The 72,089-nt window shown below is 42.0% G+C and overlaps 2 protein-coding genes across 3 annotated transcripts; one reads left to right on the plus strand and one right to left on the minus strand.

The window, feature by feature from the left end:
• Positions 1–17,254: 17,254 nt before the first annotated feature.
• On the plus strand, positions 17,255–31,776 carry dhodh (dihydroorotate dehydrogenase). 2 transcript variants are annotated; one of them, XM_068049224.1, is made up of 9 exons: positions 17,255–17,685; positions 18,913–19,125; positions 20,741–20,940; positions 23,165–23,247; positions 24,641–24,828; positions 25,556–25,669; positions 27,430–27,583; positions 29,738–29,897; positions 31,241–31,776. In XM_068049224.1, exons 1-9 carry the CDS (start codon positions 17,665–17,667, stop codon positions 31,371–31,373), a joined length of 1,266 nt encoding a protein of 421 aa, XP_067905325.1. In that variant the 5' UTR covers positions 17,255–17,664; the 3' UTR covers positions 31,374–31,776. The 2 variants fall into 2 exon arrangements, with proteins under 2 accessions (XP_067905325.1, XP_067905326.1); XM_068049225.1 differs by lacking the exon at positions 17,255–17,685 and adding an exon at positions 17,704–17,981.
• A 30,481-nt stretch (positions 31,777–62,257) lies between these two features.
• LOC137379172 (rhodopsin, GQ-coupled-like) lies at positions 62,258–63,471 on the minus strand. Its single transcript, XM_068049879.1, has one exon. The coding sequence runs from the start codon at positions 63,469–63,471 to the stop codon at positions 62,476–62,478; it is 996 nt and encodes a 331-aa protein (XP_067905980.1). The 3' UTR covers positions 62,258–62,475.
• Positions 63,472–72,089: the final 8,618 nt, after the last annotated feature.

The following is a 72,089-nucleotide window of genomic DNA, read 5'->3' on the forward strand; positions in this document are numbered from 1 at the left end:
TGGTGGCAGCAAGACCTCGTTGTGGCCCCCCACCACCGCTACCCCCCCCCCCCCCCCCACTGCTCGGTGACAGGACCCCCATTTGAATATTTAAATAAATTAAAATTAAAATGAATTAATGATATTCACGTCGCCACCTCATGTCCCGCTGTGATCATCGGCCTGGTGGCCGGCACTCTCGTGCCTTCATATCCCCATCCGGGGAAACGAGGTGCCACACTGGTGGGGAAGAGGGAGGAGGTAAATTTATAAGCACGGGGTGGGGGTGAACAGGGTCAAAGTAACATCATGGATGTAGGGGATGGTGGGAAGAGTTGGAGGTTAAAGTTTGTGCAGGTTGTGGGGGGGAAGGTCAGGTGGACAAGGTAAGTGTTTTGTGGGGAGGAAAGGGCAAATAATTAATTTTATTGCTATTGGGGGAGTGGGAGACGGGCAAAAGAAATATCTTCATTTTAAAAAATTTAATGTACTTTTAAATATTTAAACTTCCCGGTAGGGTGGACAGTCCTTTAAAAATGGCGTCAGCGCCTGCACAGAAGCAGCCGACTCCATTGCTGGGGTTGGGAAGCCAGCTCTCTCCATGTGATCATGAGGGGGAGGTGGCCTGCCCCGGCTATTTAAATGAGCTGCCGCACGGACGATTGTGGCAGCTCTGTGACATGAGGGCCGCCGTTTTTTTCGCCCACCGCTGACATCGGCAGCGGGTACAGAAGATTCAGCCTAATGTTTACAAAAACCTGTGCAGTTCTCAGGATGTGATTCTGATTTTATGCATAACTGTCTACTGCGTAGAATAAATTCATGTTGTCTGATATTTATGGAATATAAATGTTATTCCTTATCACTGGGCTACATTTCTTTTGCCTTACAAAACTACAATACTCAACTATTTTGCAGCAGCAGGGTCATATTGACAAATTGCTGTCTGGAATTGTACCAGTTGGAATTAACTTCTCTTTGTAAAGTAGCTGAAAAGAACTCTTTTTTTTGTTTGTCCTCATATCAATTCAAAGACCCAACTTGCTGGAGAAAATAATAATGTGTAACTGAACCATGGATTTAATACATCAATGCTGTTCAAAGGGTTTTCAAAATGACCTTTGGAAAAATGTGAAAAGCCTGGCTCACAGGAGGAGGAGGACAATGAATAAATGAATACTCCTTCAAACCAAATACCAAGCTAAAAAAAAATGCGTGATTTCAAAATAATCCAAACTAGTCACCAGCTATTCTCATGTTAAGGGAACGCACAACAAGGATCAATGGAATATCTGTAACAAGCACTTATGACACAGGGCTCTACAACTGACCTGTGGATCATCAAATCTTCCTTAATTATATAACAAACTGGTTATTTTCTGTTACCCAGCTTGTATTTTCTGTGTATTTAAATGAGATATGGAGGTTTTAAAGACAGATTGTAGAATACAAACAATATTTATTCAATTGATTATTTGAACATCTATTATAGCCTAAAATTTGTAGGTGGATCACCACATTTCATATTAAAATACACTGAAATTTGTTTTATCAATTGGTCTTTATGGAAACTTCATTTTAACAGTGTTCACACTTGATTGTAACACCTGTTGTGGCGCTGCGCTCGGTGTTTTCAATGTTATATGTCACAGACGTTAGATGCTATTTTCTAGTGTGAGGTAATGGCTTGATGAAGTTCCACACCTGGCTTTGCAGCAGTGCATTTCCTGTCTTGGTATAAAATAATATTGAAGTATTTTACAAAGATTTGTACACTTCCACCCAATTTTATTTTCGATCTTGGTACTGGTCCCAAAACCAGGCCCAGCTGAGCCTGATTGTTCTGTTTTCACAACCCTCTTGTGAAGTTGCAATGCTGACCGTACAAAACATATCATGCCTCAAACTCCCAGGCCCATTGCTGGACCACTTTGCTCTGTGTGATAACCAAAACTAAGCCCAGTTGCACGCACTCTTATTTTTTCACACACCCTCCTGAAGCCTTTTACAGTTCTCCTCGCTGTTGGTCAATCCCCCTACTTTTATATTTTTAAATTTGAAATCCCTATGCCCAAGTCCAAATCATCAATATATACCGAAAACAAAGGTGGACCCAGCACTGACCCCTGAGGCACATCAATTCCAACCATTCTCCAATCCAAGCATCACTCATTAACGCTAACCCTTTCTTCAGTTAATCTTGGTACTGTTGATTCAAGGAAGAATATTAGCCAGGAACCAGCTGCTGGGGAAGAAAGTTTGGGTTTTAGCCAGGCAGGAGCCAAGCAAATCTCAGACCTGTAGCTAGATTATAGATGTTCCCAGAGTGATGGTTGTGGTCTCTGAGAAGATATTGAGCAGATTTTACCTTTTGATTATAACCAAAGTAGGGCAATGGAAACAAGATGTTGTTGTTCAAAATCAAGATGCTTTATAACCCCATTAATGTTAATGCTACTCACATTTACACTCAATTTATATAAGTCACTGAGAAAAGTTCTTTTAATTAAATCCTTACTTCTGTCGAATTAGTTTAAAATAATTTTTAAACAAAGGAAATGCCATATTTTTCTGAAGTAGGTCTACTCACTGCTTTGGAGCTTCAGTATTAATTGTGTGCCCATCTCCAGCGTCAATAGAGCAAAAGATTTTAGACGGTATGTGACGTGATCGCTCTGAAGAGATGGTGAGGATGTTTGACCCTGAAATGGTCACTTCCTGTGACAGCTGTGGACCTGAATCAATAGGGCATTGTATTGAAGATATTAGTATCAGGACAGCTCAAATAATGAGAAACATTTCAATATCATTTCTTATACTGAGAGCTCATAATTGTTTGCTCATAATTATTGGGTAGATTGTTTAACCAATATGGCAGTCTAAAAGTAAACAGAATAAATTAGATACAGCATTGAACAAACTATAAAAGGATCCATTCAATATTTCAGGAACTGGGTAAAGTACTTAGTTTATTAGTATTTACTGACTGCTTTTATTCTTTATTAATAAACATTCATTTCCTGGGGGCAGCAGGATGCATCTAACTGATTAATTGTTCACAGTAGATAAATAATATTTGCTAAATTAAATGGAAATTGTATAACTGCACCATTCAATGCCACGTACAAATGAATTGAAGCATCAGAAATGTTGTTTATTATTTGAGAATGGTAACTCGAGAGTCTTCTGTTCCAAATAATAATCAACCATCCTAGTGTATGATGTATATAAACTTTCCCTGCTATTCGTTTGAGCTAACTGCTCTGATTAAAAAGCATGCTCTTAAAATTGATAAGACAAAAGGGCTTTATTAGGAACAGCTGCTCTTCTGTGCCATTGTGTACAGGTAATCAGGGATCTGGAGGTAGCTTGTGCCATTTAGCTGTTAACTGGGCCTTTTCCATAAGGGCCACTGCTCAAAACCACCCTGTGGCTAAGTGATCTAAACAGGCATATTCCTCCAGTCAGTTAGAGGCTGTTACAGTTGAAAGTTTCTCTAAATTAGAAGCTATTTAGCTCCTCACTTTGGAAAGAGTCTAGGTTATCTAAAGGTCAGAACAATAGGAAATTATTGGATTTCTCTTTTTGTGTAGTGTTTTAAGGTTGTTCAGTTGATTTATTATCTTATACAAAATGTGGCTTTTGAAGTGTGGGGCATACTAGTTGAAATTTTATAAAGAGAGGGCACTATATATATCAAGTTACATCAGATCTACAGCATAGAAACATGCGATTCCGTCCAATAGGTCTATGGCGCTGTTTATGCTCCACACAGCCTCCTCCCACCCTTCACTATCTAACCTTATCAGCATAGCCTTCGATATGTTTCTCCCTCGTGTGCTTATCTAACTTCCCCATAAGTACATCTATGCTATTTGCTCAACTACTCTTTGTGGTAATACATTCCACAGTCTTGCTGCTCTTTGAGTAAAGAGGTTTCTCCTAAATTCCCTATTGGATTTATTAATGACTAACATATTTATGACCTCTAGTTTTGGACTGCCTCACGAGTGGAAACATTTTTTCTGTGTCTACCCTATCAAACCCTTTCATAATCTTACAGACCTCTATTAGGTTAAGCCCACCTTAGTCTTTACTTTTCTGCATAAAAGAGCCCCAGCCTGTTCAGCCTTTCCTGATAAATATATCCTCTCAGTTCTGACATCATCCATGTGAATCCTTCTCAGCACCTTTACCAAAGCCTCCATATCCTTTTTATAATAAGGAGACAAGAACCATGCACAGTAATCCAAAATGTGGTCTAACCAAGGCTCGATACATGTTTAACATAACTTCTGTGCTTTTCTATTCTATCCCTCTAGAAATGAACCCCAGTGCTTGTTTTATGGCCTATTAACCAGTGTTGCAGCTTTTAGTGATTTCTGAATTCCCTTTGCTCCTTTACCTCATTCAGACTCTTATTATCCAAGCTGCAAATGGCTTCTTGATTCTTTCAGAACGTACCACCTCACACTTCTCTATATTGAGATTCATTTGCCAAATATATGCCCATTCTGCAAGTTTCTTAATGTTTTCTTGTATTTTGTCGTATTCTTCCTTTGTGTTAACAAGACGTCCCAATTTGATGTCGTCCGCAAATTTTGAAATTGTATTTCCAATTCACAAGTCCAAATCATTAATTTAAATTTTGAATAACAGTGGTCCCTTCATTGATCCTTGTGGAACACCATTTTCCACCTTTTGCCATTCTGATTAGTTGCTCTAATTTTCAGTTATTTGTGGGATGTGAGTATCACTGGTAAGGCCAGCATTTATTGCCCATCCCTAATTGCCCTTGAGAAGGTGATGGTGAGCTGTCTTTTTGAACTGATGCTGTTTGTGCGGTGAAGGTACTCTGACAGCACTATTAAATAGGGATGGAGCTACGGACTGACAGGTCCCCGGGTCCTGATGGGCTTCATTCTAGGGTCTTAAAAGAGATGGCTAATGAGGTAATAGATGTGTTGGTATTAATTTTTCAAAATTCGCTAGATTCTGGAAAGGTTCCATCAGACTGGAAAGTAGCAAATGTAATCCCTCTATTCAAGAAGTTGGGGAGGCAGAAAACGAGTAACTATAGGCCAGTTAGCTTGACGTCTGTCGTGGGGAAAGTGTTAGAATCGGTCATTAAGGGGAGAGAGCGAGGGAAAGAGGGGAGGGGACAGAGAGCGAGAGGGGACAGAGAGAGAGAGAGGGGGGCAGAGAGAGAGAGGGGAGGGGGAAGAGAGAGGGGACAGAGAGAGAGAGTGGGCACAGAGAGAGAGTGGGGGCAGGGAGAGGGAGAGGGGCAGAGAGAGGGGAGAGAGAGAGGGAGGGTGAGAGAGAGGGAGGGAGGGGAGGGGTCAGAGAGAGAGGGAGGGAGAGAGGTGAGGGGGTAAAGAGAGAAGGAGGGAGGGGGAGAGAGGGGAGGGGGCGGGAAAAGGGTGGGGCAGAGAGAGAGAGGGGGAGAGAGAGAGAGGGGAAGAGAGAGGGAAAGGGGAAAGGGCAGAGAGAGGGGGACATAGAGAGGGAGAAAGGGCAGAGAAAGTGAGGGGGCAGAGAGAGAGGGGGGCAGAGAGAGAGAGTGTGGCAGGGAGAGGGAGAGGGGCAGAGAGAGGGGAGAGAGGGAGGGAGAGAGGGGAGAGAGGGAGGGAGGGAGGGACAGAGAGAGGGAAAGAGGGGAGGGGGCAGAGAGCAAGAGGGGACAGAAAGAGAGAGAGGGGGCAGAGAGAGAGAGGAGAGGGGGCAGAGAGAGAGAGGGGAGGGGGCAGAGAGAGAGGGGACAGAGAGAGAGAGGGGCAGAGAGAGAGAGAGGGACAGAGAGAGGGGGGTCAGAGAGAGAGAGTTGGGGCAGGGAGAGGGAGAGGGGCAGAGAGAGGGGAGAGAGGGGAAGGGAGGGAGAGAGAGGGAGGGAGAGAGAGAGGAAAGAGGGGAGGGGCAGAGAGAGAGAGGGAGGGAGAGAGGTGAGGGGGTAAAGAGAGAAGGAGGGAGGGGGAGAGAGGGGTGTGGGGCAGAGAGAGAAGGAGGGAGAGAGGAAGGCGGGAAAAGGGTGGGGCAGAGAGAGAGAGAGGGAGAGAGAGAGGGGAAGAGAGAGGGAGAGGGGAAAGGGCAGAGAGAGGGGGCATAGAGAGGGAGAAAGAGAGGGGCAGAGAAAGAAGGGGCAGGGAGAGAGGGGCAGCAGAGAGAGGGGGCAGAGAGAGAGGGGCAGAAAGAGAGAGAGGGGAGACAGAGAAAGAGGGGAAAGAAGAGGGCAGATGACGAGAGAGGGGAGAGGGAGAGAGAGGGGCAGAGAGTGAAAAAGGGATCAGAGAGTGCGGAAGGTAATGACACAGAGAGGAGGGGACGACACAGAGAGGGGGAGAGAGTGATAGAGAGACAGACAGACACACAGACACACAGACAGAGAGAGAGAAGTGGGAGAGAGCGCGAAAAAGATCACTCCTGACAATGAATATCTATCTGGAGTACTTCGCATGCTACAGAAAGTGTGCAGGCAAACATTGACTACTTCTGCAAGCAAAGAAATGCCAGGTGTCTCACTAAATCAGTGTACAACATAGTGACCAGAAAGTAAGTCATTAAATTAGTCTTCTCATTTAAAGCGTCTTCATAAAAATGCACTTTTGTTGTTGTTTTTAATGCCTTTATCTTTCTGAAATTGTCTCACTGGCCTCCTATGTAAGACAAAAATTGTAATGTGCCCCCCCCACTCGAAAATGTTGGGCACCCCTGCTTCAAGCCTTTAACTTTATGTTTTAAAATAACCTAGCAGCAAAAATAATTGAAAAAGTAATTCGCATTGGCATTGCACACTATTTTGCTTGCTAGCTAGCTAATATAGTTGTGCTGCTCTCCATTGATATATGTATACTTAAGCTACTTTATTTATAGGGAGAAATGTGTTTTGAATTGCACTGTATTTTGATGGCATTAGATTGGATACATACTTTTGTTATGAGCGTGATTCTATTTTTTGTAAAATACGTTTTTAAGGATTTATAGTTGAATTATGGACATTGATTCATCTGGAAGAGATGCTGAACTTGGTGTTTTTTTTTTAAATAAGTCACCAGAAGGTTTATTGACTTGACTTCTAAACAAGCCCTTACCAGAAGGCACCTGTTTTCAGATAAAATACCAGCAGGGAGCTTGTTGTTTTTACTTGAGGAGATGTTTTGAAGAAGTGACAGGACATGATTTATAGACGTCAGGAGACTTGACTTCTGGAATGTTTTTGGTTTCGCTTTGAATTGTTAAAAAAGACAGTTGGTTTTTGCATGCCAAGAATACCTAGCTCATCTTTTTCTCTCTCTTGGAAAGAAACCCTGCGTATCCAGTGTGTCAGTGTCTTCTTTCCTCCTGTATTTGAAGAAACCCTGCATTTTGAATGTGTGGGAACTGAAACTCCTGTTGCTGCATTTTTGCTGTAAGGCCTATCTGAAACCTCTGTAGCTGCATTTCTTGATCTTCAACATCGCCTGGAAAGAACTGTTTAGGAAAATTCCACTGACAGCCGTCTATACGCATTTGGGATATCAAACCAAAACAAAGGACATCTTTCCATATCTTCTCTTTTTTCTTCAAGAATGAGCAAGTATATGTTGTGACCAACCTAAGTGGGTTTTGTGTCTTTTTTTTTTTGCAACAGAGCTCTAAACAAAATTCCCTTTTATTTTTCTGGTTAACCATTGTGTGTGTGTGTGTGTGTAAGGTAAAAAGGGAACTTTTATATTTCAATCTGTGTGTTTATACTTTACTTCATTACCAGTTGTGACTTGTTTTATAATAAACTGATAATTTTGTTGTATATTAAAGAAACCTGGTTGGTGTGTTTTATTTTGGGAAAAGTAAGTACACGATTGGCTGTATCGATAAGTGGGAAAATTTTAATATATGTTGTGACCTGTGGAGAAGTGGGACCAGAATAAACAGTGCACTCCTCCCACCTCAGTCGTAACACTTTATGTACAGATTAATCGCCCCCATGTCCGTGACTGAGTCAATAATTTTGTCAGATGTCCGTGGTGCAACATGTTGGTGCCTATCCCTGAACTGGGAGATCCAAGCCATTGCAACTGGGGGGAGTTTGGGACATTTAACTGTGAAAATATCACTTCAAGAGGGCACTGTGTAACATATAAATGTGGTATGGGGTTTTCAAGTGTTTTAATAAGTTAAAGGAAAATAACTTTCTCTGAAATTTAATGTTTTAGCTACTTACAAAGTACTGTTTAATTAATGTTGGTTTTTAGTTTAGTTGTTGTAGTAAAAGTCCTAAAATGTGAAATATCGTCATGTATTCTGTAAATTGGTCTGGGGAGTTCATATCTCGGTGTTTTAACCTTAACGGTCTCACTGAGGTTGTAACAGTATACATTTCTTAAGACAGTTCAATTTTGAGAGGAAATTAAAAGTGCTCCTTACCAAATTCACAGATAAATGAAAACGCTTTGCTGCAGCTGGTTGTGGCCCTCTGCTGGTACCTGTTCTTCCATGAAATGTAACCACATTTGGGTGATAAACTTGTCCCCTGTCCAGAAATCCCATCACTGGGAATCTGCACTGATCTATCCAGCCAGGAGAGCACTGAGAATGTGAATAAAGTATTGAAAAATTAGAACACATCAAGACAGATAGGTTCAGCTCTGCATAGCTCAGCTGAAGCATGGAAAATTAACCTCAAGAAGCAAAAATGAAGTTAAATCACAATTATATTTCCTTAAAATTCGCATCAAAGAAATGAAAGTGGTGCTATTGCATAGGTCAGGAGCGTAATAAATAAAAACTCTAATTTTATTGGTAAGTTATAAGTGTAAGATTATCATGGATTGACTTGCTTACAAAAAAATCCTTTTTTTTTTAAATTAGTATTTGCCTTATTTGATTAGATTAGATTAGATATACAGCACTGAAACAGGCCCTTCAGCCCACTGAGTCTGTGCCGACCATCAACCACCCATTTATACCAATCCTACACTAATTCCATATTCCCTACCACATCCTCACTTGTCCCTACATTTCCCTACCACCTACCTATACTAGGGGCAATTTATAATGGCCAATTTACCTATCAACCTGCAAGTCTTTGGCATGTGGGAGGAAACTGGAGCACCCACACAGACACAGGGAGAACTTGCAAACTCCACACAGGCAGTACCCAGAATTGAACCCGGGTCGCTGGAGCTGTGAGGCTGCGGTGCTAACCACTGCGCCACTGTGCCACCCTTCATTACTTGCCCTTCATTAGCTTACAAGAGTTTTTTTTAAAATCAGTATCTCTGACCTACATGATTTTAGAAGTGCAGCTGCTTGAGGACACTTTTTGAAATATAAACCACGGCTGGAATTTTACATCCCCCCAAAGACTGATAGGCCAGACAGTGAAACCACAAAGCTAAAAGAAACAGAAAATGCCCATGCAAGATATGCCCTAGGAATTGAGGAAGTGTGAAAAATGTACGTGCTGTGAGGCAAAATAAAGCAGGAGGACATGTGATTGGAATTTGTAGTGTTTGATTGATCTGGGTTTGATTGTATTAGTCTGTCCACTGACCAGTGTTCACTGTGTTTGATTGTGTAAGCCTAGTTTGAACCTGAAACTAAAAGAGGCAGGCTGGAATGTTCCAGAGAAACAGAAAATTTGTTCTGAGGAAGACATTGTACTGAGATCTTGTAAGTGCTGAGATATTTAAAGTACTGTAAATAAACCAGTTAGTGATTTAATACAAGTATCATATCTGCATTTCTCTGAGATAATTCAGATATATAAAATATCCAGAAAACTAGCGTAAACATAACAGAATTATCAGATCAAGTGATAAAGAAACAGGGGTATAAGAAAGGGAGAATTTCTAACAAAAGGTGTGGAGATAGAAATCACAGAAAGAGTTCCATAGCCAGAGCAAATGCTGGCTGAAGCCTAATGCTTGCATTGCTATCAAAACAGGATGGAGAGTAGAAGAGAAGGGATGAGAGATAGCACAGAAACATAGAAAATAGGAGCAGGAGTAGGCCATTTGGCCCTTCGCACCTGCTCCACCATTCATTATGATCATGGCTGATCATCCAACTCAGTAACCTGTTCCCACTCTCCCCCCTTATCCTTTGATCCCTTTCATCCCAAGAGCTATATCTAACTCCTTCTTGAAATCATACAATGTTTTGGCCTCAACTGTTTTCTGTGGTAGCGAATTCCACAGGCTCACCACTCTCTGGGTGAAGTAATTTCTCCTCATCTCAGTCCTGAAAGGTTTACCCCGTATCCTTAGACTATGACCCCTGGTTCTGGATTCCCCCACCATTGGGAACATCCTTCCTGCATCTACCCTGTCACGTCCTGTTAGAATTTTATAGGTTTCTATGAGATCCCCCCTCACTCTTCTGAACTCCAGCAAATATAATCCTAACCGACTCCAATCTCTCCTCATACATCAGTCCCACCATCCCAGGAGTCAGTCTGGTAAACCTTCGCTGCACTCCCTCTATAGCAAGAACATCCTTCCTCAGATAAGGAGAAAACTGCACACAATATTCCAGGTGTGGCCTCACCAAGGCCCTGTATAATTGCAGAAAGACATCCCTGCTTCTGTACTCGAATCCTCTCGGTATGAAGACCAACATACCATTTGCCTTTTTTACCGCCTGTTGCACCTGCATGCTTACTTTCAGTGACTTGTGTACGAGAACACCCAGGTCTTGTTGCATATTCCCCTCTCTCAGTCTATAGCCGTTCAGATAATAATCTGCCTTCCTGTTTTTGCTACCAAAGTAGATAACTTCATATTTATCCACATTGTACTGCATTTGCCCACTCACTCAACTTGTCCAAATCACCCTGAAGCCTCTCTGCATCCTCCTCACAACTCACCCTCCCACCCAGTTTTGTGTCATCTGCAAATTTGGAGATATTACATTTAGTTCCCTCATCTAAATCATTAATATCATGAATATCTGGGGTCCTAGCACTGATCCCTGCAGTACCCCACTAGTCACTGCCTGCCATTCGAAAAAAGACCCATTTATTCCTACTCTTTGTTTCCTGTCTGCCAACCAATTTTCTATCCATCGCAATACACTACCCCCAATCCCATGCGCTTTAATTTTACATGCTAGTCTCTTATGTGGGACTTTGTCGAAAGCCTTCTGAAAGTCCAAATAAACCACATCCACTGGCTATCCCTCATCAACTCTACTAGTTACATCCTTGAAGAATTCTAGTACATTTGTCAAGCATGATTTCCCTTTCGTAAATCCATGCTGACTTTGTCCAATTCTACCACTGTTCTCCAAGTGCTCTGCTATAAAATCTTTGATAATGGACTCTAGAATTTTCACCACTACCAATTTCAAGCTGACTAGTCTATAATTCCCTGTTTTCTCTCTACCTCCTTTTTTAAATAGTGGGGTTACATTAGCTACCCTCCAATCTGTAGGAACTGTTCCAGAATCTATATGATCTTGGAAGATGACCACCAATGCATCCACTATTTCTAGGGCCACTTCCTTAAGTACTCTGGGATGTAGATTATCATGCCCTGGAGATTTATTGGCCTTCAATCCCATCAATTTCCCATCCCAACACCATTTCTCTACTAATACTGATTTCCTTCAATTCCTCCCTCTCACTAAACCCGGTGTTCCTCAACATTTCTGGTATGATATTTGTCTCCTCCTTGTGTGCTGCTCCATCCAGTGTCCTTACAGGTAATATAGGATCTGTTTGATACTCTAAATCATTGCCTAAATACTGTAATGTGCTGATCTTTGCTGTGTGACAATAAAAGAGAATTGCTGCAACTTTTGGTTGTCAGGTCCAAATCCCTTACACGAAATTAATCCAACAGTAATTTACAAAATATTCTCACATGCCCGCAGTAGATGTCAGGAAAGAGTATATCTCATTCTCTTACTTGATAATCAAAAATGTAAGAGTATATGCAGAGAAAAAAAGTCCAATTGTTACCAATATTTGATTTGTTTTTCTTTTCCTTTATAAAAATGGGCACCCAGCCCACCTGCCCATTGCGATAATTCCACTACAATCTGCACATATCAGTCTGATCTCAAATATGATTATGACATTTCCTCCATACCAATCCTTCTACTTGCTCAGTGTCTGTCACTTACCTGGGACATGTGGTCTCTGACTTGATTTTTTTGCCAATAAAACTAAGCCAATCCACCACTTCTTATCAACTTGTATATGGTTCTGCAGAAAGTCATACATTTTCTCATTCTGGATAACGGCGAGATGCCCACCTCCTTGCTCACACCGTTTCTGGGCATTCTTATAGTTCAGCTGTTCTTCCCTAAACTCATAGCACAAATTCTGAAATTCCTTCTGACGTTCCAAACAGGGCATTGCCTTAATATGAAAAACAGAATAAGACATGAGAAACAGTTGTAAACTCATTCTGAATAAAGTCAGACGACAGCAGAACATGACTTTGGATCAGGATTTGATTCATTTAGCATCTACTGTGTCTAACACAATCGTTTTCTCTGAAGGATTCAAGGCAGGATGTGACTTTTATAATGTTTGCTTATTAGTTGGCAGTGGATCAAATTTCCAAATCAACAATAGTAATAACTACTAGACAATGTTGGGCCTTAACTGATTTATAGAGAATAATAATTGCTTGGGAATAATTCCAAGAGTAACTTCATCAAGTGCTTCAGACAACATAGCAAACAACTCATCTTTTCTTCTATATTATATGATATAAAAACAAAATACTGCAGATGCTGGAAATCTGAAATAAAAACAAGAAATGCTGGAAATGATCAGCAGGTCTAGTAGCATCTGTGGGGAGAGAAGCAGAGTTAACGTTTCAGGTCTGTGACCATTCATCAGAACTGGCAAAGGTTAGAAATGTAATAGGTTTTAAGCAAACTGTGTGGGCGGCACAGTGGCGCAGTGGTTAGCACCGCAGCCTCACAGCTCCAGGGACCCGGGTTCGATTCCGGGTACTGCCTGTGTGGAGTTTGCAAGTTCTCCCTGTGTCTGCGTGGGTTTTCTCCGGGTGTTCCGGTTTCCTCCCACAAGCCAAAAGACTGGCAGGTTGATAGGTAAATTGGCCATTATAAATTGTCACTAGTATAGGTAGGTGGTAGGGAAATATAGGGACAGGTGGGGATGTTTGGTAGGAATATGGGATTAGTGTAGGATTAGTATAAATGGGTGGTTGATGTTCGGCACAGACTCGGTGGGCCGAAGGGCCTGTTTCAGTGCTGTATCTCTAATCTAATCTAATTAAATAAAGCGGGGGTGGGGCAAAATATAACAAAAGGGAAGGTGTTGATAGGACAGAGGGTCACAGAATAACTGACCAGAAGGTCATGGAGCAAAGGCAAAGGGTGTGTTAATGGTGTGGTGTAAGACAAAGCGTTAGTGCAGAGAGGGTGTTAAATGACAGAATAATGAACAGCCCTGGCCAAAAGCACAAACATGAAAAAAACAATGGGCAGGCACATGATTTAAAAAAATGAATGATGGAACAAACTAAAATAAAATAAAAATAATACTAAAAAATAAAAAATTAAAATAAAAAAGGGGGCCAGACATGCTCTGAAATTATTGAACTCAATGTTCAGCCAGGTAGCCTGTAGCGTGCCTAATCAGTAAATGAGATGCTATTCCTCAAGCTTGAGTTGACGTTCACTGAAACACTGCAGCAAGCCCAGGACAGAGACGTGGGCATGAGAGCAGGGGGTGTGTTGAAATGGCAAGCGACAGGAAGCGTGGTGTCATGCTTTCGGACTGAGTGAAGGTGTTCCACAAAGTGGTCTCCCAATCTGTATTTGGTCTCCCCAATGTAGAGAAGACCACATTGTGAGCAGCGAATATAGTATACTAAGTTGAAAGAAGTACAAGTAAATTGCTGCTTCACTTGAAAGGAGTGTTTGGGGCCTTGGATAGTGAGGAGAGAGGAGGTAAAAGGGCAGGTATTACACCTCCAGTGATTGCAGGGGAAGGTGCTGTGGGAAGGGGACGAGGTGGTGGGGGTAATGGAGGAGTGGACAAGGGTGTTGCGGAAGGAACAATCCCTTCGGAATGCTGACAGGGGAGGGGAAGATGCGTTTGGTAGTGGCATCACGCTGGACATGGCAGAAGTGGCAGAGGATGATCCTTTGGATGTGAAGGCTGGTGGGGTGGAAAGTGAGGAAAAGGGGTACCCTGCCGCGGTTCTGGGAGGGAGGGGGCAGGGTGTGAGGGTAGAGGTGCGGGAAATGGACTGGACACGGTTGAGGGCCCTGTCAACCACAGTGGGGGGGAATCCTCGGTTGAGGAAAAAGGAAGACATGTCAGAAGCGCTGTCATGGAAGGTTGCATCAAAGAAACTGGGAGTCCTTACAGGAGACAGGGTGTGAAGAAGTGTTGTCAAGGTAGCTGTGGGAGTTGGTGGGCTTATAATGAATATTAGTAGACAGCCTATTGCCAGAGATGGAGACAGAGAAGTTGAGGAAGGGAAGGGAAGTGTCAGAGATGGACAATGTAAAGGTGAGGGAAGGGTGGAAATTGGAAGCAAAGTTGATAACGTTTTCCAGTTCGGGACAGGAGCAGGAAACAGCACCGATACAGTCATCAATGTACCAGAAAAAGAGCTGGGGGACGGGGCCTAAGTAGGACTGGAACAAGGAATGTTCGACATATCCCATAAAAAGACAGGCATAACTAGGACCCATGCGGGTACCCATAGCAACATCTTTTACTTGAAGGAAGTGAGTGGAGTTGAAGGAGAAGTTGTTTAATGTGAGAACAAGTTCAGCCAGGCAAAGGAGGGTAGTGGTGGATGGGGATTGGTTGGGCCAGTCTTTTCTTCTCATAGTTTACAGTCATTGAGCTAACACCCTTCATAATCATCATTTTAATAATGTTATGGTCCTTTTTCTCTAACATTGCACTTGGGGAGTTAAGACCAGTTGCAGTATTCAGGTCAAGCTGGGTTAGAGGGTGGCTGGACATTTGGACTTAAGGGGGCTGAGGGGAGGAGCAGGGAGGGAAGTCAAGAAAGGAGTAATTAAATAAAATTCATCATTATACCAATGTCGCTTCTTACTTTACATCCAAATCCTAGCAATTCCATGATGTAGTAACAGAAACGTTTTTTAAAAAAGCCAACTAATGCATTTACACTGGAAATCATCCGTATCTCAAAAAATTGCCTATAATCAGTTTTAATAGAAATTCATCTAAACATAAGCTGGGCATGCCCTAGAAAGTTTCTTTTTATTCATTCGTGGGATGTTATGATGTTATGCATATATGGAAAAAATATTAAAAGCTACAATTTACCAGCTGATTGGTTATAAATTACTTTTTTCTGGCAAACACAAAATAAACATCAGTGCAGGGGTGACTCTCCAAAACCATCAACTCACTTTAATACTTTTCTGCTCTGAACTGGTGCACAGCTAATAGTAAGAGGAAATAACATCTCTTGACAGGCTCCCTAGTAAAAAATAAAGCAGATTTTTCTCATGTAAACACGGCTGAGCTGACCAGTGGGGTATTCACTGCCATTTCTCGACCACAAATGCCCACCTTGAAGAAGTGGGGTGAGATTCTGATGGTTGACATGTATGGTAAGTTCTCTTCTTTGGCCTCCTTTGGTCAGTGGTTTGTGAAGCAGCGCCTGGAGTGGCTATAAAGGCCAATTCTAGAGTGACAGGCTCTTCCAAGTTGAGACTCTACTAAGTAGAGTGTAACTATCACCTAGAACAGCAAGGGCAGCAGATGCATGGGAACACCATCATCTGCAAGTTTCCTTCCAAGTCACACACCATCCTGACTTGGAATTATATCACCGCTTCTTCACTGTCACTGAGTCAGAATCCTGGAACTCCCTCCCTAACAGCACTATGGGTGTACCTACACCATTTCTCATAGGCATTTAGGGATGGGCAATAAATGCTGGCCTTGCCAGCAATGCTCAAGTTCCACAAGTGATTAAAAAAAAACCTCTAGCCTCTTGTACATCCCGCATGATCTTTGCCCCACCATTGGCAGCCATGCCTTCAGCTGCCTAGCCTCAAAGCCCTGGAATTCTATCCCCAAACTCTTTGCCTCTCAACCTCTGTCTCTTTTAAGCTGCTGCTTAAAACCTACCTCTTTGACTGAGCATTTGGTCACCTGTCCTAATGTTTACTTCATTGGCTCAATGCCCTTGGTACCTTTTACTACATTAAAGGCGCTATATAAATGCTAGCTATTATGTTGGGTATCCTTTCTCACAGTCAGCAACCCTTTTTATCCTTCCAAAGAGGGACTAAGATGTCTGTTCTCTCTACAGATGTTTCATTGACCTGCTGTGTTTCTGGGATTTCGTGTTTTTGCAAAATGTTTGCTTTTGTGCTTTGCTTTTTTACCGTTGCCATGAGCTGAGTGTGGTACTGGGTCAGCTCACTGAAAGGGTGCATAATGTGTGAAATTTCTACTTGAGGTCAAGGCTGAAGTTGTAAGAGACTGAGTTTAGTTCGCAACACTCCCACACTATCCAGAGTGACTTTCCAGTGTCACAGGATTTAGGAAGCAGCGGAAGAACTCACTTCATAAGTTTGTAAAAAAAAAAGTTACATTTGTAATTATTTTCATAGAAGGAACTTCAGCCACCAGAGTTTTGTAAAGCTTCCCTTATTCAGCTATGCAATGTTATGTTTTAAGGAGGTTTTCTTTTTAATTAATCATCAAAAATTTTATCGGGGTTATAAAATAGATTGATGGATCCTGCTTGGAAATTCAACGCCTTTTATTTATATTATTGAGGAAATGCAAATCCCCAGAGCCAAACGATGGCCTCCTCATTTGCTGAGTTTAAGGTGGTTAGTCCGTCACTTAGTCTGTAGAGGGAACACTCCTCGGTAATGTGAAGCAATGTTTGTGTCTCTACAAATGCATAAAGGGTTTGTACTGAGGCCCCAGCGGTGGAGGTTGGCTGCACAGGGGTCCTGACTTGTCCTGAACCTGTTTAGCAAGGACCACTCTCACCCTAGTAGTTTAAAGCCTGCCATTCAACAGATGGGGTTTGTCACAAGGAACCTGTTAGTGACTTCCCGTGTTTCCCATTCCTTGATCTAAAAGATGTCTGCTGGTAGATCTTGCTCAGGAAGGTTGCTCCATATGCGGCACCGAGATGGAAGGTGGATTGAACATGTCATTATGGAGTGGTAAGTGAGGTGCAGCATGGATGGTTTCAACCAGCTTGTGGGTTTTCGTCAGTTGGCGGATGTGTGGGGGAGTGATGTTTGTGAGGACAGGAAGCCAGGGAAGGGGTGTTGAGTGGAAGGTTCCAGTTATGATGCGCATTGTTGCATGCAATTGAAGATCAACAAGATGTGTGTGTGAAAAGCTATGCCAGACAGGTGCACCGAACTCTGCTGCTGCTGAGTATGATAGGGCAAGTGCTGAGGTCCTGACTGGAAGCTGAAGTTTGAAGCAAGGTACAAGACAGGAAAAAACAAATGGTTCTTCAGTACCTTCCATTCTAATTTGTGTATAAGCATGAATAGATATTTATTCGGAAAATACACCACTTGACTGGCTGAGCAGTAAGCTGGACGCACAATGGAAGGTTCAGACTTTGTGCTGTTCTTTAAGGGCGGTCACACTCCCTGACTGCACTCTGTAGCACTTCCCGTACGTCTGATTTGTCCGGGCCCGCCTGTTCCGGGACCACAGGAAACCGAGCAGTTGTCTTTGATCGCGGGATGGCCAGCAGCACACTGAAGGTGAGGAGAGAGAGTGCTGAGAGGGACAACCTATTGCAACATGTCTCCAGCATGTGTTCGGGCTTTGCAGCGTTGAACTGTATCTTGCGTTAAATCTCAGTGCCGTATTTTCCAGCAGTGATACTGGACTTTGCGGAAGGGGTTCTGCTGTCACTCGCTGTATCAAAGCAGGCAGTAAATGCATTCTGAACTTTACCCACTGAGCCTTTTGTCCAAAGAAACGTCCAAGTCAGCTGAGAAAAAACCTTATTTAAAGAGCAACTAATGTCTACAATCTATCATAATACAGCAGTAAGGTAGATTGTGTTGTGTGAATTAATAGAAAAGAATGCGTGTGATTGGGTTTAAAGTTGATGTTGCACTTGTATCTCTTGTTTGACACTTTCATTTATGTGCATTTTACAAAAGTTTAAAAAGTTGGTAATAAAAAAAATGTTTCTGAAGCTTGGGATCATGGTTTTATAATTTTGCCAGCAACCTTTAAAGACCCGATTTCAACTCTTCTGCAAGTGGGTGGGTTTTTAAAGGATTAAGATGGGGCCCTACTGTCTGATCAGCCTGGATCTTGTATCGTGTTTTTTTTGTTTTCTTCATTCACACACTTCCTCAGTAGTTGCAAAATGTTAATTTTCTAAGACCATATTCTTCCACTTCTGCAGTATTGCTCTCAAATCAGCCAAAGTCCCAAACACTGGAATTCCCTGGATGTGCCATTCCCTGGTTCCCTGTGCCCTAGTGACTAATCTTCAGAATTCCTTGATCCCATCTTCAAATCCTTCTTCAACCCACCGCATGCAATCCGCATCTTCACTGTATATCCCAACCCACACCCTCTGCCTCTGGTTTACTGTTTATTCCTTGCTGTGTTCCCTTTACCATCTGAGGCTGACCTTTCAGACATGCTGTCTGAAATACTTTCACCCTCTCCCCATTTAGAAAAAAACTTCATCTTGCTATTTTCCTTCCCTGGCTTCAGAAACTTTGTATTTTTGACTTTTTCCAAAGTTCCCCCATTTTCTGCTGAATATTCAGCTTGTAAAGTTCCCTGCAATACTCTATAGAAATATAAGTTGTACACAAAAACAAAACTAGACCACCAGAAGTTATATTCTTGAGGCAAACCATCCTGCAAGCATTTCCGACACCTGTTACTGGTGAATAGCAGTAGAGGTACTCTCTCTAGTTTTGGTTATAATTTCAGTATTGTTTTGTTTCTCCTCACCACAGAGACGTTTAAGAGAGGCCGTTCGCGTGCTGGGTGGTGGCACTTGTCTGTTTTTCGCCTATTGTACTGCTGTTGGGGATGAGAAGTTTTATGCCAAACTCCTAATGCCTACTCTGCAGAGGTTTGTGGATCCAGAAACAGCACATACTCTTTCTATCCGTTTTATTTCCAGGGGATTAATCCCGTGGTCAAAATGCACGGATTCCTCCGCCCTGGTAAGTAATCCATGAGACCACAATCCAGATCTCCCCTTGCTGCCAAAAGCATTCTGAACACTCCCAAGCGGGAGTTGAATCTGTGCAATAAGTGAAGTGAATGCATAACTTTTATTGATCTAACAAAAATTGTTTGAATTTCCTGCATATAATGTTGTTGCTAATCTTAGGGCTTCCAATCATCCACTTCCTTGCTGTTATTACCCTGCTGTTCACACAACCCTCTATTTACCCCATTCCTGCTGTCGTCACACTAAGAATTGAGTAATCTGAGAACAGCTTATTTTAAACAGTGTGACTTGTCCTCAATTAAACATGCACAATATTGTCTTTTTATGAGCCCCATGTTGAAATAACCATGCAATTCCATTCCTTGCTAAAATCCTAATTTGTAAATGAAAATATTTTAAATTTCTGCAGTATATATTTTCTTCTCTTGACTAATCTTAGCAAGAAAGTTGCTGCGAGTATAAAGTGGGGAAGACTGCCTACTTTTCACAAAATAGCAAATGGAAGAAAGTTTTCTGATAGCAGAGCTTGTAGATTGCAGTGATTGTAATTGATAATCAAATATAAACCTCTTCTTCCAATTGGAGTCTGATTGGTGCTTTTGAAACTGGTATCATTTATAAACATTGAGGACTTTTTCAGTCTTGATTTTAATTGTGAGAGAAAGTTAGTTTGAATAGAGACATTGTAGCATGGCTCAATGTGACATTGGAAATTTATATATACATATCATTGTATATACAACTCTGTTTAATGCAGAAAATAAATATCAGATTTAGCTGAATTCACATAGGAATCTAACATTCATGTTCCTGCTGCTCAGAAACTGTTCCTAGATTTTCTAGATTGGGGTGAGGGGCTTGGGGAGTGATTGTGGGAGAAGGCAACCTGCCTTCAGCAATTTTTCACTCCTTTTTCCATCTACTGTTAGAAAGTGTGTCAGATCACCTGCTGGACTCTGATTAATGATTTGACTTGACAGTTTCTTCAGACACAAACTGTGAGCTCATTTAACAGTTTCAATTTTCAAATGCAATCTGTTCCTTTTGAAATTCTTAGGAGGAAAATTAACGAATGTACAAGCAAACAGGGCTGTGGCTGTTGTGGGTCAATTGCCTACCAGCGCAGCTGAGAGCGAGCGACTGTAGGAGAGGGAGGGAAAGTGAAAAACAGCGCCCTCAAAAACATCTGCACTCGAGGCAATGAATAACGCTCATTCTTGGTGTGCACCACTGACCTATAGTGCTTGGAAGAGTGCCTATCATTGTATGTAGAGTTGCCAACTCTGCAAGTATTACCAAGGTTTCAACACATGTTCTCCACCTCCAACCACCCAGTACTATCAAACAGCCTTCCCCTCCCCACTCCTCTCCAATAATTTTACAATTATTAAATTAAAGTGTTCAAAGAAAATGGGGGGGTGGGGGGGAGCACCATTTTTTAATGCCCTGTGATCTTTCTCCTGGTTTGCTTGCAGCAATATCCAGGAGATGAATCCTGGAAACTCCAGGATAATCTGGGAGGGTTGACAACCCTAAGTGTGTGGAATAACTGTCACTGATTGTTGAGTTTGCCTAATTCACTGGTGATCTCTGACCTGTTTCAGGAGGTAAATGTATTTGGCCAAAAATTCAAGAACCCAGTGGGAATTGCAGCGGGGTTCGACAAACATGGGGAGGCAGTGGCTGGCCTTTACAAAATGGGGTTCGGATTTGTGGAGGTAGGAAGTGTCACACCACAACCCCAGGATGGAAATCCCAGACCTAGGGTCTTCAGACTGGAGCCTGATCAGGCTGTCATCAACAGGTAGGGCTAAGGGCTGTGAATTCTTGTGTTACAGTTTGTAGAAGATATTTTGAGGTGGGTAGGGGCGAGTGGGTACAGGAATGACACCAGCTGTTGCAAGTGATTCGGTTTCACCTCAAAGTGAATGGATTTCCAGAAACCCACTGATGAAGTTGTTGGTTATACCACATGGAATACATGGATGTAAGCAATAATGCATCTATTACATAGAATTACACAACAACAACTTGTATTTATATATTGCCTTTAACGTCATAAAATGTCCTAAGCCACTTCACAAGAGTGTTATAAAGCAAGGTTTGACACTGAGCCACATAAGGTGATATATGGTTAGATGACCTAAAGCTTGGTCAAACAGGTCGGTTTAAGGAGCCCCTTGAAGGTCGAAAGGGAGGTAAAGAGGCGGAGAGGTTTAGGGAGGGAATTTCAGAGCTTGGAGCCCAGGCAGCTGAAGGTGCAGCCAGCAATGGTGGAGCAATTAGAATCGGAGATGCTCAAGGGGCCAGAATTTTTTTTTTATTATTTGTTCATGGGATGTGGGTGCCACTGGCTAGGCCAGCATTTATTGCCCATCCCTAATTGCCCTTGAGAAGGTGGTGGTGAGCTGACTTCTTGAACCACTGCAGTCCATGTGGGGTAGGCACACCCGCAGTGCTGTTAGGAAGGGAGTTCCAGGATTTTGACACAACGACAGTGAAGGAACGGTGATATCGTTCCAAGTCAGGATGGTGTGTGGCTTGGAGGGGAACTTGCAGGTGGTGGTGTTCCCATGCATCTGCTGCCCTTGTCCTTCTAGGTGGTAGAGGTCGCAGGTTAGAAGGTGCTGTCTAAGGAGCCTTAGATGAGCGCAGATATTTATAGGGGTTATGGGGCTGGAGGAGATTACACATATAGGGAGGGGGCGAGGCCATGAAGGGATTTGTAAACAAGGCTGAGAATTTTAAAATCGAGGTGTTGCTTAATCGGGAGCCACTGTAGGTCAGTGAGAACAGGGGCAATGGGTGAATGGAACTTGGTGGAGTAAGGATACGGGCGCAGAGGTTTGGATGACCTCAAGTTTACAGAGAGTAGAATGTTGGCGGCTGGCCAGGAGTGTGTTGGAATAGTCAAGTCTAGAGGTAACAAAGGCATGGATGAGAGTTTCAGCAGCAGATGAGCTGTGGAAGGGGAAGTCGGACGATGTTAAGGAGGTGGAAATAGACGATCATAGCAATGACACGGATATGTGGTCAGAAGCTCATCTTGGGGTCAAATATGACACCAAGGTGGGGAACAGGCTGGTTCAGCCTCCTGGACAGTTGCCAGGGAGAGGGATAGAGTCAGTAGCTAGGGAACGGAGTTTGTAGCAGGGACCAAAGACGATGGCTACAGTCTTCCCAATATATAAATGGAGGAAATTTCTGCTCATCTGGTACTGGATATCAGACAAGCAGTCTGATAATTTAGCAACAGTGGAGGAGTCTAGAGAAGCGATGTGAGGTAGGGTCATCAGCATACATGTGAAAACTAATGCTGTGAACATTGAGGACTTTTTCAGTCTTGGTTTTAGTTGTGAGGGAACTGGTCAATGCCAGTGTTTATGCTCCACACAAGCCTCCCCCCACTCTACTTCATCTCAATCTATAAGCAGAAGGGTGCCAGATGCACACACATAACTAAGGCAGCTGTCACTGGCCCTTGTGCCTGACATCCACCTTCCCCCCGCCCCCCCACCCTTTAATCTAATAACAGTATGCAGCAAACCCAAAAAGGTAAACTTTACAAGGATTCATTGGGTCCTCAGGGTTCAAGGCCTTGTGGCTGTTACTCTTGTATAGCACTCGGAGCTCGTCCCTAATTCCATAAGTGAGTGGGCTTATGCTGGTGGCATGTCGGGGCCATAGAAGTGACAAGAACCCACAAATGATGTATACTGCAGTGTGTTAGAGTAAGATATGGTCCCTATTTGCATACTGGGAGTGGGAAATTATTCCCTCCTATCTGGGAATCACTCCCAATATCTAGTCCTGGGGTGTATTCCCCAATGACAGGACATGGAGATTACATCATACTAAGTACTAGGAATCTGTGCCAATATATAGTCGGGGTATATTCCTGGGGGCGGGTTGGGTGCAGCACAGTTCCGATACATTGCATGAACAATTGCTCCTTGGGAGATCAGCAATATCTAGATGTGGTTTTCCGTTTTTTAGAAAATGTCTTTAAAATTTTTTTTTTAAACCAGGTATGGTTTTAATAGTCAAGGTTTTATTGCGGTACAGCAGAGGCTTCAAGCTCGGTCGGAAACCCAGGAGCAGCTTACAAAAGGTAAAGGCTTGAAAAGTTGAGAGTATTGTGGCTAATTTGCACAGCGCCGTTTTTGTTTATCCAACCTGCTTCACTTTATTCTTTCAGTTTAATCTGCTTTGTTTTAACCCACACCCTTGTCCAGCTTTATTTTTCTATTTAGTCTGTGCATGACATGCAGAATATATCTCTTCTGAAGGTGGGAATAGTGAAATTTGATCAGCAATTCTGTGGGAAATGTGCAATCCTGGGTGTAATGCACGTTCTGGTCATATGGTGGCAGCAGATGTCAGTCATTTTGCACAATACCTAAAAGAAGCTGTAACTGCAAATGTTGGTCATCTGAAGCAAAGAACTCAAAACGCTTGAAATACTCAGCAGGTCAGTCCACATCTGTGGAGGGAACAAGCAAGTTAATGTTTCAGGTATGGCTACTTTTCAGAATGGAAAGATCATCGACCTGAAAGGTTCATTTTTGTTTCTCTCCACAGCTGCTCCCTAACTTCAGTGTTACCAGCATTTTATGTTGATATTTAGCACCTTGGTGTCCAAGTTAACTTTTTATTTTCTAATTTCACCTTGCCAAGTGAGACAGTTAAGTGAATTAATTGTTTTGTAGGTATCCAATACCCGATATACCATTATTGGTGTTAATCAGGATGAAATCTTATAAATTCCATTGATGTGCAGTTGGTTAATCCTCGTGAATTTTGTACCTTGCACATTTACCTTGGATTAAAGCCCTACTTCTGCATTTGAGCAAATTACCTGGGATGGTCGTTCAGTGCAGTGCTGAGGGAGTGTTACATTGCCAGTGTGCCATTTTTCAGATCAGATGTTGAGCCAAAACTCACTTTTCTGTTCAAGTGGCTATAAAAAGATCCCACAGCACTATTTGAAGAATAGCCGAGTTGTCCTTGTGTCCTAAACAATGTTTATCTGTCAACCAAGATAAATGCTATTTCTTTCTTTACTGCTAAACTGGATTTAGTGCTTCTGCAAAGCCAATTGGTTAATTAGCTGGAATCAGTGGGGTTACATAATCCTCATGCATGTCATCCCTTTCACGCTGTGTGTGTACAGTGAAATGTATAGGGTTAAGGAGTTTATTGGTGCTTCGAAGATTGGCATCACTGTTATCATCTGAAATAAGTTCACCAGGCATTGATTCCAACACAACTACAATGTGGAAATTTGTTAAATGGAGGAAAATTAAGGAATAAAATGTCAGCAGAGAAACCGCAGCAATTTCCATGGCTTTGGAGTTGTAAAACCTATTTAATTCCTTCACTTCCAAAGCCAGCTGTGATTGACATCTGCTTTCTGTAGAACTTTCAAAGTGTAATTCCTGTCAAACATTGTGATCAAATCTCCATATGGAAATAGAAATTGTGTATTTTTTTTGTTTTGGAAGCGGGAAGACCTTTGGGTATAAATCTCGGAAAGAACAAGTTGTCTAAGGACGCTACAGCTGATTATGTGGAAGGAGTTCGGGTCCTGGGCCCACTGGCTGACTATCTGGTTGTTAATCTGTCCAGTCCCAACACCCCAGGTTTAAGAGCACTTCAGAGCAAGGATGAGCTTCGCAGCCTGTTGGAAAAGGTCAGCAAGTGGTTTTCTTATTTTTGGTGTGTCTGAACAAGTAGCTAAAACCAAAACGCCCGTCATCTGTCATTTCTGTGACTCATTGGTAGCACTCTCACCTGTGAATGAAGCTCCATCTCCAGGTCTTGAGAGCAAGATCTAGGCTGACTTTCTAATGCAGTGCTGAAGAAGGGCTGCATCGTCGGAGGTGCCACCTTTGAGATGAGGCGTTAACCTGAGTCCCTGTTTGCTCTCTCGGGTGGTAAAAGATCCCATGGCACTATTTCGAAGAGGAGAAAGAGAGTTCTCCCCAGTGCCCTAGGAAATACATATCCCTCAACCAACATCACTTGAACAGATTATCTGGTCGCTATCAAATTGCTGTTTGTACACAAATTTGCTGCTGCTTTTCCTACATTACAACTCTGACTGCACTTTCAAAGTACTTAAATGGCTGTAAAGCAAATTCCAACATCTTAAATTCGTAAAAGGCGCTATATAAATGCAAGAATTTTTCTTTTTTTAAGGGAAGAAGGAAGTATCTGTCAGTTTTTTTTTCTCACCCAATGTTGGTTTGTATTTAATGCAAATGTGCATTTTTTTATTTTAAAAGAAAATTTGGGCACTCTAATTTCTTTACAGCAATGATCTGTTTTTGTTCTGTTGGCATACTTTGTCTCTACCATTCTAATAACACCTTGTTAGTTATGATTTTGTAGCAGCTTTTCCTGATTTTATTTTTCAGGTATTGAAGGAAAGAGATGCTCTGAAAGTCAACCGGAAGCCAGCTGTACTTTTAAAAATTGCTCCAGATCTGACAGCTCAAGATATAAAAGATATTGCTCGTGTTGTAACAGAGGTGAGGACAATGCAACAGAGAGCAATTGAAGCTTGAATGCAGCCGGGCTCACTTTCCACACATATGATCGCAGATCTGTATTTGTAGAAAATGAGCTAGTTTGCTTCTTGGACTTTGGATTTTCAATGATTTGAAAATGGGGCAAGAGAAGATGAACTTTCCATTTGGGTCGCAGGTTAGATAAGGAGCCCCAATGGAGGTAATGAGCCTTTATTCTGAGTGTGTTGCTGAGTGTTACAAACAGGTGAGAAAGGGGTCTAGGGGTTCCCTCTCAGCCTTCACCTGGTCTTACCTTAACAGGGTTTAATTTTAAACACAGCTTGTTTTTAGCTCCCCATTGGTGTATCCTTGTTCACTGCTTTCCAATTGTAAGGCAAACAAACCAGCACAAACAGGTTTTCTTAAGTTTAAAGAAGAAAGGTTGAACTTTGTTAAACTCTAATTTGGTTAACACCTACGGATACACGACACACCCACGCTAGCATGCATACGCAATACACACATGCAGGTAGAGACAGAAAGAGCAGAATAAAATAAAGTGGAAAAGTTTGAGGCAATATCTGAAGATGGTTTTGGTTACTGTTCTTTGATCTCGCTGTAGAGTCCTTGATTGTAGGCAGCTCTTGCTTTTCATTGGGGCCCAGTATTCTTCTTAAACCTTGTTCGATGTAGGAGACCTTTCTCTCTTGAGTTCATGTGTCTTCAGTGCGTCCAGTGGCTTGTGAGAAAGAGATGGGAGCAGACAGGAGAGGTCTTGTATCCACTGGCATTTAGAAGAGTAAGAGGTGACTTGATTGAAACATATAAGATCCTGAGGGGTCTTGACAGGGTGGGAGTGGAAAGGATGTTTCCCCTTGTGGGAGAATCTAGAACTAGGGGTCACTGTTTAAAAATAAGGAGTTGCCCATTTAGGACAGATGAGAAGAAATTTGTTCTCTCAGAGGGTCGTGAGTCTATGGAATTCTCTTCCTCAAAAGGCGATGGAAGCGGAGTCTTTGAATATTTTTAAGGCAGAGGTAGTTAGATTCTTGATAAGCAAGGGGGTGGAAGGTTAGCGGGGGTAAGTGGAATGGTGGAGTAATTGGTTCAGCCATGAACTTATTGAATGGTGGAGCAGGCTCGAAGTGCCGAGTGGCCTACTCCCGCTCCTAATTTGTATGTTCATATGTATGTAAGTATGTTAGGTCTTCTCAGTCCAGGAGCAAACAGTCTCTGTCAGTTCAAACTGTCTGTACAATTCAAAAAACTCCCCAAGTTGGCCAGCAGGTTAGTCACGTGACCAATTGGTGTAACCACTTCTGCGTTTGTGGATTCTCTTGTCCTAGCAGACCCTGGAATGTCTCCTCTTACACATAATACCTGGTGATCAAAGTCCATTTTAGGATTTGTGGATAAGGGAAGTAACCTCTCTTGTCCCTATTGGTATGCAAATGTCCTCCAGCCAAGTGTCTGGCAGCCCATGTAACAGGCCTTCTCTTCTTCCCAGCAACAATTTGAAATTTAATGTCCATATGGTGAAATTAATATGCCTCATTCTTGGCATGAGGGGACCCAGCATGACTGAGACTGATCATGCATTTCAGGATTCAGACTCTTGCAGGTAGATTTGCAAGTGTCTTTTTTTTCCTTTGTATCTGTGTGCTTTGTAAAATGTGGTAAAAGCAGTGAGAGGGCTGGGGCTGCTGACTCACTGCATTATTCTGACTATCCAACTCCATTGTGCAAGCTTCCACTTGATGTACTGCTGTTCCAATTTGCAGCTGGGAGTTGATGGTCTTATCGTGACGAACACCACAGTCAGCAGGCCGCAGTCTCTTCAAGACCCACTACAGACTCAACTCGGGGGCTTGAGTGGAGTGCCACTGAAGGAAATGTCAACACAGACTGTGAAAGACATGTATTCACTAACCAAAGGTATTACTAAGCTGCACTGAATCACAACGAATACACCACTGGAGATAGGAGGCCTCTTTCTGGGACATTCCACTGGTACATCAATAAACACTGTACAAACGACTGCTCAAGACAAAGCCCCAAAACAAATATATAATTCTGATTGCGATGGGAGCAACACACTGTCAATTCAGTCCTGCCACTCCACAGATCGCCTGACATATCACTTTAAACTTTCCAAATTAAAGAATCGACAGCTGAATTGAGCCATCTATTAACCCCCAAATGAAGCGAACCAAACCATGTGTCTTTAGATCAACAAATTAACTGTTTAATTAGAAAAACTAAATTTTTAAACAATACTAAGATATAAACAACATTTTAAAAAAAAAACAAAGTTCTTTCAGATTTACGCTTTTGGTGAAGTGGAATCTTCCAATGTGGAATAGTCCTGGGTTGCTTGAAGTCCTCACAGCCATCCGATGGAAATAAAAATAAATGCCCAACATCCAAAGCCTCAACTCCTCGTCTGTCCAGTGATGAATTCAACAATTCTGAGAGTATAATAAATAGGGTTTAAACAGACAGAGGGAGAGCGCTCTCTTATTTCCTTCAGTATATGCTGGCAGACAGTCTGTGTGTCTGTGTCTGTTCACTGTCTGTTAAAAGCCAGTTTTTCAGCTAGTTTCAATTGTCAATCGCAACACTGTATATCATGTTTTTGGCTGTATCCTGGGGCAACCAAGTTGCACTTTCCTTGCTAACTTCTGAGGCTGGTTTGTTCTTAAAGCAGTACTAATCCTTTGCTGGCTTAAAGACACAACGCATTTTCCAAAAAAAAAAGATCATAACACCAAAGTAGAAGATGTGCTCAGTTTGTGATTTTTCTCCAAATAGCAAAGAGATGTAGTTTTTCTCGAGTTTTTTTTTAGAAAAACACTTTTTTTTTAAATTGGTCATTCAATCAAAGTAATGAACTTAATGGGCAACATTAATCCACTATTTTAAACTGCAGTGGAGCCTAGAATAATTCTTAGTAATGCAGTAATATGTATGGAGGTTCTGTGGGCTAAATAGTATTACAGTTTCACAGTAGCATGCTGTACACAGCAGATTGCAATGTCCGCAGCGATAGGTCGTCTTTCAGAACCTACAGAGAAGCGGTTGAGCAAAGATGGATTAGACCTGCCCATAGAAACTCCAGCTCAGTCCTCCACCACTGAGATACAAAGTGATGTTGGCTGGTTTTACTACTTCGTCAGGTTGGACAGAACCTTCATTTGAATCATTCTTTCACTTCTGAGATCTGAGTAAAATCCAACCTAGAGTGAGATTAATGTTTACTCTTTCAACTCTTGCAAGGTTCATAAGTGACATTTGGACATTCACCAACCACTTTACCAGGGTTCATGAAATTATATGGAAAATTTCTGTAAAATTTCTCACCAGTTGGAAATAATCTAGCTACCTCTAGCTAAGACCTGAGGAGCTCTGAGGATATGGGGAATGGGGAAAAAATGATAGTACAGTGGAATAGCATTGGATTGGGGCAGTAGAATACTTGATTTTTCTTTGTCTTGTTCATTTTCCTCTCCCCTCCTGAAGATGTTGACTCCATGTTGGGGTACAATTCCACAGCTGCTAGGTGTCCTCCAGTACTTTGCTCAAATGGCTGTTGTTCGTGTGATCCTTAACAAAGTATGATCGGCAGCTTTGACCATGGGTGCATCAGAACTGGTCTTGAGCTTCTGGCAAAGCTCACAGTATTGTGGTGAGGAGTGGGATTCTTCCTTTCCAACCACAGATCATTGAAGCCAATTGTAACTCCCTTACCACGATTCAGACCAGCTAACAAAGCAAAGAGAGAGGATCGAACCTGGATTCCTCCTCGTCTATATTGGCTCAGCTACTCAACAGATGGACTATTAGTCCTTTTATAATTCCTTTATCTTTAACTTGCATAAGCATACACACAAGCAATTTCTACAGGTGGTTGATACAATTGAGAAAATATACCTAGCCCTCTAATGCTGAATTTATATACTTTTTAAATAAAAAAAAAATACTCTGGCCCACTGTAGTTATGAAGTATTGTCAATGGGATGTAAAGATACTAGCTCCTCTAGTAAGAGTCAACTGTGATGAATCTTTTTGCCGATGTCTTTTCTTCTGTAGGAAGGGTTCCTATTATTGGGGTGGGTGGAATCAGCAGTGGAGCTGATGCCCTTGAGAAGATCCGAGCAGGAGCCACTTTGATCCAATTGTACACAGTCTTCATATATCAAGGACCCCCTGTGGTAAACAAAATCAAACGGGAGCTGGAGCAGCTGTTAAAGTAAGTGTGTATGACTGTTCCAATGTTGCACTCCTTCCAATAACATGATGCATTTGGCACCAGGTCATTTTATAAACTGCCTGCTTGATTTTTGGCATGAACAGTTTGTTGGATGAGAGGAGTGTTCCTGGCTGTGGAAAATACATTTACTGAGAATGTAAACTTATTATCCATTGAAACTGGTGGCGCAGGTCACATTTGGGCCCGATTGAAATCCCATTTATATTCAGTTGTAACTGCTATGAAAGCAGTATCAGTATTATACCAGCACCAAACTGACACAAGGGGAGGAATTTTATCCTGGCAGTGGGAGTCTTGACGTCCAGAGAAACCGACTGAGATCCCTGCGTCGCCTCGTTTCCGGAAGGCCCGCCGAATTTAGTGCCAGTCAGGCACTTAAGTGGACAGCAGTGGGCCTTCCATAGGATCTAGGACCCCACCACCGGAAGTCCCGCCGTTGGAGAGCTGCTGGCCAATCAGAGGTGGGCAGATACAGCGTCACTGTGGAGGCAGTGTCTGCTGCTGGAGGAGACCGTACTGGGGCTGAGGAGCGTCGCTGGACCCAGGCCTCAGGTAGGTCAGGGCAGGAGGGTTCCCGCGGGGTGGGGGTGTGTAGGGGGGGTCGGCAGCAAGAGTGGAGGGTGGCCCCCGGCAGACCCCCACCCACTTCCCGATGCTGGGTCCCTCGTTCAGGCACTGTGCCTTTTAATGAGAGATCCCCCCCACTCCCCGGAACCGGGAAGCAGCCTGCGCAGTTTTTCGTGCCATGCTTCCTTGCGGCAACAGAGCTGCCTGCTACATGGCTAATTGCAGCTGCAACGGGAAGAGGTTCTTAATTGGGGGTTAATTGCCTAGTTAAGGCCCTCAATTGACCCCCCCCCCAAGATGTGCAACATAACTGGCCACTAAACACTGCACCTTAAGATGTGGCATAACTGGGCATTAAACACTGCTCTGGATGGTGCAATATGAACTGTCTTTGATATTCTCTGGGTAATCATTCCTCTGCCTGCATTGCAGGATGCTGCATTGGAGCAACACATAGAGCCACACACCTGGCTTCATTTCTCCAGGCCCCTGAGTTCCCTGTCTTTAAAATATCAGTCTGGTGAGGTGGTGTGCTGAGGCAGACATCTTGTAATCAAATACAGCCATGTGATAGATCAAATGTTTCAATTAGCTCTCCTGGTTTCATGAATCATACTCTCATGATTGAAATTGTTGCTATGCCAACACATGATTTTGCCGCCTTGGGCTAAAAGGCCGGCATTTTCTCTGCTTCTGTAGGAAAAGCCTCAGTTCGTCAACAGTGATTAATTGTATTCATTTTTTTTCCTTTAAAGGGAACAAGGATTTTCCAGTATTGCTGAAGCAGTGGGTGCAGATCACAGGCCTCGAGAGGTACAGTTGCCAGGACCCGTAATGGACAATGTTCGGGTTGCCCCTGTTGCTACAAACAAGGCAGCTACTGCGTAGTTACATGTTGATGAAGAGGAGCGACAGGGTGGTGAGAACATGATTGCAAGTGATAATTGACACCTACCCCAGTGTTCCAAGTGATGAACAATCAGAATGAGAAGACCTCATGGCTTCACAGCGATATTGGGATAAGCTCCTGGGGATTGCCAAGAACTGAAGTTTTGTACCAATTAGTGCCATGAGATCAGTTCAGAGCCTGTTATGTTTGGACCACTGATGTTCTGTCCAAGGAGTTATAAAATGTAGAAGGGAGTCTGCTGTGAACAAAAATTTTCAAAAATAGACTGATTTCATAAATATTGTACTCCTCAGCCACCAAAAGGAGATGGTAAAGACATTTGTGTCTCATGTACCATGTATCAATAAATCAATCTGTGAATGTATCTTCCTGCAGTTACATAAATAACAATGTGTCTCAATTGCATCACAAACACAAGTACAGTTGAGGGAGGCTAATGGTCAATGTGGTTCCTACTTCAATCAAACTTGGTGATTCACCTCCAGTACAGCATCCAGAACGTACCCATTTCTTTATCTGCAAGACAATTCCAAGAATGAATCACTTTACAATCAATCCTCAATTTATCAGCTTGTCCTTGGGTTGTACCTTAACTTGAAATGTTTCTCAGTATTAAACTTTCCTGCTGTACTCGGTGTCTTTGAAAATCTGCGCAGGTTCGACTGGACTCCTGGCATAACTGAGGCAGGAATCCAACAGAAACCAGCAGCAACCCAGTTGCACTTGTTCTCTGCTGTTACTGTGATTTCTCAGCCAGCTTTAAAAGGAGCTGAACCTCCCAGCCCCAGATAGACCAACATTACCAAGGTGGTGGCACTGGACGGGGGACGGAGATTTCCTATGCCAAGATTTCCCCCTTCTCTGGCTCAGTTGCATCTGCACATGGACTGGAGACTGGTATGCTGAATGAGACAAGGCCGCTGAAGGAAGCAGCCTCAAAGCAGGGCTGAACTTTTAAAATAGAGATTTGTCCTCTTGTGGCTGCTGGAAGACAGCAAGGTTTTCTTTTGGTGAGGGGGAGGGGGTTCCTGGGTAACCTTCCTGTGCAACTCCTCTCCAAAGGTGGTCTGGCACCAGGTTTTCCAGCTGCATGGGCAGGCTGGTGCTGGAGATGTGCCCACATAGTCCTTGCAATCATTGTACTGATGCCTTCCTGACCCCACAAACCCCAGTGGGTTCATTGCTACAGGGTTCTGGCAAACACAACCTGGATGTTATGCCAAGATCATTTCCTGTGGATTTTTAAGGCCAGAGTCTCATACAGGGTATCCTCTCACCCTTTTTCAAAGCTGAAGTTTTCTAGCCTTTCTGGTAACTCAGTCCTCTGACAGGGATTGTCCTCAAGGCATCTCTTTGCACAACCTCCAAAGGCTGGATTCTAACCTTAGTGTCCAGAACAGACTGTAGTACACCAGCTGTGGCCTGATTGGAGTACAGTGCAGTTTCAACACGACTGCCTCAAACATGCAATCTACCGATGTAGTAAATTAGAAATTTTAAAATTCCATCTCATCCACTTTTGATGCTTGTTATATAACAATTAGTAATAGATTGGATGAGTATGAGAAGCAGACAGTTATGTGGTAATGGGTCATAATATTGTGCATGTACTGGAATGTGCATTACTGCTATTCCTTAACACTGACTTCCCGACTGTGGCACAGCCCAACTTTACTTTCATTGGCACTTCCCACACTGAGTATTCAACGGTGTCACTTTCAAGTGGCTGCTTCCCAGATGGTATCCATGTTCAGGTCAACCAAAGGTGGCACCTTGTTTCATTGGAGGATGCACATCAGAGTGCAATGTTCGGAGACCTCTGAATGTGACAAGTCAGCTGTCTAAATGGGACTGTGACATACGGGGACAGGGAAGGAGGTACCTGGAGTTCAATGTATAACCACTGGAATCACTGCCATACTAGCAGGAGGTGAGAGAAGCTTACAGGTAAGTTTGTGATGCTTTTGTGAATTGAACATAATTTTTATTTTAGGGAGATATACCATTTTTGGAGGGATGTTAATGGTTATAATTTTAATAAATGGGTAGAATTTTATTTGAAATTGTGATTGGAGAGAAAATTGATTCATTGTAAATTTGGATTCACTCGATTTTTAATAGTGATGCTGTTCTGGAACTTGCACTGCAATTTTTCCATGTTTGGTTTAACAATCCAGAAAAATCTTGATAATGGGCTATATTGCTATTAATTCAGCAAGGAAATAGCCACCAGCTTCCATTGACACTGTTATTCCCTGGCATGGTCCATTTCCTGAGCAGTGTCTTTTTTTTTAAGCTTTTGCTCGTTTTCTAGGCTGGTGTATATCTTTGTTTTAGTAGAGACTTTTTACAAGCCAGAGTTGAGAGGAAAGGAATTGGAACAACCAATGTGCAGGCTGTATAACCTCAGTGGTGATATTGGAAAATGTTAAACACTGGACCTGGAACACCCCAAAATGTCTTCAGGGGTTACCATTGGTGAATCTTTATACACTGTGCCTTTTCATATTTCTGCTAGTACCTTTACATTGAGCTCCATGCCTTGTTTATAGGAGGTAACTTTCTTTGTTGGGCCAGTATTTTCTGAGCTTATATTAGCTTATAGTAAAGTTGCCTGGTGGTGTCACTGTATACAATTTCTCCAAGTCTTCCTGTGCTTCCAGTGTCAAAGAGGATGTACAATATTTCCTTCTAATAGGCTGCTGTATTCTATTATATCACCACCTTGTATAATAAAACTTTTGTACCTTTCTTTGTCCCAGTTAACTGTTTGACCATGGAATATATCCAAACCAAACCCACCCCTGTCCTCACTTGATTTCTATATTCATGCACTTCCAGCAGATACTGGTCAGGTGATACAATCCTGGTTGATCTTTCCTTCTTTAATCTGTGGATGTTGGAGCCAATTGGAGCATGCTCAACAATCCATCAGCACAGATTGAGAATTGAACCTCAGAGCTTCCTGCTCAATACCAGTGAATCACCAGGGCAGCCCATTCTTGCACATTTCATAGATGTTTGCAATATTTTTAAGCTTTATTTTGAGAGAAGTTTATTTAAAAACAAGATTCTTGGGGTGTGGGTGACAATGAGAAGGCCCTACTTATTGCCCATCTCTCCATGCCCTGAAGATATTAAAAGTTAACAATATTGCGTGAAACTGAAGTCCCATGTAGGCCAGATCAGATCGGGATGGTAGTTTCCCTTCCCTGAAGAACATTATTGAAGCAGTTAGGTTTTTAGTTATCTGGCAGTTTTCATCATCATTTCTGTTGCTGGCAAATTTATTGAGATCTTTTTTGCCGTGTTATGTTGGGATTCAAACTTGAAACCCTGGTTTGCTAGTTCAGTACAGGTTACTGTACCTATTCAGTTGGTCTCGACTCAAATATAATAAATATTACATGGTGTTTTTCTTTTAGCAGGTTCTATGCGTGACCCTTCACAAAGATCTGCACTTAACTCCAGGGTATTGCATTGCATTAACACTTTATCAATAATGAACAGAGCTTCAGATTTTTTTTAAGTCTCTTGTGACTTACCTAAAGTGGCATTTTGTGTGGAACATAGGTCCTGAATTAATGCGATGACATCTGCCCTACTCAAAATAGCACACATGCCAACTTAAATTGGGGAGCTCCATGACTTAATGTACATTTTCTATAAATGAAACAGTTACTACACCTACAAGTCATATTACATTACGCATCAGATTTTCCCCCTAACTATTTAAGCAACAACTTGTGAAAGAACCTTTCTTTAGCTATCATTGGAACCTATTCTAAATAAAACCCACTCACATTCTTCTTGATCTTATGGCTGTTGAGTTATGCAATCCTTCACATGCAGTAGAGGGTGCTTTTGTAGCACACCCAATAATCAATCAGCAAGCTTCCTGTTCAATACCAGTAAATTATCAGGGCTGGTCAGTCTTGGCTCTGCTGAAATGCATAAAATATAGGGAAAATGCCTTGAATTTTTAAAAAGTATTTTTAAGATGCATTCCTAAAAAGCCTATTCTCCATGAGTGGGGGAAGAGGGAATGGGAAGTTTTTATTTAGTAATTTTATTGCCTCTTCGCCGCCCCCACCCCCCCAAACAACATGTTACCAGGTTAATCTTCCCTATAAACTGAATAACTTTAATTGAAAATATTCAGAAGCAGATTCTGTTGTTTTTTTTGCTAAGAAACATTAGCGCTGAAAGTGCTCCTCTTGCTTTTCCATTTCCATTACGTTACACAGTTCTTTTTAATGACGAAATCCTTTGCAGTTAAAAGTCCCAACCTCCTCCCAGTTGCAATAGGTTGGATCTCCCAGACCTTTCTCAAAGTCAATTGACCTCTTCACTCACTTCTCTGAGCACTTCCCACCTGGATATCCGTGATTAAGGTGTTTCCTGGTGATCCTGCTGGTCTTCTACTTCTCTGCAAGCTTCAACTTTCAAAACAGGCTCAAGTTTCCACAGCCTTTTATTGTATCTGGCTTCTGAGAGCAAGTATTCTCTCTTTCACTCCCACCGCTGGTTGTTTTCCTTTCTTACAGCCTGCTGTGAGGCTGCAACCACAGGGTTCCCTTCTTACAGCCTGTCTGCCTTCAGAAAGTCTGGACTGAAAAGTCAATAGCTTGGTGCACTGTTCCAATATGCAGAGTACAGAAGTCTGGCTTCACAGAGCCACTTGGCCCTTCCATTGTTCCCAGGTGTTAAAAGTTACTTGGTACATTTACATCTTCCAAATTACTGACTCCTTGTTTTATGACCCAAAAGTGTTGGAGGGCGAAACCCATTGTTCTTAAGGTGTTAGCCCTGCATTCTCTGTTTTTTCAAAAAAATGTCTTTGATTTGTGTTCTCTGTTGTCCTGGTAACCAAGTCTTATCCTTTTGCAGAGTGAATGTGAGGTCATCTGACCTTCTGGATTGCATCTTGAACTTTTAAAAATCAATTTTTAAAACATAATCATGTTACAAGGTCCAGCATTGGTAACCATAGTAACAGTTCTGGAGTTAATGATGGTGGATGGATACTGTTGCCTGCAATTAGTGTAGATGTAGAAGCTGACCCCATGTTTGTAGATGATGATGCCAAATGGTAACAGTTTTTCTGCCCTGATTTTGGCTATGGAGTTGAGCACAATGCATAAGGTGGAGTTGTGTCTGCAAGAGACTGTTGGAGAGTAGAGTGAGAGTTCCAGAGATTTGGCTGACTCTACCATCTGTAAAATGTTGCAGGGATCTGGAGATAGCAGTATTGATTATGCTGGGCAACGTGAGATTTATTGTTGACTTGGAGAAGGGCATGATCTGGTCTTTGTGGAAGAGCTAACATATTGTGACAGGCTCTGAATCCACCTGAAATGAGTCCGCCTGGGAGCATCCTAATCCCACATTTAGAAGAGAGCCAATAGATCTGCTAGGTCTTTAGAAAGGTGCTAAACTCCCTCCAGGCTGAGATAGTTGCAGTGACAATGGGGGAGCTTCTGACTCCTTGTTGCTTTCCACCTTGGAGTCTATGAATGGTAAGCTGTAAAGGGGGGCGGGGTTGGGTGGAGGTTCTGGTCCTTATTGCTGGCCATGGGTTTTGTTGGGAGGTCAGGAATTGAATGATAATCAGTTGAAGGCTGGTCAGTACTGATGTCTGAAATTTGGGAGACCAAGGGCTGGATTTTCATGTCAGAGGCCGAAAACAGGAATCGGGTCTGGTTTTGGGTCAGAAATTTGTCTCCTGTGGAAAACTGATTCAGATTGCAATTTTCAAATGGGTAAGCCCTTAATTGGTATGGAGAAGGGTTTCCTGTCCCCTTAGAGCCAGTAGGATTGAAAATGGAGGTGGGTCAGATCAAGTGTGGGGCACATGTAGACACACCATGGCAGCTATCACTGAGGCTGCTGTTTGTCCTGCAGGAGAGATCTGCTTTCCACTTCACCAGAGGGAAGCGAGATGTCACAGGGGAGCTGGAGGCCTGGCATCAGTGGTTCAGCACACCCTTACTTCATTGATGCCCACCTGAATCTAATGTTGCAGGAGGGAGAGGAGTGAGGTCCTCTTTCTGGAGAGTGACAGGAGGAGGCTACCTCGTCGTGCAGCAGGGGCATCTCTCTGTTCAGTGTTATCCCCCTCCGCCCCTCTCCCTCCTGCTCCTCCTGTGATGAGCTGCCTCCTTCCAGAGCCTCACTATCATCAAGGTCCACATCTCTCTGGAGGGCCATGTTATGGAGAGTGCAGCAGAACATCACAATGACCGAGACCCTTCCAGGATGGTATTGGAGGGTGCCACCTGACCAATCCAGGCATCAGATTTGCATCTTCAGAAACCCGATGGCCTGCTCAATGGTTGGCCTGCTGAACAGGTGGTATTGGTTGTTTCACCTCTGTGCCTCTGTCCTGGGTTCCCATAGAGTAGCCATCTCTTCAAGGGATTTCCCTTGTCCCCTTTGTCAGGCAAGGCCCCCACCTGCCAAGACTGAGGCACACATTATTTCGCCACATGAACATTATTTCGCCACATGTGGGGCGGCACAGTGGCGCAGTGGTTAGCACCGCAGCCTCACAGCTCCAGCGACCCGGGTTCAATTCTGGGTACTGCCTGTGTGGAGTTTGCAAGTTCTCCCTGTGTCTGCGTGGGTTTCCTCCGGGTGCTCCGGTTTCCTCCCACATGCCAAAGACTTGCAGGTTGATAGGTTAATTGGCCATTATAAATTGCCCCTAGTATAGGTAGGTGGTAGGGAAATATAGGGACAGGTGGGGATGTGGTAGGAATATGGGATTAGTGTGGGATTAGTATAAATGGGTGGTTGATGGTCGGCACAGACTCGGTGGGCCGAAGGGCCTGTTCCAGTGCTGTATCTCTAAACTTAAAAAAAACTAAACTAAAATTGCAAGCCCCTGACTGGAAAGACATTTGCATGGTAACAGGCAGTGTTGGAAAAAGGGACAAAGGACCATGCCCTGACACATTCAACCAACAATGGACTTTTGATTACCAGACATTGAAGCATTCCAGGTTAACTACTAAGATGGCAGAATACACAGAAAAAGTGGTCAGACCAATTTGGGTCACATGACTGACTGACTGTGAGAGGTTTCGAATTTGATCTTCCAATAAAGGATTTGAACTGAGAAAGTTGTGTGCTCCCAGTTGGAACAGAACCTCCTCTCCAGTCCTGCCTGCCTCCATCTCTTTCCCATTGAACTGCTATTCTCCCTCGAGATGCAATCAATATAAATCTTGTTTAATATGAATGGACAATCCCAGACTTCCTTTGTAAATTTTGTAACAGCAACGCTTTTGCCGCATCTCAAATACTTATAACTAACCTGAAGAGCATCTGGGGAAAAGTTGACATAGGTTAAATATTTTGGTTTAAGTTTTCCACAATTACAAAAGATGATATTGAATTACAGGTGATATTGTAATATGAATTCCTGATTACATAAATCATTAATGAAGTCTTGTAAATATCGGGAAGGGCATGGATAAATGGGGATTAAAAACAGGGGAACGTAGTAATGCATATTTAGCTGACTGACTAATTATCATTCTATCAGGCTGATATCTCAGATTTGACTGGAACATGCCAACAGCAGTTTGAAACAAAGCATCCTCACACCAATATGTTTCTTTCTGTTTTTAATGCATGTCTTTATTAAATAGCAATTGCATGGCAATGCTGGGGAACAGAATGTCACATCGCTTCCAGGGATATTAACTATTCTTCATTGCTCAGGTATGGCATTGGCCAAATGCAAATGAGAAGCTCTTATACCTTACTGGAAATGCATATTACACCAATGCTATAAATGTTTCAATATTGTCTCTCTTTCCTACACATACATTCTCTAGTTAGTTTCTTCCAATGCCTCTTCCTTCATCCTCTGCTCTTGGAAGACATCTACTATATAGTTCTGTTCCTAATCATTTCTGCTGCTCCCTGTCCTCTGATCTACCACCCCATGTGACATCAGCCTCTCATTGATTTGCTCAGGCTGCCTGTGTCCCCTTCAACTCCCTCACCTTCACTGGATCCCAGACAGTCTCTTATCTTCTTTGCTTCCTACAGCCTCAAGTCTGAGGGTTTCCAGGCTTGAGCACACATGGTTCACATTTGACCTGATTGCTCATTTCCAGATGTGACTTGACCACTTTTCGCAGAATTGAGCAGCATTGTGTGGAAAATGCTTAACCAACAGGACAATGTGTATAGGTTAAAACTTTTTAGTGATTATTCTTTAGAGTTTACTTTGCAGACCAGAGCTAAGATACTGAATCACTACAAAATTAAAAGACAAGATCAGAATCAGTCCCAAGGGGTTACATAATATATAATTGATATCTGCTATGAGAGAGCAGTTAGCAAACCTGACCCTCTATTAAGTTTGGTCTATGTTATAGTATTTGGATATATAATCATACCATAAGTTTAAACAAACCCAGCTCACAGTCTGTGGGGATTGAACATAGGAGCAGGAGTAGGCCATTCAGCCCATTGAGCCTGCCCCACCATTCAATATGATCATGGCTGATCGTCCACTTCAATGTCTTTTTCCCACACTATCCTCTTATCTCCTTGTGTCATTTGTATTTAGAAATCTGTCAATCTCTGCTTTAAACATACTCAATGACTGAGCTTCTATAGCCCTCTGAGGGAGAGAATTCCAAAGATTCACAACCCTCTGAGTAAAGAAATTTCTCCTCATCTCTGTCCTAAGTGGCTTCCCCCCCCCCCCCCCCCCACCCCCCACCCCCACCAACTTATTTTGAAATTGTGTCCCTTCATTCTAGACCCACCAACCAGGGGAAACATCTTACCTGCGTCTACCCTGTCTTTCCCTTGAAGTATTTTGTAGGTTTCAATGAGATCATCTCTCATTTTTCAAAAATCTAGAGAATACAGGTCCAGTTTCCCCAATCTCTCTTCATAGGACAGTCCCGCCATCCCAGGACCAAGTTTGGTGAACCTTTGTTGCACTCCCTCTATGGCAATAATATCCTTCCTAAGATAAGGGGACCAAAACTGCACATGCTACTCCAGGTGCAGTCTAACCAAGGTTCTATACAATTGAAGCAAGACTTCCCTACTCCTGTACTCAAATCCTTTTGTGATAAAGGCTAACATACCATTAGCCTTCCTAATTGCTTGCTGCACCTGCATGTTAGCTTTCAATGACTTATTGACAAGGACACCCAGGTCCTTTTGTACATCTGCACTTTCCAATCTCTTACCATTTAAGAAATACTCTGCACATTTATTCCTCCTACCAAAGTGGATAACCTCTCACTTTTCCACATTATATTCCATCTGCCACGTTCTTGCCCACTCACTAAGTCTGTCCAAATCCCCTTGAAGCTGTTTTGCATCTTCCTCACAACACACATTCCCACCTAGTTTTGTGTCATCCACAAACTTGGAAATACTACATTTGGTCCCCAAATCCTAATCATTGATATATAATTGTGAACAGCTGGGGCCCAAGCACTGATCCCTGCGGTACCCCATTTGTCACAGCCTGCCAACACGAGAATGACCCGTTTATTCCTACTCTCTGCTTTCTGCCTGTTAACCAATCCTTAATCCATGCCAATATATTACCTCCTACCCCAGGTGCTTTAATTTTGCTAACCAACCTCCTGTGGGGGGACTTTATCAAAAGCCTTCTGAAAATCCAAGTATACCACGTCCACCGACTCTCCTATATCAATTCTGTTAGTAACATCCTCAAAAAACTCCAACAGATTCATCAAACATGATTTCCCATTCATAATTCCATGTTGACTATGCCCAATCAGATCATTATTATCCAAGTGTCCATTTATCACATCCTTTAAAATAGTTTCGAGTATTTTCCCAACGACTGATGTAAGGCTAACAGCTTTGTAATTCCCTGTTTTCTCTCTCTCTCCCTTCTTAAATAATGGGGTGACATTTGCTACCTTCCAATCTGCAGGAATTGCTCCAGAATCTATAGAATTTTGGAAGATGATCACCAATGCATCCACTAACTCCACAGCCAGCTCATTCAACACTCTGGGAAGTAGAATATCAGCCAGCATTTCTTGTTTTTATTTCAGATTTCCAGCATCTGCAGTATTTTGCTTTTATATTATTGTAGAATATCAGGTCCTGGGGACTTATCAACCGTCAGCCCCATTAAGTTCTCCAATACAACCTTCTTACTAACACTAACTTCCTTCAATTCCTCGTTCCCCCTAATCCCTTGGATCTCTAATTCTAGGAGATTTCTTGTATCTTCCTCAGTGAAAACAGACACAAAGTAATCATTTAGCTTCTTCGCCATTTCTCTATTCCCCATTTATATATTCTCTTGATTCTCCTATAATGGACCCTGATTTGTCTTAGCCAAATGTTTCCTTTTTACATACCTATAGAAGCTTTTACAATCCGTTTTTATGTTTTTTGCTAGCTTACATTCATATTCTCCCTTTCTTTATCAGTTTCTTGGTCCTCCTTTGCTGTATTCTAAAATCATCCCAATCCTCAGATTTATTACTATTTTTGGCAACTTTATAGGCCTTTTCTTTTAATCTTATACAATCATTAACTTGCTTTGTTATCCATGATTGACTACCTTTACTTATGGGGTTTTTGTGCTTTGAAGGAATGTATAGTTGCTGTAAACTATGTAATATTTCTTTAAAGACTATCCATTGCCTATGTACTGTCATACCTTTTAATGTATTTTCCCAATCCACCTCAGCCAATTTGCCCCTCATACCTTCATAATTCCCTTTGTTCAAATTTAACATTCTAGAGCAGTATGTAAATAGTCCAACTTTCTAAAGCAGTATGTAAATAGTCCAACTCGGGAAGGGGCCATACTGGACCTGGTGTTGGGGAATGAGCCGGGCCAGGTGGTTGACGTTTCAGTAGGGGACTACTTTGGGAATAGTGATCACAATTCCGTAAGTTTTAGAATACTCATGGACAAAGACGAGAGTGGTCCTAAAGGAAGAGTGCTAAATTGGGGGAAGGCCAACTATACCAAAATTCGGCAGGAGCTGGGGAATGTAGATTGGGAGAAGCTGTTTGAAGATAAATCCACATTTGATATGTGGGCGGCTTTTAAAGAGAGGTTGATTAGCGTGCAGGAGAGACATGTTCCTGTGAAAATGAGGGATAGAAATGGCAAGATTAGGGAACCATGGATGACAGGTGAAATTGTGAGACTAGCTAAGAGGAAAAAGGAAGCATACATAAGGTCTAGTAGGCTGAAGAAAGACGAAGCTTTGAAAGAATATCGGGATTGTAGGCGCAATCTGAAACGAGGAATTAAGAGGGCTAAAAGGGGTCATGAAATATTTTTAGCAAACAGGGTTAAGGAAAATCCCAAAGCCTTTTATTCATATATAAGGAGCAAGAGGGTAACTAGAGAAAGGATTGGCCCACTCAAGGACAAAGGAGGAAAGTTATGCGTGGAGTCAGAGAAAATGGGTGAGATTCTAAATGAGTACTTTGCATCGGTATTCACCGAGGAGAGGGACATGACAGATGTTGAGGTTAGGGACAGATGTTTGATTACTCTAGGTCAAGTCGGCATAAGGAGGGAGGAAGTGTTGGGTATTCTAAAAGGCATTAAGGTGGACAAGTCCCCAGGTCCGGATGGGATCTATCCCAGGTTACTGTGGGAAGCAAGAGAGGAAATGGTTGGGGCCTTAACAGATATCTTTGCAACATCCTTAAACACGGGTGAGGTCCCGGAGGACTGGAGAATTGCTAATGTTGTCCCCTTGTTTAAGAAGGGTAGCAGGGATAATCCAGGTAATTATAGACCGGTGAGCCTGACGTCAGTGGTCGGGAAGCTGCTGGAGAAGATACTGAGGGATAGGATCTATTCCCATCTGGAAGAAAATGGGCTTATCAGTGATAGGCAACATGGTTTTGTGCAGGGAAGGTCATGTCTTACCAACTTAATAGAATTCTTTGAGGAAGTGACAAAGTTGATTGATGAGGGAAGGGCTGTCGATGTCATATACATGGACTTCATTAAGGCGTTTGATAAGGTTCCCCATGGTAGGCTGATGGAGAAAGTGAAGGCGCATGGGGTCCAAGTTGTACCAGCTAGATGGATGAAGAACTGGCTGGGCAACAGGAGACAGAGAGTAGCAGTGGAAGGGAGTTTCTCAAAATGGAGACGTGTAACCAGTGGTGTTCCACAGAGATCCGTGCTGGGACCACTGTTGTTTGTGATATACATAAATGATTTGGAGGAAAGTATAGGTGGTCTGATTAGCAAGTTTGCAGACGACACTAAGATTGGTGGAGTAGCAGATAGTGAAGGGGACTGTCAGAGAGTACAGCAGAATATAGATAGACTGGATAGTTGGGCAGAGAAATGGCAGATGGAGTTCAATCAGGGCAAATGCGAGGTGATGCATTTTGGAAGATCCAATTCAAGAGTGAACTATACAGTAAATGGAAAAGTCCTGGGGAAAATTGATGTACAGAGAGATTTGGGTGTTCAGGTCCATTGTTCCCTGAAGGTGGCAACGCAGGTCAATAGAGTGGTCAAGAAGGCATACGGCATGCTTTCCTTCATCGGACGGGGTATTGAGTACAAGAGTTGGCAGGTCATGTTACAGTTGTATAGGACTGTGGTTCGGCCACATTTGGAATACTGCGTGCAGTTCTGGTCGCCACATTACCAAAAGGATGTGGATGCTTTGGAGAGGGTGCAGAGGAGGTTCACCAGGATGTTGCCTGGTATGGAGGGCGCTAGCTATGAAGAGAGGTTGAGTAGATTAGGATTAGTTTCATTAGAAAGACAGAGGTTGAGGGGGGACCTGATTGAGGTGTACAAAATCATGAGAGGTATGGACAGGGTGGATAGCAAGAAGCTTTTTCCCAGAGTGGGGGATTCAATTACAAGGGGACACGAGTTCAAAGTGAAAGGGGAAAAGTTTAGGGGGGATATGCATGGAAAGTTCTTTACGCAGAGGGTGGTGGGTGCATGGAACGCATTGCCAGCGGAGGTGGTAGATGCGGGCATGATAGCGTCTTTTAAGATGTATCTAGACAGATACATGAATGGGCAGGAAGTAAAGAGATACAGACCCTTAGAAAATAGGCGACAGGTTTAGATAGAGGATTTGGATCGGCGTAGGCTTGGAGGGCCGAAGGGCCTGTTCCTGTGCTGTAATTTTCTTTGTTCTTTGTTCTTTGTTCTTAACACCCTGGCTTCAGATTGAACTACCTCACTTTCAAACATAATGTGAAATTCTATCATATTATGGTCACTCATCCCTAAAGGTTCTTTTACAACAAGATTATTAATTAGCCCTTTCTCATTACATAATACTAGATCTAAAATAGCCTGTTCTCTAGTCAGTTCTAGTGGGTGAGGTAAGTGGAGCAAATGGAGAATGTTTCATTTCAAGAATAAGCAGACATTACGGACAGTAAGCCATGCTTCTGTCATCTTCATTCTTCATTTTCCACCCACCACAGGAATGCACCAAAGTAGAATTTTTGATCTCTCAGGGAAGCATGGGATATTGAGAGCCAGCGGGAAAGTGGAGTTGAGGCAGAAGATCAGCCATGATCGTATTGAATGGCAGAGCAGGCTCAAGGTGCCATCTGCTCTACTCCTGCTCCTATTTCTTATGTTCTTACATTCTTAGATGGATTTAGGAGGAAGGAGGCCTCAGTCGTGATGTTTGAGCACTAACTGAAACAACATATCTGTCCAAAGTGAGATTCTGAGAAGCTGTCAAATGCAAATCCTTTGGCATGTGGGTGTATTTTTCTATAAAGTAGCCTCACAGGCAACTTCAATAGAAATATGATTGAACAAGACCTCAGAACCTTCATATCACTTACTGTCCACAAAACTGACAGTTAAGAATGCATTCCACCATCAATTTAACAATTTGATGTTTGTTTAATGGCTTAATAGTGGTTGAACCATAAGAAACTAACAGTTATGAAATTATTTAGTAGATTATGTGTAAAGATGTAGAACTCTATACACATCCAAAAAATTAAGTCAACAATGAGACCTCTGTTTACAAGAAAGAAATGATAATCTCCTGTCCTAAACAAGAGGCAATTTTAGGAAGAAGTTTCAGAGGTTTAGGCCAGGAAACCATCACATATCTGGTTCATCTAGAATCAGAGCTTGCAGGTCATTAACACTGTACAGAAATTATTACCAAAAGTCGCCAGTCCATGAAAAGAATTCATGGGTTTAAAAGATGAATTCATCAATTTTGGTAGCACAAAACCAGGTCCCTATTCGGAATTAATAGAGCTCTAACTGGGCATAAATTCCTGATCACCTTTATTAAACGTGACACCAATTGTTGAACTCCTAAAGATGCAAGGGAAACAGATTTGTGAAAAGTCAAATTAAGGCAACATCACCTCCAATCGAGAGGCAAAATACTGCAGATGCTGGAAATCTGAATTATAAACTCTTAGAAGCTCTAATAGAACTTGATATTCAGTCAAAATCAAATAAATGTCTCAGTATGTCTCAGTTGGATGTGTTCAGGGAAAAGGCCACAATCCCTTAGATGTAGGACAAATTGATTCTTGAACTCATTTGTGCCTTTCTCTAGAAGAACATTTAACGGCAGCTTGATGAATGGATGAGGATATGCACTCATGATAGGACTCATTGATTATTTTAATGTACTGGAATTAGTTTTAACTATATCTTTTAATCAAGTTAGACATTTTGTGATAGGGTTATTTTCTTTTTATTGTTATTATTCATATATAATGAATAAGCAATGTACCCAAAATTAATTTCCGTATGGACACTAAATTAACTTAATTGAATTAAATAATTCAGAAGGATATTAATATTACAAGAGATGTGGTCAATCCTTTGCTCAACATATAAGGCATTAAAAGCTGTTCATTTACTTATGTAAAACTATAGCCTATCCAATGAAGTGATGTCAGATTTAGGTGGTGGCATTCTTCCTCCACTCACCATTATTCCAATTAGTTTAAAGCTTGACCGTATGATGTCCACTCATCCATCCTCTCCATCCTCACTGACCTAGACTGGCTCTCTGCCATCACCGCCCCTCCCCCCCACCTCCCCACCCCCGCACCCCCACCCCCCATCCCCCCAGTGTATTGAATTCAACATCTTTGTTTTCATTTTCAAATCCCTCCAAAGCCTTGGCCTACCCTGTGTCTGCAGCCTCCTCCAGCTTTATACCCCGTCCCACATTCCTTGGTCCTTTGACTCTGGCCTGTGTATTCTCATGTCCCTTTTCTGCACTATTCATGGCAAAGGCTTCCCTCCTCAAACCATTCTTCTATTCTCAAAAACCTCAAAACCCATCATGTCAACTAAGCTTCTGGTTATCTCTTCAAATTATCCCATCATGACTTGGAATGTGTTTCTTTATTCTTTTTGTCTATTTTCCCGCTCTCCCTCTGCAAAGTACCTCAAGATATTTTTGACATCAAAAGCACTAGTTGTTATTGTTGTTTTTGACCTGTCAACTGGAAAAGATGTGTTTTGAGAAAGCAGGGGCCATAAATACAACTTAGTCACTAATCAATCCAATAAGGAATTCGGGAGAAGCTTCTTTAGCCAGAGAGTTGTTAGAATGTGGAACTCACTACCATAAGGAGGAATTAACGGGAATAGCAAGATGCATTTAAGGGAAGCTAGATGGACACATGGAATAGAAGGATTTTTTTTTATTCGTTCAGGCGATGTGGGCATCACTGGCTAGGCCAGCATTTATTGCCCATCCCTATTTGCTCTTCAGAAGGTGGTGGTGGTGAGCTATTGGTGCAGTTAGATGAAGAGGGTTGTGTGAATCATAAACTGCAACATGGACATGTTGGGCCAAATGGCCTGTTTCTGTGTTATAAATACTGCATGATACTTTGTGATACTTTTCTGTCAAGCAGTGAGTTTTGTGTAAAGATTTTTTTTCTAACCTCTTACGTCTCTCTCTCAGTCACTCTTGGGAGGGTAACAAACAGAATTGCTTCCTAATATGGAGGCAGATACTGGAGCATGGCTACCTAGTAAAAGTTATCCTGAATTTTGCAACGTTTTCAGTCATAAAGTCAAAAAATAAGTGTCCTTTAGGTGACAATACAATGGCAAAGTTCATGCAAATGTAATCAGTCAGTGAAATGTTTCATATTTCACGTGCGATAATTTATAATGTTAGTTAATGAGTGTGGCAATGAAATAACTCATGGTACAGCCCAGTCTCAGTATTATTGATGGAAGTGATACTCTTCCAGAGGTCACTTAACAACTGTTGCAGCCAATGCAAGGCATCCGTCTTATTTTATTACAGACTAAAATTGTGCTTTGGGACACTATCGTGCAAATGTTTAGCATATGTGTCTCAAGTTGCTTTCTCTGCTATTTTAGTAGCAGCATTAAGCAATTTAAAGAAAATATATTAACATTGCTACAATAGCAGACCAAGGAGTTTTGAACAAAAGTTTTAAACAGGTGTCTCATGGAATTTTTTTTTTATTCATTCATGGGATTTGGGCGTCGCTGGCCAGGCCAGCATTTATTGCCCATCCCTAATTGCCCTTGAGAAGGTGGTGGTGAGCTGCCTTCTTGAACCGCTGCAGTCCATGTGGGGTAGGTACACCCACAGTGCTGTTAGGAAGGGTGTTCCAGGATTTTGACCCAGCGACAGTGAAGACCTAGGTTGATGCCAGGTGGTCCGTCCGGTTTCATTCCTTTCTATTGACTTCGTAGTGGTCAACTGAGTGGCTTGCTAGACCATTTCAGAGGGCATGTAAGAGTCAACCACATTGCTGTGGGTCTGGAGTCACATGTAGGCCAGACCAGGTAAGGACAGCAGATTTCCTTCCCTAAAGGATATTAGTGAACCAGATGGGATTTTACAATAATCGACAATGGTTTCATGGCCATCATTAGACTAGCTTTTTAATTCCAGATTTATTAATTGAATTCAAATTCCACCTTCTGCTGTGGTGGGATTTGAACCCATGTCCCCAGAGCAATACCCTGGGTCTCTGGTTTATTAGTCCAGTGACAATACCACTACGCCACCGCCTCCCCTTGTAATATAATAGGGAATAATAGGCAACAAACTTCTCTTGGACAGTAATGCAAACTGGGATGTCTATTTGCTACCCAGTGTTTTGCGTTACCATCCAAGATGCATTTATACCCCAACTTCTTTTGAAGAAAGAAAGCACATTTCACAACCTCAGGATGTCCCAAAGCACTTTACAGCCAATAAAGTGCTATTTAAGTGTGGCTGCTGTTGTAATGTAGGAAAAATGGCAGCCAATTTGCATACAGCAAGCTCTCACAAACAACAATGAAATAAATGACTAGGTCATCTGTTTTAAGTGTTACTTGATGGCTATATATTGGTTAGAACACCAGTGGAATTCTGCTTTTTTTCAAACAGTGTCATGAGAGCTTTTACATCCAACTGAGAACACAGACTCAATTTTATGTCTCATTTGAGAGACAACACCTTTAGCAGTGCAGCACTTGCTCAATTTTACACTAAGTTGTCTGCCCAGATTTTATACTCAAGTCTCTGGAGTCAGACTTGAACCCACAGCCTTCTGACTCAGAGGTGAGTGTGCTTCCACTGAGCCATGACTGACATTTTAAAACTGTTAGAACCAATTCAGGAAGGGCCTGTGCGCAGGAATAGGAGCCAGTTGTTTTATCACCATCTTACTGGTGACTGTTAAGTGGCATGAGTGGGGGGAATAAACAAAATGAGAAATTACACCACTTATTGCTGTGGCTCCAGACACAGATGGCAGCACTTAGTGGAAGCATTGAACCACAGGCTTCCAGTCTATCTAAAAGCAGGGAACAGCAGTGAGAATTGCACTTCTAACAAGGAGGATAGGACAGTGATAGATTGATCCATTTTTTAAAAAAAATTAATAACTGTTCCTTTTGCAATTTTAACCCATTAATAAGTGGATTTGCACAATAGGGAAAGCACAAAAGTCTAAGTCTCCCTCCACTGGATTTTTGTTGTATCCTGTCCACCTGAATGGTGATTCATTTTGGTGCGGGCAGTTCTCTGTCGGTTGGTGGCATTGCAGTATCTTCCCTAATCATCCAGGGATGAGGGGCTTCAGTGACTAGGAGTGGTTGGAAATGCTAGAACTGTTCTCCTTGGAACAGAGGAGGTTAAGAGTTGACCTAATAGAGTTTTTCAAGATGATGAGAGGTTTTGATAGTTTTTCTCTCTCTATCCTATTCCCTCTAACAAGTGAGTCAATAACCAGAGGTCATAGATTTAAAATCATTGGCAAAAGATCTGGAAGGGAGATGAGGAGAATTTTTTTCCACTCAGTTGTTGGGATCTGGAACACTTTACCTAGAAAGCTGCTTCCGTAAATGATTCTAAAAGGGATTTGGGCAGATACCTGAGGATAAGGAGCTTACAGGGTTACAGACACAAAGTGGGTGTGTAGGACTAAGTACAACGGCTCTTTCAAAGAGCCAGCACAGGCATGAAGGACTGAATGGCCTCCTTCTGAACTGGAAGGTTCTATGATTCTTAGTCTTGGTGAGCATTGACAAGCTGTTCAACCATAAGGAATAATGGCATCTGTAAATTCTTTAAAACTTATACCTGCAATGTAAAATGGAAACAATTTTCAAAGCCTTTCCTTTTTCTGGGTCAAGAGATGTGAAGAATCAATGAGCTGGTTAATGTATGGGTGACTACACATTGGAAATGTAGAACTGCCTGGGGTTTATTTGAAAATCAGACACGGATAGAAGAATTACCATGTTTGAATATTTATAATAGCAATTAAAATAATATGTCAACCATAATAGCAGACTAATGGTCAAAACTGCATATCTAAACTTTCTAGAATTTGGTGTGTTATGACCCAGGTGAGAAAGGTGTCTAGGAGTCCCTTTCAGCCTTCACCTGGTCTTACTGTAACAGGATTTTATTTTAAACATACCGTGTTTTGAGCTGCCCGTTGGTGAATCCTTGTTCACTGTTTTCCAATTATAAGGCAAAGAAAAGAGCACAAACAAGCTTTCTTAGGTTTAAAGAAGAAAAGTGAAACTTGAACTCTAATTCAGTTAACACCTACAGATACATGACACGCCCACTCTAGCATGCATATGCGATACACACATGCAGATAGGGACAGAAAAGAGCAGAAGAAAAATAAAGTGGAGAGGTTTGAGGCAATAGCTGAAGAGTTTCTTGTTACTGTGCTTCGAGCTTACTGTACAGTCCTTGCTTGTAGGTAATTCTTGCTTTTTGCTGGGGTAGGGGTGGGGTAACACCTGAAGAACAATGGGTTTCACCCTCCCAGACTTCCGGATCATAAACAAGGAGTCAGTGATTCTGAGGATACAGATGTACCAGGTAGCTGTTAACACCTGGAAAAAATGGAAGTCCCAGGTGGCTCCATGAAACCGGACTTCTGAACTTTGCAGAACAATTGGAAAAGGACAATGAGGTATTGACTATTGATTCCAGATCAATTTCGCAGATTTTCTAAAGGCAGTCAGGCTGTAAGAAAGAAAACCAATGGTGATAGCCTCAAGGGAGAGAGAGCGAACTCCTCCTCTCAGAGAATATTGATACAGTGAAAGGCTGCAAAGACCTGAAACTGTTTTGAAAGTTGAAGTTTGCGGAGAAGTAAAAGCCCAACAGGATCACCAGGAATCACCTTATTCATGGATATCCAGGTCAGAGAAGCGAGCGAAGAGGACATTGACTTTGAGAAAGGTTTGGGAGATCCAACCCATTGCAACTGGGAGGAGTTTGGGACTTTTAACCATAAAGATTTTGCCATTAAAGAGAACTGTGCAATATATAAGTGTAGTGTGAGGTTTTTAAGTATTTTCATAAAGAAAAGAAAATACATATCTTTGTAATTTTGGTTATCAGTTAGTTACAAAGTACAATTTAGTTAATGGGGATTTTATTAGTTTAGTTGATATAATAAAAGTTGTATAACATGAAATCGTCTTGTGTAATTCTTTAAATTGATCTAAGGGTTCATATCTCAGATTTTTAACATTAACAGATTCACTGAAGTCATAACAGTACCAGCCAGTGCAGGAATGTGTATCATCCAGTGCAGGAATGTGTATCATCCAGTGCAGGGGAATGTGTATCATCCAGTGCAGGAATGTATATCATCCAGTGCAGGAATGTGTATCATTCAGTGCAGCAGTGTGTAGCAGTTGTGTGTATAATCCACTGCATGAATGTGTATCTTCCAGTGCAGGAAAACGTATCATCCAGTTCAGGAATGTGCAGCATCCAGTGAATGTGTATCATCTAGGGCAAGAGAATGTGTAGCATCCATTGGAGGAATGTGTATCATGCAGTGCAGGAGTGTGTAGCATCCAGTGGAGTAATGTGTGGTATCAGTGTATTAACTGCAATGATTTGCCTACTTAAATGCAATTAATTAAGATACTAATTGGCAACATTTGAGGCTCAGAGGATTTTTTCTTCGAATTAATGATCGGTCATTCATCGTGTTCAAGAAATAAAATTCTTTATTAATAGAAGGACTAAAGTAATCATTTATCAATGAACAGTCTGAATCGTTTCCTTTATTGTTTTCCCAAAATCCATATTATAGGTTAGAGGAAGCAAGAAGCAGCTGTGTGCATTCGGGGAAGGACCAGAGAAAAACTGATGGCATTTTAGAGACACAAGGACCGATTAATTACATAACAGGCCGATCTAAATAATCAAGCAATACACACAGCTAATTAGTCATTAATTTGAATGATGCTTACATGAAACAATATGTGGGCATTCACCGTTTTGTCATACAAAACTTAAAGATCACTGAGTGTGTCTAAGTAAAATATACTTAATTGTAATAACACATTTCAGTCTTCACTATTTATGCCTCGGTATTATTCTTTGTTCACTGCTGTATTCCGGTTCAAGGCATTAATGTAACCCCTCGGGGCTCATACCCAAGATATTACGTGATTCTTTCAGAAAAATATGTACTTACGTCCTAATAAACTCCACATAAGTGGTCTTGAAAAATATACCAGCCATCACATGGGTGAATCGGATGTACTGATGTTGCAATGTATTTATCTTTCCTCATATCTGCTCAGTCAGTTATGCATCTGCATGTGAGCAACAAGGCGAGGGTAATAGACCATGGCAACAAATGTGGATTTTCTATATCTTAACCAACACAAGAAATGCATTTATCTTGGGTCATGTTGAATTGACAGGATTTTGTTGTGAAGTTCCTACTCCCAACACACTAAGAAAATAAATCTCCTATAATTACCTAGCTGAGAATTGATACAGCCTAACAGACATTAATTAGTGCACTTGTGTCAGCTTTCAGTATAAAATTTAATACATAACTCTGTATATGACTAATCAGCAGCCTGCTTAAGACAACGTTCTTCATTCGCTCGTTCATTTTTAAGGTTAAAAATTCAAACCCATTATAGTAAAGGGGAATCCAATCATCCAAAATACATTTGATACAGTGCCGCACAACAGGTTTGTGAGCAATGTTATAGTTCATGGAATAAAAGGGACAATAGCAACATGGATATGAAATTGGCTGAGTGATAAAAACAGAGAGTAGTGGTTAATAGCTGTTTGTCGGGCTGGTGGAAGGTTTGTACTGGGGTTCCCCAAGGGTCAGTGTTGGAACCTTGCTTTTCCTGATATATATTAATGACCTAAACCTTGGTGTACAGAATACAATTTCAAAATTTGCAGATGATAAGAAACTTGGAAGCATTGTGAATTGTGAGGAGGATTGTGTAGAACTTCAAAAGGACATAGACAAATTGGTGGAATGGGCGGACAAGTGGCAGATGATGTTTAACACAGAGAGGGGCATACAGCACAAGAGCAGGGAGGTTATGTTAAACTTGTATAAAACATTGGTTTGGCCTCAACTGGAATATTGTGTCCAGTGCTGAGTGTGCACTTTAGGAAAGATGTGAAGGCATTGGAGAGAGTGCAGAAAAGATTCACAAGAATAATTCCAGGGATGAGGAACTTCATTTATGAAGATAGATTGGAGAAGTTGGGACTGTTTTCCTTGGAGAAGAGAAGGCTGAGAGGAGGTTTGATAGAGGTATTCAAAATCATGAAGAGTCTGGACAGAGTGGATAGGGAAAAACTGTTCCCACTCATGAAAAGATTGAGAACGAGAGGGCACAGATTTAAAGTAATTGCAAAATAAGCAATGGCGACATGAACAAAAACCTTTTCACACAGTGAGTGGGTAAGATCTGGAATGCATTGCCTGTGAGTGCATTTGAGGCCGGTTAAATCAAGGCATTCAAAAGGGAATTGGACAGTTATCTGAAAAGAAAGAATGTGCAAGGTTATGGGGAGAAGGCAGGGGAATGGCACTAAGTGAATTGCTCATTTGGAGAGCTGGTGCAGACACAATGGACTGAGAAGCCCCTTCTTTGCTGTAACAATCTGTGATGCTGTGATTTTAGTATGGCAGGATCATACTACCAGCCCCTTTTTTTTACAGGCTCCATCCTCAGCCACCTTGGCCCCTTTTTCCACAGTCTTCCTGTCATGCTAGGTCCCCACCTGCCATGAATGAGGCACATTAATTTTGTCATGAACATTGATTTTAAACTGTTACTGGAGTTAAGAAAGGATTTGTTAAACAGATCAGCCGTGGCTGGAAAAGATATTTGCATATTAACAGACAGTGTTTGGAAGGACAAAGCAGCCATTCCCTGACATTCAACCCACAATGGACTTTTGATCACCAGACATTGAAGGTGGGGGAGCTCACATTCCAGGTTGACTGCTAAGATGGCCGAATACACAAATGGACATGGTCGAATGAGCTAGTCATGTGACTAGCCTGCTGGGCAACCTGAGTTCTTTGAATTTGTACAAACAGTTTAGGCAGAGTGTCTGTTTGCTCCTGGACTGAGAAGATCTCTCTCATGTCTGCTCCCATCTCTTTCCCACAAGCCTCTGAATTCACTGAAGACACATGAACCCCAAGAGAGAAAAGTCTCCGATAGCGAACAAGGTTTAAGAAGAATACTAGGCCCCAATGAAAAGCAAGATCTACTGACAATCAAGGACTCTACAGTGAGCTCGAAGAACTGTAACAACAACTCTTCAGATATTGCCTCAAACCTTTCCACTTTATTTTTCTTCTGCTCTTTTCTGTCTCTGTTTGCATGTGTGTATCGCGTATGCATGCTAGCGTGGGCGCATCGTGTATCCGTAGGCATTAACTAAATTAGAGTTTAAGTTTAAGTTTAATAAATTTCAACTTTTCTTCTTTAAACCTGAGAAAGCCTGTTTGTGCTGGTTTCTTTGCCTTATAATTGGAAAGCAGTGAACAAGGATTCACCAAGTGGGAGCTAAAAACAGGGTGTGTTTAAAATTAAACCCTGTTACAGTAAGACCAGGTGAAGGCTGAAAGAGACCCCAGACCTCTTTCTCACCTGGTCATAACACTTTCTCTTTTCTACTGTTTTGAGGTGGTACTGCCTCTTTATAAGCTTATTTTATTTTCTCCATACAGTTTATGGCTAAAAATGAACTCCCCTGGCAGCCCCCATGGCAGCCACCACTTCAACTCCAATTTTAACTCCATCCTGAGCTAATCACTGTACTCCCGATGCCCCATTCTGCAGAAAACTCTGTTATTTGTTCACCTGGAGTTATCTACATTTGTTAACTTGGACATGCTCTCACACTGATCCCTTTCAGGTGATTCTTCCACTGCTGTCCAGCAAGCACTTGAATCCTGACTCCAGTATGGCCCTGATTTCTGACCTCAAGTCAGATAAGCCACAACCTCCAGCCAAGTCACAACCTGGAGTCAGCTGAGCCCCTTTCCAGATGCATGCCAGGCATCTCAAGATGGCACTTGTGTTATAAGGTCTACAGGCAAAATAGGGAAAATGGTAGAGGAGGAGGTGTAGCCTTATTAAGGATGAAATTGCTTCAATGATAAGAGAGGATATAACAAGAGGTAATCGGACAGTGGAGACTTTATGGGTAGAATCAAGAAATAGAAAAGGATTTAAGACTGCAGTAGGAGTAGTGTTTACCCCCCACCCCCCCCCCCAACCCCGTAGCAGCTGTGAAGTGGTATATTGTATAATTGCAGAGATTAGACAAGCATGTAGCAAGATAGGGTGGTTTAAATGGGGGATTTTAACTTTCCAATGGATTTGGATACACAGACTTAACACATATCAGAAAAGCAATTAATTTCTTGTGTGTCCAGGGTAGTTTTCTGCAACAATATGTCCTACAACTAAAAAAGGGACAAGGCAAATTAGGTTTAGGAATGAGTAATGAGCAAGATTCAGTTAACAGCCTAACAGTGCACGAACATTTATCTAACAGTGAGCATAATATGATCAAATTCAATGTGTTGGGGATCGTGCGGGTGCCTCAATTTGGAGGTACCCTCGGACAGGTACATTTAAATTAAAAATCCAGGGGGCCAAGACCAATCGGCCTCTCAAAGCGGAGGGGTAACCCCTTCAGGTTGATCTCTTGTGCCGCAGGTGAAGCCTTTTCTGGCCGTGGCTCTGCCATTGGGGCATAGAGCTGATGGCCCCTAAGCCTGCCACAGGAAGGTCACCTCCATTGAGCTGGCGGCCTCCGTATGCAGTGATGAGCCACTCTGCAGCCAGCAATATCACCCCTAATTGGTTGCCCGTCTCCATGGAGCAGGCAGCCGATCCACTTCCCAGTCTTCCCCAGGAAAGTTCCCTGGCAGCAGGAATGTGTTGGGGAGCTGTCCCAATGCAGCTCCCCCACTATTTTCCCAGACCCCCACCTCTAAGCCCACCACCTCAGGGCTAGGAAAATTCAGCCCAAAGATTCTAAATTTAGGTAAGGCTAAATTCAATGTGATGAGATAGAGACTGTCCGCAGTAAACTGGGCAAATCTGTTAATGGGTAAAACAACAGAAGTTCAATGGGAGCTGTTCAAAAAATAATTTAATGTGATACAGAACCAGTTTATACTCCTAAGGAGAAAGCACTCTACTTGCCAAAAAAAGCCATAAACAACTAAAGAGGTGAGAGACAACATAAAACTAAAAGAAAAAGTATACAAAATGCAAAAAAAGCACAAAGCCTGGTGAATGGGAAAGATACAAATAACAGAAAAAGGTGACAAAACAGATAAAACAGAGTATGAAAAGAGACTGCCGAGGGATATCAAAATCAACCATTTTTTCACTATTTTCTTAGGAAAAAGAAAATGGTTGGGAGCAAAGTGGACCCCTTGAAAACTGATAACAATGATATTGTCAATGAAAATAAGGAAATGGCAGACATGTTGAAGAATTAATTTATGTCAGTATTTACAGTAAAGAGGTCAACATGCCAGAAATCCCAAGGAAACTAATGCTGAATCAAGGACAGGACTCCTGAAAACTAACATAAGAAAATAGCTGTAATATAGAAAATAATAGCACTAAAAGGCAACAAATTCCCAGGACCAGATGGTTTTTCTCCCAAGGTTTTAAAGGAAGTAAGTGAGAACATTGCAGATGGCCTAACTATAATCTTCCAAACTTCTCTTGATTTGGGAACTGTTTGTTTGGATTGGAAAATTGCACGTCACTCCACTAATTAAGAAAGATGAGAGGGGAAAAGCAGGGAATTATAGACCAGTTAGCCTAACGTCTGTTGTTGGGAAATTATTGGAGTTATAATTAAGGATAGAGTGACAGAACATCTTGAAATTTTTCAGCTGATGAAGGAATGCCACCATACATTTGTAAAGGGTACGGCATGTCTGACGAACCTGACTGATGTTTTTGAAGAGGTGACAGAAGTCGTGGTCTGGGGAATGTCTATGGATGTAATTTATATGGACTTCCAGAAAGCATTTGATATAGTCCCTCATAAGAGACAGTTAGCTAAAGTTAATGCTCATTGAATTGAAGGCAAATTATTGACCTGGTTATGAAATTGACTGAGAGGCAAGAGATAGAGAGACGGGACAATAGGCAGGTACTCTAATTTGCAAGATATGATGAGTGATGTCCTGCAAGGATCTGTTTTGGGGCCTCAACTATTCACCAGATTTATTAACAAATTAGTTGTTGGAATTGAAAGGCATATATCCAAGTTTGCTGATCACACAAAGATAGGTGATATTATGAGCAACGTAGATGGAAGCATTAAATTACAAATACATATTTACGGATTAAGTGAATGGGCAAAATTGTGGCAAGTGGCTTTCAAGGTAGGCAGAAGTGGGACTTAGTTTTGTTTTTGTTTTGTTTTTATTTTACAGCACTGAAACAAGCCCTTCGGCCCACTGAGTCTGTGCTGACCAACAACCACCCATTTATACTAATCCTACATTAACCCCATATTCTCTAGCACATCCCCACCATTCTCCTACCACCTACCTACACTCGGGGCAATTTATAATGGCCAATTTACCTATCAACCTGCAAGTCTTTGGCTGTAGGAGGAAACCGAAGCACCCGGCGGAAACCCATGCAGACACAGGGAGAACTTGTAAACTCCACACAGGCAGTACCCAGAACTGAACCCAGGTCGCTGGAGCTGTGAGGCTGTGGTGCTAACCACTTTGCACCTATAAAGGATAGAACAGGGTACTTCCTAAATAGTGAAAATGAGAAACAGTAGAAATCCAAAGAGACTTGGGGTCCAGGAACATAGATCATTGAAGTGTCATGAACAGGTACAGAAGATAATCAAAAAGGTTAATGGAATGCTTCCCTTTCCATATAGAAGACAAAGGTGTAGAAGTCATGCTACAGCAATACAAAGCCCTGATTAGACCACATCTGGAGTACTGTGTTCAGTTTGGGTACCTTAGGAAGGATATATTGGCCTTGGACAGAGTGCAGCATAGAGTTACCAGAATGATATCTAGAATCGTAGAAATTTGCAGCATTGAAGGAGGCCATTCAGCCCATCATGTCTGTGCCCGCTGAAAAAGGGCTATCCAGCCTATTCCCACTTTCCAGCTCTTGGTCTATAGTCTTGTAAGCTACAGCATTTCAAATGCATATCCAAGTGCTTTTTAAATTCGATGAGAGTTTCTGCCTCTACTATGCTTTCAGGCAGTCAGTTCTAGACCCCCAACATCCTGTGGGTAAAAAAATTTCTCCTCGACTTTCCTCTAATCCATCTACCAATTATTTCAAATCTATGCCCCTGGATTGAATTTCGAGGAGAGATAACACAAACTATTAGAAACATTACTCCTTTCTTAAAGCAACAGTTACAAAGAATCGTCATTTGTGATTATGTTCTTTCATTGTAAATGTTCTTTATATTGATCGAATCCCAGTTGAAAAGGAACTGCAGTGATATGTTTTCAATTTGGCTGATGCCAACAATGTGATTCAAATCCCAATGCTTATGTGTCCCTGCAGAACTGATTGCATTTGATATTCACTTCTGCTCTGATTCCAATTTTGGATTAGCAGTATAATTGAAACACTGGAGAGATCATCTTGTTGTGTCCTTTACTGTTTCAGGTGGAAGCAGATGTATAATAGCCTTGGCTCCCAGTGATGTGGAGTCAGTCTCATTGAAATTACATAATAGACCAGCAACTTTATTTGGGCAATTGTTTGAAATTCATGATTTACAATTAGTTTCTGGTCACCAGACATAATCTAATGGCTGGGAAAACCAATTTGCTGCTCTGTACAGCCAGTTATTGCTGCTGCCTCCAGTACTACCAGCAAAAGAAGTGTTCTTTCGGTGATGCTCCGGGCAGAATTATACTGGCTCCCGGGCGGGCGGCCTTTGAGGCCAGGGGGGTTTCCCAGTGGTGGGCTGCGATGTGGATCGGCTGCCCACTCCACGGAGAGGGGCAGCCAATTTGCATAATTAAGTGCCCTATTAAGGGCCATTTTACAGGGCTGCCAACATTTTGCCCATGACAGGACATGTGGAAAAGCCACTAGCTTCATGGAGGTGGCGTCCCTGCGGCAGACCGAGGGCCTATCATAGCCAGAGGCTCCAGAGCCCAAAGAGGGGGGCTGCTGGCAAGAAAGGCAGCCCATGTGACCCCAACGATCACCCCCAGAGGGGTTTCCCCTCTGACCCCTGGCCCTAAAGCCTGGCTACCCGACCCGAACCCAACGAGACCCGAATACCTGTGTCGGGTTCGGGTTGAGTTGTGTCTATATTCCGAGTCCAGCATTCGGGCTCGGTTTGGGTTGGGCTGGACAGTGCTGCTTCCGGGAAGTCACGGGATCAGGCTTACCCATGATTCCCCACAACTCCATCTGCAGGAATAGCCTGCTGCCGGAAAGGGTGAATGATATTCATGTCGAGTCGGGTCGGGCGCAAAAAAAAATTAAAGGACTCAGGCCCAGGTCGGGTTCAGGTTGGCTGTGGTCGGGTCGGGCCCGGGTCCGTTTTTAATTTTACACCCGAGCCAGGCTTTACTTGGCCCCTTAATTTTTTTATTTTAAGTTTACTAACCTGGAGGTGCCCTGAAGTCTCCTGCCTGCCTCAGCAGCGACCACTTCTCCTGGTGACACTGCTGAGGCTTCACAGCTGCTGGCCCTCTGATTGGGTCAGCAGTATCAGAAGCCCACCCACCAGCCTTAATTGGATAGCGGGCCCGCAGACGACCAATTAGGAGGCCGCCTGCAGTAAAATCACTGAGCCGGTCATGCTGCTGGCAAGTGCAGGCTTGGGACCCACTTATCACTCCGATGTTGGGGTCCCAAACCTGTGCTAAAATTCAGCCCCATTTCCAGAAGTAGTAGAGGCACCTCATTTACTTCACAGTATAACTGGTGAACACCTAGTGCTCCTATCAATGGCAACACTCTAACGTAAGTGAAAATATCCGAATAAGCGCAGAGACAATACTGTTAGGAAGAAAGAAATAATCTGTGAATCTTGAAATAGCCTGATCTGCACATATAGGGGTAGAAATAGGTGATGGCCTGTTTTGATGGGAATAATCAATGGTGGACAGATAGTGTGAATACCAACTCGGAGGTCCATAGCTCACCCGAAATTGTGCCTCAATCATTTGGGTGAGCCGCCAGCAACAGTCACGTTACCTGGGGCATGGTTAAAATCTTCTCTATTATGGCTACCGTATTCTCAAAATAAATGCATGGACAGTTTACTTTCTATATATATGTTGAGTGCATTTTTATATTCGTTGGGTGAAAGATCTCCGTTCTGGAAAATTGAATATTTTTTAGGACACTGTTTCAGTATTGACAATTCCCCTTTAAATGAAGCTACATTCTATGACCTATGTAAGCTAATGCCTCACCAACACCCCCGGAAAACACTTGCATGAGAGTGTTTCACTTTCATTAAAGATAGCAGTATCCAACCACATGCAATCCCAAGCCCTGGTCCTTAAAGCTCAGGTAGCTCATTCCTGTTTATGTTATCTTTCTTATTTGCTGCTTAGCCCTGTTAGAATTTTGTGGGCTTGGTGACTTACCAAAGAGAAAAGGATTTGGTTTCAATATACCAAACTTCATTCAGGTACCATATACTGACACCCTCCATTCTACAGTGGAGGTAGTAAAACTTAATATATATATATTTTTGATTAGATATGGAAAAACATGCTAGTTCAGTAGTTGATTTGGACTTATTCTCTACATATTAAACACACAGTTTCTTGTTTTGATACAGGAATCTCCAGATTTAGCTAACTGTCTATTCAACATTCTCTACCATTTATACCCAAGCAAGATGCAAAGTGTTTGAAATAAATTAATCCAACAAAGATAGAACATTGCCATTTTTATTGCCATGTTATGTAAATTATTTACCGCATTCATTTATTCAGAAAGCAGGAACAAATAACGTGCATACAGGTTCATAATGAGAAATAGAGTTCAAAGTAGATCTTAATGAAATGCCTCATTAATAAAATGAAAAGACACTTAAATAATTGGTCAGTACTATATGAAGGTTGATCAAGCAAAAATATAACCTGAGCTTTACTGATGTAGAATTTCTAAATGTTAATAAGGGTTTTATCAGACAATTAAGTTTATAGGCCAGTCATTTAAAAAAATATAATCATTAAAACATTTAGTTTATCATGCTTTTGAAGCACTTTTAGTAATTGATTGAGACAGACCATAAAATCTCAAAATCAAGTTAGTAGTATTGATTCTTTTTTTGGAGGTATGATCGGTAGAGTACTTCCATAGTCCACTCACCCAGAGAAATTGGGGGTGAGCTGTTCCAAATTCTTTGTCACTGCAACTCTGAACTGCACTAGGACGTGTATAAAACTGGTCCAGAAATGACTTTCACACTCAGCTCTCTCTCCTACCCGCACAGGCTGAGACTGAAACTTTAGTCGAGTGGGACTCAGTGATGCTATCCCACACAAAGTCATTTTGAAAACGTCAAAATAATTATACTAGGTGAGTGATGTTGATTAACAAGTCTGCATTAATGCTTTTAAAAATGGCACTGGACCCTGGGTTAATGTAGAAAATGTATGCAAGTCATAGAATGCACAATAAAAAAATCTTTGTAGGTTCATAAATGTTCTCAAATTCCTCTTTGTAATAGTATTTGGCGGTAGCATAGTTGTAATGTCACTAGGCTAGTACTCCAGAGCCCAGGCTAATGTTCTCGGGACATGGGTTTGAATCCCACCATGGCACATGGTGAAATTTGAATACAATTAATAAATCTGGAATTTTTAAAAAAGCTAGTCTAATGGTGACCATGAAACCATTGTCCATTCTGGTAAAAACCCATCTGGTTCACTAATGTCCTCTAAGGAAGGAAATCTGCCATCCTTACCTGGTCTGGCCTACATGTGACTCCAGACCCACAGACTCTTAAATATGCCCCTGAAATGGCCTAGCAAGCCACTCAGTTCAAGGGCAGTTAGGATGGGCAATAAATGTTGGCCTTGCCAGTGACTCTCATATCTCACAAAACGAATTTTAAAAAAGTTCTTTGTAGTAGGCTTTGTTGTTTCCAATATTACATAATGTAAAAGATGTTAGCATTTTGAAATCTAGGTAAGACTTTGCATTCATTGGATCAATATGATGATCCTTAGTATCAGTCAGAAAGGCGATGTATTCCCTTTAGCAAAACCAGAGTCCCTTAAAGCTCAGTTCTTTTCCGGCAATGTATGCAGGGTTTTGTGGAATAACTGGTGCAGCCCCTTGCGGAACCTTTGGTCCCTGACACTGTAGATAATGACATTACAGCAACTGTTTGACGCCAGCATCCAAAAGGCAAAGAAGGAGAAGTTACACCAGCGATAGCCGATGACATTGCCCACCACGAAGGCGGCGATGGGGCTGAAGGATGCAGTGAAGATTAAAGTCAGGATGGTTATGGTTTTGGCAGCTTTAATGTCTGAAGAGGACGGGCGCAGGGAGCCCGGGAATTTCTCCATTTCGGCCAAGAACTTGCGTTTCCTGGAGTATCGGCGGATGGTGCTGAAGGAGAGCACGTTAACCACCAGAGTCCCCCCCAGCATGGTGAAGTCGAAAGCGGGGAAGAGGAGCAGGATGCTCCAGCTGGGATTGCGGGAAGCTTTGGGCACGAAGGCGTAGTTACACATCCGACTGCACTCGTTATATTCCAAAGCGAACTGGTCGCTGAAGAGTAAAGGGGCAGTGGCCAGCAGGAAGCCCGCAACCCAGGAGCAGAAGATAAGGAGGGAGGTTCTCCTGCGGGTGATGACCGACTCCTTGTGAAGGGGTTTCAGGATGGCCACGCTCCGCTCCACCGTCAAGAAGAAGATGGTGCTGATGGACACGAAGGTGCAGCCGGCGAACACCAGGCCGATCAGGTTGCAGGGCTGCCAAGGCTCGCCGCCCCCCGTGGTCGAATAGCCCTGGTACCAAATGGGCGGTGTGCCGCTCAGCATCAGGGCGATCTCGGTGTAGACGGAGAAGGGGACCACCAGGAGCCCCACCATCACATCAGCCAGGGCTAAAGAGACTTTCAGGTAACCCTGAGGGGTTCGGAACTGCCTGCTCCTCAGGAAAACTGTCAATGTGATGATGTTGCCCACAACCACGGCACAAGCCAGGATGACCATAAAGGCGATCACCAATGTCCTGTTCAGCAGACTGCAGCAACACCAACTGCACATGGTGGTGGAGCCCGTACCGTTAGTGTCTGTGTCCGCACTGGGGGAGCACCTCTGGCCGGGGGATCGACCATGCTCGGCGGTCACGTTAATGCGGTAGTCCGGTATCACATTCATGTTAAATGGAGTTCTTGGCAAAAACTGCTCGACCGTCTGTCCGCCACTTCACTGAAGCACATTTACCTGCGAAAGAATGGCAGAGGTTCAGGATAGCCGCCCAGACCTAGGCTGCCTATGCACATAAAGACCGCCAGAAAAACAACAGTAACTCAGGCAGTATGTGCTCTTAACATTAAACTTGGGTAAAAAGACAGGCACATCGCACACACACATGCACTATAACTCAACCCGAGGGTAAAAGGTAACAATTCAACATTGCAGTAGGGCAATGGAGAATATTTAAAAAGAGTAAAATAAAATTGCCAATTGCGACTGGTATTTAATACCAGACAAGCAGTCCGAAAGATGTGTGCTTTTTCACTGTAGGTCGATCTATTTTATCAACCACTTCCAGAAGCAGATACTTTAGATGATTTAAATCAATAATGATACATTTTATACAGTCACTGCTGTGTAGTCGTCAGTTAACATAAAGGACAACAATGAATGAAAAATATCCGTTTCTAATGACAGATGTCAGAGGTAGTTTCTTTACTCAGAGTAGTAGGGGCGTGGAACGCCCTGCCTGCAGCAGTAGTAGACTCGCCAACTTTAAGGGCATTTAAGTGGTCATTGGATAGATATATGGATGAAAATGGAATAGTGTAGGTCAGATGGTTTCACAGGTCGGCGCAACATCGAGGGCCGAAGGGCCTGTACTGCGCTGTAATGTTCTAATTCTAATTCTAATGTTGTAGTTTCCTGATTTCAGCGTTAACGTTTCATACTCAGAATAATCTCCCCCAGAAACAGGTGAGACCCGGATCGGCCCGGGTTCTGTAATATGTGTCAAAATAAGTCAAAACTTTTCATTTTTGTGACATACACTTGAAAGGGTGAGATTTGCAAGGCTATGGGTAAAGAGCAGGGGAGTGGGAATAATTGGACAGTTCTTTCAAAGAGCCTGCATAGGCATGAGGGGCCGAATGGCTTCTTTCTATGCTGTAAGATTCTAACATTCTGCGATCCGATGAGCCTTTAAAATGCCTCCGAGCCTCCTTTACCTGATTTACCAGTTCGTTTAGAAAGATTCCGGAAAATTTCTTCCCACTCCAAATCGACTTTGAACTATTTGTAAACACTGGTTAAAGGCGGGAACAATCAGATAAGTACAAGCACCTACCTGTATGTGCAGTCAGTGTGATGGAGTGCCCGGTTATTGCCAGCAGCCTGGTGCCAGTGTAAAACGATCACAACCCATGTCTCGGTGCTACCCGATGGTCGCTTCAGATGATTTGTAGATCTCTGTCTTTCCAGCGGAACCTCAGGCTCTCCGCCAGTGACATTCCTTCTGACGCAAGTCAGCATCATTACGCGCAATCTTTTGTCCATATGCTGGATATTCCTCCCACCGCATCGGATACCTGTACTGTAAAGTAGACAACATCCAGAAACAGCACACTTCCGGCCAGACCATTTGGGGCAGCTTTCCACCCATTGCCCCGTAGCGGAATTGCGAGAATCTGAATCGACTGGACACAGACCTTGGAATTCCTAGTCCCAGTCTCCTGCCTTGCTTACTCTCAGTGTACAATGTTAAAATACTCGACGAAGCAACAGCGGCCACACGTAACTCCAGTTCAACACAACACATCTTAAATGGCCCTTATTTGTAAAGTGCGATCTCCGCTGACTATACAGTATCGGGCAACCAAGGTATCGCAATCACATGGCCCACCGACCAAGCAGAAATGTCCGGTTAGAAGCTCCATTATTAACGGACGTATCGAAGTTCTATATATTAACTCTGTTTCAATCCTTTGCTCCAGTGCTTTTGATATTTACTTCGTTACCATTTGAGGCAAATTTTCAACGAACCCTGGATAACTTGTTTTCATAGGGAGTGGACTAAAATTAACTGCTGCAGATCTTCTTGGAACAGATGTTAATGTTGTCTTCTCCGCTTTCTCCAGAGCAGTTATGGATTTAAATTTAGCAATGAAAAACAAAAAGCTGATGAAATATAGAAATGATTGAGCTCCTGAATTAAAAGACGAGAAGAATGACAACTTGACTTCATGTTTTCAGACAACGCATGTGAACCCTGAACAGGCCTAAAATTCGGGAAGCCTCTGACATAATTGCTGGCTCTCATTCCTACTATATTATCAAATTCACTTCCTTTCAAGTGCGGGCTTCCACTGAACTTCCTTCCCTATTCTACATATCAGCTTTGACTTGTAATATTATATGCCACCCTTAGCCTGCCCATTAGAAATCCTTTGTTGTTCACTGCCACCATAGCCTCCCTCTGAAACATTATGGATTTCATGACAGCCTTGCCATCTGATCTACCACCCTTACATTTACATTAAATGCGCAGCTTTTGTCATTGAGCTGTAATTCTGGGTTCCAGATCTTACTGAATTTTGAGATCAGTTCACATATATTGCACAAGTAAGGAAGAAGGTTATTAGTAATAAATTTAAGGTGATTTCAGTGATAAGGAACATTGAAATTCATGTTAAAGAAACATAATATTAATTTTTAAAAGTGTTCCGGAAATGGTTTCATGTTTAAACAAATGGCAGAATGATTCAAAGAAGATCTATGTCATTTGTGTGTGAGGTGATTTTTCTTTAAGCAAAAAGCCTAATCACTTTTTAATTAAGACAGAGATGATTACATAACATTAAAATGAAATATTCTTCCCGGCAATAGTTTGTAGTACATGCAAAAATGTAACGGTATTTTTCAAATGAGGCAAGAACGTGTTGAATTTCATTAACATTAATCACAATAAGAACAGACCGGACACAAAACTTTTAAAAATTTCGTAAGATGTTATAATCACTTTCCATAAGTATATAATTATATTTCCTGTAAGACTACACAGCACTCTTGGTACAAGTACTCCTTATCAGGCAGTTTATCAGGTCAATAAGAATAATAACATTTCTGTTAAAAACAACAGACATCATTTTATGAAGTTATCTATGTCATAGTTTTTTGGAGGCTTCTAAATACATAACACAGACAATTAACAAGCTAAAAGAATAAAATCAAAAGCCAATTATAATATTCTATCTTGGGTAAATTAAGCTAAAAATGATCATCAACATAAAATGGTTTCTTATGCAAGTTATCTTATAAACCAACTTAACACTGTCCATAATCACTGACTTCCAAACTAGCTCCTTTGAAGGTCTCTATCTAAAGCAGCTTCTCATTCCAATATACATGGAATAGTTAGAAAGTGTTTCCTAAAACAGCAAATTGATTGCCATCGCATCAAGAGAAATAAATTTAAGGTAGTATTCTAGATGTATGTGTTGAAAGAAAGAATGCCTGCTTGTCCATTTCCTGTAATTCCTGTTGAACAAATATATAAGGAAAATTGGAACAGGAGTGAGCCATTTAGCCCCTTGAGCCTTTTCTGCCATTCAATGAGATCATGGTTGATCTGATATCTAACTCAATTTCCTATTTCCCTTAACACCTTTGGTTAACAGAAATCGATCAATCTCAAATTTAAAATTTACACTTGACCCAGCATCAACTGCCGTTTGTGGAAGCGCGTTCCAAACTTATAGCACATCTTGCTTGTAGAAGTGTTTCTTAACTTCACTGCTGAAAAGCCTGGCTCTAATTTTTAGGCTATGTCCCCTAGTCCTAGATTCCCCAACCTGCAGAAATAGTTTAGTTCTAACTACCTTATCAGTCCCCCTTAAAATCTTGAAAACATTGACCAAGTCGCCCCCTAATCTTCTAGATTCAAGGAAATAAAACCCTAGTTTATGTAATCTCTCCTTGTAATTTAATCCTTAGAGTCCAGATATCATTCTGGTAAAGCTACGCTGCATTCCTTCCAAGTATATAGAAATATATACTTTCTATGGTGCAGTCCCCAGAACTAAACACAAGGCTCCAGGTGTCATCGAACCAGGGCTTTTTATAGCAGTAGCATGACTCGTCCACAATGTTCCTCAACCTTTAAAGTACCTCACATGCGCAGTGGGTAAAAAAACTTAAGGACCCAAGTAATTAAATGAGTCGGCCGCACACTACAAAAAACAATTTCGAGGGGATGTTGCTTCCACACCTTTGTATTCTAATCCTCTAGATATAAAGGCTAGCATTCCATTAGCCATTTTGATTATCTTTTGTACCTGTCAATTATTTTCTTTGAGTTTTTTTGATGAGATAACAGAGATGGTTAATGAGGGTAATGCAGTTGATGTGGTGTACGTGGACTTCCAAAAGGCATTTGATAAAGTGCCATATAACAGGCAAATTTGAAGTCCGTGGAATAAAAGGGACAGTGGCAGCATGGATACAAAGTTGGCTAAGTGACAGGAAACAGAGAGTAGTGGTGATTGTTTGTTTTCAGACTGGAGGAAGGTATAAGGTGGGGTTCTCCAGTGGTCGGTACTAGGACCACTGCTTTTCTTGATCTATAATTAATAACCTAGACTTGTGTACAGGGTACAATTGCAAAATTTGCAGACACAAAACTTGGAAGTATTGTGAACTATGAGGAGGATAGACTTCAAGAGGACATAGACTTGCTAGTAGAATGGGCAGACATGTGGCAGATGAAATATGACTCTAATGTAGATGAGCTTGAAGTGATATATTTTGGTAGGAAGAATGAAGAGAGACAATATAAAATAAAGGATACAATTCCAAAAGGGGTGCAGGAGCAGAGAGACCTGGGGGTATATGTGCACAGACCGTTGAAGTTGGCAGAGCAGGTTGAGAAAGTGGTTAGTAAGGCATACAGGATTCTGGACTTTATAAATAAAGGCATAAAGTACAAAAGCAAGCAAGTTACGGTGAACTTTTATAAAACACTGGCGTATTGTGTCCAATTTTGGGCACACACTTTAGAAAGGATATGAAGGCATTAGAGAATGTGCAGAAAAGATTTACAAGAATGTTCCACAAATGAGGGACTTCAGTTATGTGGATAGATTGGGCTGTTCTCTTTAGAGAAGAAAAGGTTGAGAGGAGATTTGATAGAGGTGTTCAAAATCATGAGGGACCTGGACAGAGCAGATAGGGAGAAACTGTTTCCATTGGCAGGAGGATCTAAAAACCAGGGGACACTGATTTAAGGTGATTGGTAAAAGGACCAAAGATGACGTGAGGAAAATGTTTGTCACACAGCATGTGGTTAGGATCTGGAATGCACTGCCTGAGAGCGTGGTGGAGGCAGTGTCAATCATGGCTTTCAAAAGGGAATTGGATAATTATCTGAAGAGAAACAATTTGTACGGCTATGGGGAAAGAGCGGGGGAGTGGGACTAGTTGAATTTCTCCTGGAGAGAGCCGGCACAGACATGGCAGGCCAACTAATCTCCTTCAATGCTGTAACCAGTCTATGTACATGGACATTTGCGTTTCTTTGGACCTTCACAGCTTCTAGCTTTTCACCATTTAGAAAGTATTCTTCTATATCTTAAGTCCAAAGTAGATGACTTCACATTTGCCTACACTGAAATCCATTTGCCAGTTTTACCCACTCACTTAATATCTCTTTGTAATGATATGCTTCTCTGCACTGCTACAATACTGCTGATCTTTGTCATCAGCAAACTTGGATATGTGGCTGTCTATCCTGTAATCTAAGTCATTGATAAATACAGTAAATAGTTGAGGGCCCAACTTAGATCCCTGTGGAATGTTGCTCATCCTGCCAATTAGAGTACCTGCCTATCATCCCTCCAGTCGTCTCCTATCACTCAGCCAATCTCCTAACCAGTTCAATAATTTGCCTTCAATTCCATGAACTTCAACTATAGCTAACAATTTCTTATGGGGGACTTTATCGAATGCAATCTGGAAGTCCATATAAATAATATCCACAAGCATTCCCCATCCAGTACTTTAGTCACCTTTTCAAAACATTCAGTCAGGTTCGTCAGGCAACACATACCCTTTACAAATCCATATCTCTTTGATCAGTGGAAAATTTTCAAGGCGTCCAGTCACTCTATCCTTAATTGTAGACTCTGGTAATTTCCCAACAACAGGTGGTAGGCTAACTGGTCTATAATTCCTTGGTTTTCCTCTGTCACATTTCTTAAACAACAGAGTGACATGCAATTTTCCAATCTAGAGGAACAGTTCCCAAATGGAGAGAACTTTGGGAGATCATAGTTAGGGCATCTACAATGTCCTCACTGACTTCCTTTAAAACCATGGGATGGAAACTATCTGGTCCTCAGAATCACTCACGCTTTAGTGACATTATTTTCTTCATTAATGTTCATTTGCTCACATTAATTATGATGAGGCCCCATCCCGGATTCAGTATTCAATTTCTTGGGGTCATCAGTATCCTATCATCTTCACTCCTCTGATGGTAGGCATCTGACTTGTGGCTCTTCTCTGAGCTGTTGATCAAGGTCTTGATTGAGTACGGTACTCATGGCGTGCCCTAATGAAAGCACTCTACAATTTGAGCATGATTTCATCTGACTGGTCCTCTATTGCTTTGGCTATATAGTTTAACATTTTATTTGGCCTGTTGATTGCTTTCTTGCAGTATTGAGAGAATCAGAGCGTTGAATCAACTTAAGTCCTGAGATGCCTTTTAACTTCATTCTTAGCTATTGTGACGTATTTCGTAGAGTACTTATGTTGCTCATTTTTCTTCTTTCATGTTGGTTGGTTGGCATCCTTCCATCTATGAAAGATGGTGTACACACAGCAAACAATCCATTTCGGTGGGGTGTTTTCTCTTGGTAACTCTGGTCTTCTTTCATGTAGCGCTTTACAATTATTTGTATTGCACTTCATCTTCCTTTGCCAACCCCACTTCTATATTTTGATAACTCATTTTGTGGCTCCCAAGATGCCTCAGATTTAACTGTTAAAATATATTTGGTAATTTTGTACCATTAACAACCTGGCACAAAGCTTTTCACACTCGGAGCACATATTGTGAAGTTGGATGCAAAGCTGCCATGATTTTCTATCCATTAACTTGAACTGAAAACCATGGGACCTGCATCCAAATTCTTAACATTGCCCCCAGCACATGGAGCTGGACACTGGGAGGGTTAATGTCAAAATTTTACCCCATCATAATTTAGAAGATTATCAAGTTCCTAAATATCATGCAATAAGTAAAGCAGAAATATTTATCAAAATATGCGAAGAAAATATCAAAATCTCAAAGTTTAATAAAAGGAAATATTACACATAGTATTTCTGAAAATTATGTTACATGTGCTGTGGATAAAGGGGAACCGGTTGATGTATTGTACATAGATTTGCAGAAGACATTTGATAAGGTGCCACATCAAAGGTTATTGCAGAAAATAATTGGGTCATTTTCTGGTTGGCAAGATGTAACGACTGGTGCGCCGCAGGGATCAGTGCTGGGGTCTCGACTTTTTACAATTTATATAAATGTCTTAGATGAAGGGACCGAAGGTATGGTTGCTAAATTTGCTGATGACACAAAGATAGGTAGGAAAGTAACTTGCGAAGAGGACATAAGGAGGCTTACAAAGGGATATAGATAGGTTAAGTGAGTGGGCAAATGGAGTATAATGTGGGAAAGTGGGAAATTGTCCATTTTGGCAGAAAGAATAAAAAAGAAGCATATTATCTAAATGGTGAGAGATTGCGGAGCTCTGAGATGCAATGGGATCTGGGTGTCCAAGTGCATAAATCCCAAAAGGTTAGTATGCAGGTAGCGCACGTAATAAGGAAAGCTAATAGAATGTTATCATTTATCGCGAGGGGAATTGAATACAAAAGTAGGGAGGTTATGCTTAAGCTATACAGGGCATTGGTGAGACCACATCTGGAGTACTGTGTACAGTACTGGTCTCCTTATTTAAGGAAGGATGTAAATGTGTTGGAGGCAGTACAGAGAAAGCTTACTAGACTATTACCTGGAATGAGCGGGCTGTCTTACGAGGAAAGATTATATAGGCTAGGCCTGTATCTGCTGGAATTTAGAAGAGTAAGAGATGGTTTGATTGAAACATATAAGATCCTGAGGGGTCTTGGCAGGGTGGATGTGGAAAGGATGATTCCCCTTATGGGAGAATCTCGAACTAGGGCTCCCTGTTTAAAAATAAGTGGTTGCCAATTTAAGACAGAGGATGAGGAGAAATGTTTTCTCTCAGAGGTTCATGAGTCTTTGGAATTCTCTTCCTCAAAAGGCAGTGAAAGCAGAGTCTTTGAATATTTTTAAGGCAGAGGTAGATAGATTCTTGATAAGCAAGGGGTGAAAGGTTATCAGGGGTAGGTGGAAATGTGGAGTAATCAGCTCAGCCATGAACTTATTGAATGGCGGAGTAGGCTCGAAGGGCTGAGTGGCCTACCCCTGCTCCTAATTCATATGTTCGTATGTTCGTACTCTTTCAATTTTAATTTACATTATTGTTAAGGTTAATTATTTGTCCAGATAGGTACAGCATTTCTAATTTGGCACAATCAATTTTAATGGCCAAAGTTTTGAATTGTATCCATCATGTTCTCTATCCTCTGTTCTGGTAACA

Source organism: Heterodontus francisci, chromosome 17, assembly GCF_036365525.1.
Source record: "Heterodontus francisci isolate sHetFra1 chromosome 17, sHetFra1.hap1, whole genome shotgun sequence".
NCBI lineage: Eukaryota > Metazoa > Chordata > Chondrichthyes > Heterodontiformes > Heterodontidae > Heterodontus > Heterodontus francisci.

What these genes read in the sequence shown, in the direction of transcription:
- dhodh (XM_068049224.1), top strand. Translation starts at nt 17,665, where the DNA reads ATGGCCAGCAGCACACTGAAG. An exon ending in TTGCTCGTGTTGTAACAGAG is followed by an intron (nt 25,670 to 27,429) that starts GTGAGGACAATG and finishes TCCAATTTGCAG; the next exon opens with CTGGGAGTTGATGGTCTTAT. An exon ending in CATGTATTCACTAACCAAAG is followed by an intron (nt 27,584 to 29,737) that starts GTATTACTAAGC and finishes TTTCTTCTGTAG; the next exon opens with GAAGGGTTCCTATTATTGGG.
- LOC137379172 (XM_068049879.1), bottom strand. Translation starts at nt 63,471, where the DNA reads ATGTGCAGTTGGTGTTGCTGCAGTCTGCTGAACAGGACATTGGTGATC.